The sequence below is a fragment of the Xenopus laevis genome, chromosome 5L (assembly GCF_017654675.1).
Source record: "Xenopus laevis strain J_2021 chromosome 5L, Xenopus_laevis_v10.1, whole genome shotgun sequence".
NCBI classification, from domain to species: domain Eukaryota; kingdom Metazoa; phylum Chordata; class Amphibia; order Anura; family Pipidae; genus Xenopus; species Xenopus laevis.
The window spans coordinates 87,402,648-87,474,736 of record NC_054379.1 but is presented as its reverse complement, the minus strand read 5'-3'; positions in this window follow the sequence as shown (position 1 = coordinate 87,474,736).

The following is a 72,089-nucleotide window of genomic DNA, read 5'->3' as shown; positions in this document are numbered from 1 at the left end:
ATCTATACTGACATCTATATCTATAGTGACTAGTTTAGTTGAACAATAGCTTTGATATTATGTCTATCCAAGAAATCATCCAAGCCACTCTTAAAGGCATTAACAGAATCAGCCATCACAACATCACCCGGCAGTGCATTCCACAACCTCACTGTCCTCACTGTAAAGAACCACTTACGTTGCTTCAAATGAAAGTTATCTTTTTCTAGTCTAAAGGGGTGGCCTCTGGTATGGTGATCCTCTTTAGGGATGTAGCGAACCGCCGAGTATGTGTTCGCGAACGCCGTTCGCGAACACCGGCAAAAAATGCGAACAGTTCGCGAACTGTTCGCGAACTTCGAACATCCGAAAATCGTTCGATTCGAACGATCGTAGGATTTTTAATCGTTCGATCGAACGATTTTCGTTCGAATCGAACGAAAATCGTTCGATTTTAGCGATCGAATGGTCGAATGGTCGAACGATTTTGACGCGAATGGCTATTGGCGAACGTCGCGCGACGTTCGCGAACTTGCGGCGGACGCGAACAGCCGATGTTCGCGCGAACAAGTTCGCCGCAGAACAGTTCGCTACATCCCTAATCCTCTTTATGGGTAAACAGTCCCCTGCTATTTGTCTATAATGTCCTCTAATGTAAAGTGTAATCATGTCCCGTCGCAAGCACTTTTTTTCCAGAGAAAACAACCACAAGCTTGGTAGTCTACACTCATAATTTAAGTCTTCCATCCCTCCAACCAATTTAGTTGCACGTCTCTGCACTCTCTCCAGCTCATTTATATCCCTCTTAAGGACTGGAGTCCAAAACTGCACTGCATACTCCAGATGAGGCCTTACCAGGGACCTATAAAGAGGCATAATTATGTTTTCATCCCTTGAGTTAATGCCCTTTTTATGCAAGACAGAACTTTATTTGCTTTAGTATGACAGAATGACACTGCCCAGAATTAGACAACGTGTTATCTACAAAAAACCCAAGATCCTTCTCATTTAAGGAAACTCCTAACCTCATTTTCCAGTTTGCTGGCCAGTTTCCCAATTTAGACAAATCACTCTGCAAAGTGGCAGCATCCTGAATGGAACCTATAGTTCTGCACAATTTAGTATCATCTGCAAATATAGAAACAGTACTTTCAATGCCCACCTCCAGGTCATTAATAAGCAAGTTGAAAAGCAAGGGACCTAGTACAGAGCCCTGTGGTACCCCACTAACAACATTGGTCCAATTAGAAAATGTTCCATTTACCATCTTTGTAGTCTATCTTTTAGCCAGTTCTCTATCCAGGTACAAATACTATGTTCCAGGCCAACATTCCTTCCATTTAACCAGTAACCTCAAATTAATCCTGAAAAATTAAGTAAAGAGGTTTGGCAATTACAGAGGTAAGCTCGCTAAGTACCCTGGGATGAATACCATCTGGCCCTGGACCTTTGTTTATCTTAACATGTTCTAGTGTCTTCCTCATGTGTGAACCATGCATCATTAGTTGTATTACTAGAATTGGGACTATCAAGTAGGAACCTTCATTAACTGGTTCCTCATTTGTGTAGACAGACAAAATATACAGGTATATGTTCAGAATCTGCACTTTTTTTTTGTTTTCTTCAACCAGCTGACCCCCTCTGATATTAATGGTCCCACCCCTTCCTGCTTAATTTTTTTACTATTAACATATTTAAAAAATAATTTTGTATTCTTTTTGCAATATCCTTTTCCATACCAATTTTAGCTTGCCTTATAGCTTTTTTTTTGCATGATTTATTGGCCTCCTTGTAACTTATAAATGATTTGGCTGTCCCAGCTAACTTGAAAGCCTTAAAGCACGTCTTTTCTTACCCACCTCAACACTAACACTTATATTGAACCAAAAAGGTTTTGCTTTGCAATGACGTTTCTTGCTTACAAGGGGAATATACTGACATGTATATTTATTAAGCAGCATTTTAAAGACTTCCCATTTTTGTTCTGTGTTTAACCCTGTGAAAAGCATTTCCCACTTAATATTTTGCAGAGATGCCCTTATACTGTCAAAGTTTGCAAGTCAGAAATTTAGTGTTTTAGTTACTTCCTTAAAGAATTGCTTCTGCAACAGAATTTCAAAGGGGACCATGTTATGATCACTATTCCCTAAATGCTCACCCACACAAATGTTAGAGATGAGTTCAGTATTATTATTACAAGGTCCAAAAGAGAGTAGGTTCTTGAACGAGCTGGAATAAAAAGTTGTCATTCAGCATATCTACAAACCTACTAGCTTTTTCTGTCTTCGCAACCCCAATACCCCAGTCAATGTCTGGATAATTGAAGTCACCCATAGCAACAACTTGACCCAGCTGTGAAGCCGCTTGTATCTGCAAGAGTAGCTGTGCTTCATACTTGTCATTTATACGAGGTGGTTTATACCAATGATAATTCTTTTTGTAACCTTTTGCCCAGTCAAAATCTCTACCCAGAGGAATTCTACAACCTCATCAGTGCCAGCTATTGTTATTTCTTTAGCGCATAGCTTTAATTCAGGCTTTACATACAAACACACTCCTCCACCCTTTTTAATCCCTCTGTCCCTCCTAAAAAGGGTGTCACCATTTAAATTCACAGTCCAGTCACATGTTTCATCCCACCAGGTCTCAGTGATACCAATAATATCAAAATTTTTAGAGCATGCAATTAATTTTTGGTCTCCCATGTAACCTGACAAACTCCAGGAATTTGCCAACATACAGCGGAGGTTACTACTTTTACTTTTGAAATTTGCATTACTTAGTGGAAAATTATATGTTAAGTTAGTATTATTCTGTTTTCCTTGTAACACAGGGACCTCCTTAGCTGGTAAACTGTATGCCCCCCTCACTCCTCACTCCTCCCTCTTGACCCCTTACTAATCACACTATCCTGTCTACCCTAGCTTTACCATAATTCTTGATCTCACCCACCCCACCTTGCCTAGTTTAAACACTCCTCCAACCTCTTAGCCATTCTTTCCTCTAGCACAGTGGACCCCCTTCCACTGAGGTGCAAACCATCACGACTGTATAGATTGTACCCCAAGGAAAAATCAGCCCAGTGCTCTAGGAACCCAAACCCTTCCTTCCTACAACATGACTTGAGCCACGCATTTAGCTCCCTAAACTCCTGTCTTCCTAAACTTGCATGTGGCAAAGGCAAAATTTCAGAAATAGTTTACATTGGAAGACCTTCCCTTGATCTTAGAGCCTAGATCCCTGAAATCACTCTTTAAGGTCTTCCATCTACCATTTACTTTGTGATTAGTGCCAATATGCACTAAGGCAGTTGGGTCATGTCCATCCCCACCCAATAATTTGTCTACCCGATCAACCACATGCCAAACCCTGGCACCAGGTAGTCAGCAAACTGTTCGGTTGTAGCGATCCAAATGACAGATTACCCTATCCACTTTCCTAATAATTGAATCCCCTACAACCACAATCTTCTTAGGCCTGTCTCTGCTATCCTCCCCAACACTACTAGAAAAACTAGTCTACCGGCTGTTAGAGAGATCAGCCCCATCTAGAATTGCCAATCCAGAGTTCACACTCCCATCTTCTTCACACAATCTGGCAAATTTCCTGAGCTATGTAAACTCTGGATCAGCCTCCATTTTCCTTTTGCCCACCTTAGATTTTTTAACTGTCATCCAGCTAGCTGCCTCAACATCCTGCTGCTGTTTGGTTCCCCCCAAGCTATCTGACCCTGCTAGGTCCTACTCGGTGAGCAAGAGACTCCTTTCAAGAGTGTCAATCAACCGCAGTGTTTCAATTTGTTGCTCTAGTGCTCTAACTCGAGCCTCCAAAGTGGCAGTTTGCTCACAACCACGACAGAGGTCCGTAGCCTGTTTGAAACACCATTTGTAAAGCATTTTGTAAACTTCTACAGAGAACTAGTGGGAAACTCTGGTGAAAGAGGTAACGTTCAGTGAAATCCACAATTTAGTGAATTTGCGGAGCAACGACCATTCGCCAGAGTGATTTCTGGCAAAAAGTTGCTAGTGTTGGCCACTTCACCTTTAGTAAATCTGCTCCTTTATGGGGGACAGGTTGCAATTAGTGTAGATTTCAAAAACAATCAACCCATTGGTATAAAAGCTCAAACTGGCCTGCCAGAGTACCAGAGGATATCCCAAGGGGCTCTACATTAAGTTTTTTTTTACTGTCAGATTGTGAAACAAACTATTACCATAGTCTATGTTGGTTGTAGACTGCTGCTAGAGATACTGTATATGAAAGTGCCTTGTTTAGTTAAAAAATATGCAAAACCTCTGAAAGTTTTGTAACATTTCGCCAAATGCATTGAAGTTGGGTGTTTTTCTTCCCCATGTTTTTTTGCACCTAATGTATTGGGTCGGAGTCAATAGGTGTTTTTTTCTTGCACAAATTCATTGGAGTCAATGACCATTTTTTCTCCTTCTGGAAAACAAAGTGCCCTGTGAAATTCTTGCACAGATTCACGAAAATTTTCACCACTCACAAAAGTGGCAATTTTCCCGCAAAACTGTGTCAGGTGAAAAAATTCACTCATCCGTAACCACTAGAAATGTTAGGATATGTTCCTTGCATCTTTCAGGGGCATTAGCCTATACTGTAAATCAGATGCTAAACCAGTTCTATAATGTGCAAGGTTTTTCATTTTGAGGATATTATGGGGAATTTCTTTTGTTGGCTATAGATAGGACAGAAATGATATTGGTAGGAGAATGTAGTATAGGTGGCTGTAGTGGAAAGCTGTATAGAATTATTAAACAACAACGTTTTTTTTCCAGCCAGCAGCCCTGTACAGGTGAATGCTCACATGCACACACTAACACATATCTACACATGTTAAATTATCATGACTACATAAATATAGTGGTTTCTTCAGTTTCAAACAGGGAATGCATTAATATTTTTAACAGCTGTCAAATACTAAATTATTTTTGTGTGTGTAGAGCATCAGGTCTCTGCAGAGCCTTGAAAGTACAGTAGGGTTTTTTTGCCACAAGCAAATCATTTGTCAAAGGTTGGTTGTAATCTAGTAATGTAAAATTGATTTTCTGATCAGAACCAAGTCAATTATATGCAAGGAAAAGAGAATATTTGTTAGATTATACAGCAGTGTAACATATTTTTGGGTAACTGTTTGCAAATGAAACGGTTACTAAATGCGTCATTCATTCATTTATAAAGTGCACACGTTGCTAAAAATGTAAAACAGGATGTACATTAGAACAATTGTATGATTCAATCAAGTCATACATTGTATACAGAATGGATTTGATTGCCACATTCACACTAATTCAAGTAATTCAAGTAGAAAATGCTGAAGGTTGTTCATTTTTCCCAACTGAGATAAAAGTTCAAAATGTATTTTAGGACTAAGAGTTTTTTTGTGAACAAGATGTTAAACTCATGCCATGAGACAGAACTGAATACTATTCCTACATGCTTTACAATATTATTGAGATGACAGTACCCATTAAACCTTTAAAACACTTATTAGGGTAGGGGAAATGGAATGAGTTAAAGGCATCGGTCCCCTGTAGACTTATAAGTTCATATCATCTGCTATGGTTTACTAGACCTGGAGAAAAGATATTGTATTTAGGTTTCAAAGATTGTTTGACATTTTTAAAAGAATATGACTGTCAATACTCCATTAGTCAGGCACAGCTTGATTACTTACAAAAAAAACTGTGTAGCAGTGAGTAACTACAGGTCTTCAGTCCCTCCATCCCTCCAAGTCTATGTTACTATTCTTGACTATTCTACTAATACTATTCTGGAATTGTCTCCCATCACATAGCAACTCCATGGCAACACCCACGCTTACTGATTGGTTTAACCTTGCAGTTTACATGTTACACTTTAACCTACATGGAGCAGGAGCACAGGGGATCACATTCTCCATAGATGAGCCTCTTCCCCCAATAGGGTAGGGAAAACCTTGTCCAACAACAATCGTTTTTCATTACCCCTATGCCACTGTACGTAGTATAGTTAAATAGTGTAGCATTTTAAATGTGCAACAGTGCAAATCTATGGTAAATTAATGACCACGTGGGAGCTAAAGATATTTGTTTAGCTGTTATGTAAATTTTTAGATTAACAATAAAATAAACTATTAAAAGGGCTAATGGCCTTTTTTCAGAATTTCAGATATAGGTTTGTTTTTGTTGCTATGCTGTGATGGGACTACAAATTGCCTGTTGTCTGATGTACAACATTTCAACAATACATTGTAGATAAATTGCAAGGTTTTTGGTTTTTTAGCAGTGACAGATTAGGGTAAATTCATAGAAGGGATGATAACTTAAGTAAAAACGAACAGAATAATTAGGTGCTTACAGTGAAGTACACAGAAAACGAACACAAGAAACAGGCCAAGTGACTGGGTTAGAAAAAGATCTCTGACCTTGTTCTAAATGCGCTCAAAGAAGCTATTCTTCATCAGGTTTCAGATTCTGCATTCTGAGAAAGACATCCAAAATGAAATGCCCATTAAGTACAATAACCTATGGTCAATTGCTCCCTATTTAGTTGCATAGAAAATAACGTTTGCAATGAGTAGGGCTATTTAATAGCTAGTAACAAAGGCTTTCTCTGTCCGAGATAGACCATATTAATGTATGGAACATCTGCATAACAAAATAAATTGTTATGTGCTTGTCATCTCCAAATGGCTTCATTTGCATACTCTATTTCCTTACATTCTGTATTAAATGCAGAATAAAGGAATGCCCTTTCTCATGCTATTTTCTCTTTTATTTGCTTACTTAAGAACCACTGAAATTGCAATTTTGTACTTGCAAAAAGGAATAGCTTTGCCGTTGACTATTTAAGATGTCTTCTTAAGTTGGATTCTTTCCCCTAATTAAGTGAGCAGGTTTAGAAAAATACACTTTGAAACCACAAACCAATAGAATTTATCAGTTTTTGTTCATTCTAAATGGGATTACAAATGTAATGGGTATAGTATTTCATGTCTCTCGTGAGGTATGTTTAGAATGTGTTAAGTATCATTAAATAATTCAGAGTACAATTTGATTAAGTATCATAAATCCTCAATAAAGGCCTTTTCATTCTTGAGTGGATTTCTCACACTTTACGCATCATATTAATTTAATTAGTCTGGCATGTTTCTTAAAGATGCAATACATGATGTATTTGCAAAATTAACCTGCACACCTGCACGTTGCCAGGAAACATTTAAAGCAAGCAGATAATTTTCCCTTTATTTTAGTTTGGTATATTTATTTTATAGCATTTATTTTATAGCAACAAATCATATTAGGCCAGCTTTAATTAGATTACAACAATTCCCACAAGGTCACATTTCTTCACATGATTTTGCACCACTGAATCTGGCCAACTGGTTAGTTAGCAACTAGTGATGGGCAAATTTATTTGGCAGACGCTCCTTTGCGGCGAATAAATTTGAGAATTTCCCATGAAAATTCACCGGCGTCAAAGTTAATTTGACACCGGCGACGGAATTGGCATATTTTGCCCATTTCGCAAATTTCACAAGAAATTCGCGACATTCGTGGTGAAGGGAAATGGGACAAATTTGCCCATCACTATTAGAAACAATATTTTTGTTTATATCACATATTTCTTATATATTCAGACTTTTAAGAATAACTTATATAATTTACTTATTTATGTTGTCTTGATCATATTTTAAGTTGTCAGTATGTTTATAGAAGTCCAACAATATATATTAATTACAAAAGAGGGTGAGTGACAAAAAAATATTTTAGTAGAAAAGCTCCTTTGATTGAAAGACATAGTCAAAAATATTATAGAAGGTGAGTGACAAAACAAAATAATTTAGCAGAAAAGTTCCTTTAATTAAAAATGTTTCTAATAAAACAGGTGGCAGGTTTCATTAAACATAAGGGATATCAAGGGGCAGATTTATTAAAGGTCGAGGTGAATTTTTGAATGAAAAAAATGTGAATTTCAAGCTATTTTTTCCGTACTTTGACTAGGGAATAATCCAAATTCGATTTGAATTTGAACAAAATTCAAATATTGAAATTTATCATGCACGGCCTCTTTAACAATTCGATTATTCACCATCTAAAACCTGCCAAATTGCTGTTTTAGCCTATGGGGGATCTTGTTGGAGTCAATTGGCAGACTTTCAAAAATCGAAGCAAAGTTTTTTTTTGGGAAAAACTTCAAATCGAATTCGATCGAATGTACTATTCCTTAGATTTTTACAATTCAAATTTGGCTGAATACGGACCTATTCGATCAAAAACTGACCTATTGGAACAAAAAAAAAACTTCGACTTAATTTTGGTTGGTCTTTTTGAATTCGAATTTCGAAATTTTTCAATTCGAAATTCGACCCTTGATAAATATGCCCCCAAGTGTTTAAGCATATATATCAAATCATTTTAAGAATAGTCCACAAAAATGCTTAGATTATTTGAGACAACAAAAATTCACTTGTCCATCTAATTCAACCATACAATAAACCAAATTGCATTATCAAAAAAAAAGGAATGCGCCGAATCAAGATTTGGACTTTTTCAGCAGGATTCAGACTAATCCAAGTGCCTGGCTGAACTGACTCTGAATCCAAAAAATCATGTGACTTTTCATAACATAAACATGAAAATAATTTTTTTAATCACATGCACAGTGCGCAGTTCATAGTTCTCTTTGCCCTTTGTTTCCCTAATTTACATATGCAAATTAGGTTTCAGATTCGGTTTGTTATTTGATTGAATTGTTGACAAAGGATTCAGGATTTGGCCAAATCCTAAAATAGTGGATTGGGTGCATCTCTACCTACAGATCAAATACTTTTTAAAATTAGGAGCAGAAGAGACATGCAGATTGCAATGGGCGAACCTATAGAGGCCTAGTGACCAATGATAGGCAAATCTGTCCCGTTTTGCTTCGCCAAAACCTCCGGAAAAATTAAAAAAACTGTGAAAAATTCACAAAACACATTGAAGTCAATGGGCTTCGAAATAATTTTTTACGTAAGACAATTAAAGTCAATGGCTGTCTGGAAAAATTTTTGAAGTGCAATAATTTTTTTTGTCTCAGCAAATTTTCCACGGCAAAATGTGGAAATTCACTGTGAATCGAATAATAGATAATCAAGTAAAGCAGGCTAGCACACACAGCCAGTTAAACCGGGGTCATACCCCTGGTGCGTTTATTGCATCACAACGTTTTGGGGGCGTTCCCCCTTCGTCAGGTGACCCGGGGTATGACCTCGGTTTAACTCGCTGTGTGTGCTAGCCTGCTTTACTTGATTATTCGTCATTTTGGGGTGCCGTCTCCCTAAGGCTTCTAAGCACCAAGCGGAAACACTACTGAAGGGCCTAAATGTGTGCACATGACCTTCCTTGTACAGTTTGAATAATAGATAAACATATGACTGATAATTATCTATAGTAATATTACTGCAGTGTGCATCATTAACATTGTTATTGAATTTTGCACTGCAAAGTGTTTTCCATGGGTGGCAAATATCTAAAAAGAAACAGAAAAACAAAATCATGCCAATACCTGTTTAAAATAGAAACTAATACGTTTCGAATTCGATCGAAAATGGACCTATTCAGCCAAAAAAAAAACTTTAAATAAATTTCGGTTGGTTTTTTTGAATTCGAATTTCAAAATTTGTCAAATTCGAAATTCGACCCTTGATAAATCTGCTCCCAAGTGGTTTGTTCAGGGTCAAAAGAATTGATCCCAGGAACTGTAGCATGAGATGCTGCATCAAATACTGATTACTTAACCTGTATATCACCTCCTAGAAATGGAATGGGATCTAACAATGTAGGATAATGGATAATAAAATTACTTACTTTTGTTCATATAGTTATGTATTTCAAAAGTGAAATGGTTTTGTTTACTCTACCTCATCTAATTATTACTTACCTCTTCCATGTTAATTTAAATTTGGCAATAAGCTTCTCCACACAACACTGCCGAAAATTGTAGTGTAGTTATGTCATAGATAAAACACCCCTTGTCCAGTGGGGGAAGCTTTATCATAAAATTGAGACAAAAAAACATAATATATGCACAAATATTTTCTGAAATCTCGAATAGTCGGGATTTATTAAAGGTTAAAACCAGAAAAACTCACCAGAAAAAAAAACTTGGCAAGTAAAAGCTGATTATTTTCGAAATCTGTGGAAATTGACTCTAACAACTTTATTTATTTTTTCAGTTTATTAAAACATTTGAGATTTTTATCTTCATTAAAAACGAGTAGAACATTTTTCCCCACAATTGCACTTTTTCCTCTCAGCCTCAAAATTTGATAAATCAGCCTCCCCTGGTATATCCAGAATTTCTATTAAAAATAGAGGGTCATAGTTTGCTGGCAAGGGAATAGAGGCAATCTTGAGTTACCAGAAGTAAAAAACGACAGTTCTTTACTCAGTATTACACCTTGTTTTTAGGCAAAATTAAACACTTTTTATTCTAATGGCAGTATTACCATGACTTACACACACACACACACACACACATATATATATATAAATATATACAGTATATGTGTGTGCATTCATACATATTCTATATCTATTTCAATAGGTCCTGGTTTCTAATATTAAACTTTGAAGTTCCTTTTTTCAAAGCTACATCTATATATAAAAGAGCCTTTTCATCTGAAAGATCTAGAATTTCAAGGATGGCTACAATTCCGCACTGTATACATTGTTGAAGAAAGGGCATTTTTAATCTGTCTCCTGTCAATAGTATCTGTCATTCACGACACAAAAGAAATTACTTTCTTTTTAGCCTTCTGCTTAGCTTGCTATTTGTGATGTTTTCACTTGAAAGATTAATTACTATTAAAAAAGAAAGTGAAGCAACAAAATTGAAATATGCTCACAGATACAGATGAAGCCACTTGGATTTGTGAGTTAAATGCGTCATGACTCAGAGTTAATTGAAGAAACTGTGTTATCTAAAGTTATCTTAACTCATTTAATGCATTTAACCTTTTCATTAGCATACCAAAGCACCATTGTTCACAATGGTGAATGCTTTAATTAGATGGGATGTTGTGACACAGTTTTCCGTGTTAAATGAGATAAATGGGATATCTGTGTTTAGTTATTCTGTGTCAAACAGACAAACCAAAGTGGCTGCATCTGTAGTGCTGGTTTTCCCATTAGAATGAGCTTCTCTGTGCTATGTTGGACAAAAAAGTATTGATTATTCTGGTTCTATTATTTTTCAAAGTATTACTGAAATAACTACAGATTTTCAATTAATTTATCCAGTGTGAGGTGTGTGAGGCATGTCCCACCTGCTCCTAGTTAGCAACGGGAAAAAGGCAAGACAACATGTAACGAAAATGGACACTTTTCAGATGTCTAGTTGTAGGTGTAATTTACTGAGCTGACTCTTATTGGGATACATTCCATATATATCAAGAATAGTGATGGCTGAATAAATTCTCCATGCATGGATTCGCGTTGTATTTCCGATTTTCGCCGCCTGCGAATAAACTCGCAAAACTGCACTGAAAATTCACTGAATTCATCCCTTCTACATTGAACAAGATGAAAGGGGAGCTGTAAGAGTCTGTAAGGGGGTTGGGAACTGGTTGCTATGAGTTGGATATAGACTGTCATTGTTTTACTTAAAGGGATATTGTCATGGGAAAATGTTGTTTTTTTTTTAAAAAAAAAAACCACATAAGTTAATAGTGCTGCGCCAACAGAATTCTGCACTCAAATACATTTTTCAAAAGAGCAAGCAGATTTTGTTATATTTAATTTTGAAATCTGACATGGGGCTAAACATGTTGTAAGTTTTCCAGGTGCCCCCAGTCATGTGTGTTCCTATAAACGTCAGTCACTCTTTACTGCTGCACTGAAAGTTGGAGTAATATCACCCCTCCTTTCTCCAGCAGCCCATCAGCAGAACAATGGGAATGTAACAAGGTAACAGTTTTCTTGACACAAGATAGCAGCTCCGTGGTAGATATGAACAGCATTCAAAAGTAAAAATCTAAGTCCCATTACTTATCTGAAAGCAGTTCCATCATGAAGTGCTGGCTCTTTCTGGAAGCAAAGGCTGAGGCAGAATCCCTTTGAAATAGTTTACATTATTGGTCAGTACAGAAATCATCTGACAGAAGTTATAATGATGGGAGCAATTCCATGAAGCTGGCCACTGCTCCCAAAAATTTTACCTTGGAAAAGAAGTTGCAGGTAAAATGCAGTCCCTATGGAATTTTCCTAAATAAATACTTGAATCCTTAATAAAAGTGAGTGTAGGACTGTCCATTATAGATCTGTATTGTTTGACATTGCTGAAAATGTATATGTATATGTGTATATATATATATATATATATATATTATATATATATATATATATATATATATATATATATTGCAATGAATAAACAAACAATCCATGTTTCATTTGAAGGGTAGTGATTTTTTTAGTAGCTCTATGCACAAAATGTGCTTTAAATTAAAAAACAGTATTGGCATTTAATAAAAAGACATTTAAGATTTTTTTTTTAAAAACGTACCGATTTGATTAAACTTTAAAAGGTGACTTTGAACTGAAAAATCAGTATTTGTAGAACAAGGCTCCTGTTTACCTACTGAGCCAAGTAGGGTGTGGAATTTTTTAGGAAGTAATATTGATTTTAGGCATCATTTGATCCATGGAATGGATTTCACATGACCTTCCACGGTGATAATAACATATGTAATCCGAGAAAGAGCATTTTGTAGTAGGTACAGAGGAAACTTCAGAAAAAGAAATAAATCTTTTAAGTAGGTCAACTGGCAAATTGTAGTTCAGATTAGCTGATGGTCAATAGAGCAGCAAGATCACGAATTTAAACAGACTATTAAGCCTTCGTCTTTTTATTTGTTGTTGGAAAAAAACATAGTTATCACTGCTTCTTATTGTTAAATCCATTTCATTGCCCTAATGCATTATAGAATTAAACGCTACAATCACTAGCATCTCTTTAATTTGCTACTGCATCCTCAGTTAAGCATGCATATTTTAAAGGGAAAAGCCAATTTACAGTGACAAGCAAATTTACATAAATCTAATACCCAAACAATTACCGTTCTCCTTGCAATCCAGTTTTTTACAGCAAATGGGGAAAAAGTGCAACTGCTACAAGGATGATTTGAAGTGAGGGTAATATCAGTCTATAATCTGTACCACCTTCTGCAGCTAAATGAATCTACAACATTAAAAATATACAAATGCAGTAAATACATTTCCCTTTTATAGGTGAAGCTTTTGGGCACAGTAGTTAGGACTGCTACCTTGTAGCACAGGGGTATTAGGGTTGATTCCATCCTGGACACCGCTTGGAGTTTGTATGTTCTCCATGTGCTTGCATGTTTCTTCTTGGTGCACCTGTTTCCTCCCACACTCATGTCAAAATAACCAAAGTAAATGTCAGGGACCTTCGATTATATGCTCCATTGGGCAATGAATAATGCACAATCTCTGTGAAGCACTGCAAATATGTTGTCATTATATGAATACAAGATGCTAATAAACGGTATGGTCACAGCCACAAAATTTTAGTGCCTAGGGGAGGTGCCTTGCCAGGCGCAAAGAAGCAGGCAGCCGATGGTGCAGGTTTGTGTGAAGAGGCAGAGGGAGCAGAATCTGTAATTGAAGAGAATTCTGTCTCTCCTAGCCACACCAGGGCCAGCAGCATCCCAGCCCAGCCTTTTCCATTTTAGGTAGTAAAGGTACCAGTTCCTTTTTGTCAACATGTTTAATATGTTATAGCACGTTATAGTTATTAAATTATCTGCCTTCCAACAGGAAGTAAGTGCCCCAACAGGCACAAAACGCGTCTGGACTTCACCTGTATGTCCTAATAAACGGTTGAAACTTTTAACCACATTTTTGTTATTACTTTTTGGAGATAAACTCACAACTTGTGTCTGTTGCCACTTGTTCGTGCATCCGTGGACTGGGGTGAACCGTGAGTATATTTTTCTCCCCTTATTTTCATTGCCCCTGTCATTAGATACCAATTTATAGTGGTATAATTTGCATCAATTTTGTTATTTTGCCTTCCTTCTCTGCCTAATTCCAGATTTCATATAGGGGCCACATAGGTGCTGCAAATCCAAACTGCAGAGCTGTGGAACAAAAAGTTAAATAACTGAAAAACCACAAAAAATTAAAAATTTAAACCAAATGCAAATTGTCTCACATGGGTCAAATCGGTTGCTTTTGAATCTGAGCTGAATGCTGAAGTTCAATTGCAAACTCACTGAACAGAAATATACCATGTGGCCCCCCTTCAAGTCGCTGACTAACTCAGAGTTAGAGACCTGAAAAGCAGGAAGTTGTGTTCTGGCTATTATGTTACACATTCAGTTACTCCAGCCTTTATACATTACATTTTTGGCTAACTAACTGTATTAGAAACATTTTTTAATTTGCACAGCCTATCTATTTACCCAGTTTTTATTTTCACGCTGAACTATTCCTTTAACGTGTGGAGACCCACATTACAGAAATGTCCCTTTTCTGGAAAACTCTAGGTCACAAGGATTCTGGATAATAGGTCTTATACCTGTATTCATTTACAAACAGTTCATTTTGTGTTCACGTATTACTTTGTTTTGTAATAAAACTGGAGCTTTTCCAACCAAAAAAAGTGGTGAATATAACTAGCAGGTTGGGGTGTTCGTAGGCGGTTTTGGCTTGATATTTCACAGGGCAACCAAACAGCTATTACTTGAGATGTAAAGATGACAAATGATCAAAATTACATTTTTCTTACTGAGCAGTTACTATTGTAACTATAACTATTACTATTGTTATAGCTATATATTTATATGTTATAACTATAACTGTAACTATTGTTACAACTTCATGAAAACATACCTAACGTAAGATTTAACTATTTCTTTTTCATGAGTAAAAGAGCTGTTCAAATTTTTTCAAACACATTCTGAAGAACTAACACATTCAACTGCTCTGATATATGTGTTGAAGACTTGCCTGATTCCTACAAACATTTTGGTGTAAACAGTTAGGGGCCCATTTATTAAACCTCATTTTTTTTCTGGTTAAGGTTTTTAGGGGGAAAACTCAAATTTTTCGTGGGGAAAAAAACTAAACTTTTTAGAGATTTATCATACCCCCAAAGCTGCTAAAAATCAGATGTCCCTGATGTTGTTTCTTGACATCTTGATCTGTGCTGGATAATACAAAAAATTCAGGGTTTTCAGGCGATAATCCGAAGTTTTCTGCTGATAAAATCAAGTTTTCAGAGCATCAGTCCTACAATACAACTTGATACTCGGTTTTGTCATTTGGATGATTGATAAATGAGATTCATTCATGGAAGTGAGTTTGGTCGGATTTGTCTTCATAAAAAATTAGATTAACTTGAGTTTTAGTAAATCAGTACCCTAAATATAGTGTCCCAATACTATAAATAAAATGTATATTGAAAGACTGAATGTCAGTGACACCCATAAAAAATTCAGTTTTTTTATTGTATGATGAAAAGAGAAGCTAACAGCAGCATATGAAACCACAGTAACTCACAGTAAGAAGTGTTATATTGTTTTGAATGGTCTGTATGTTGATAGAATGACAAAAGGTATTTTTATCATGCCGTTATAACTTCGTCTTTTAATCATTTTTTTTTTTTACTATATAGTGACTTTTAAGTTAAAAAAAACCTTGTCTCCATACATGAAAGAGAATCTTTAATGCCAGCTAGTTTAAACATATTACTTCCCACACATAAAATGCGTGACATTTAAAGATGATACCTTTGAAGGGATATTTCTTGATATACAGTTGAACAAAAGCAAAATAAGAGTCATGTTAGGAATGACTGGGTGTTAAAAGGCATCCATGCTTTTTAGAGAACCTTTAGTTAGTGGTCATTCATTCAGCAGTTACTCTACATGAAGAATCAGACACTTCCCCATTTGCTAATGCCAGGATAACACAAGAAGAAGTGATGCACAATATGCTTACATATTTACATTTTTCTTTGATAAAAGAGGATATAAACCTTCAAACTAACCCTTTAATTACACTCCTTCCACTACAAGGAAGATGGCAAAAACTTCTTTGCAGATGCTGGCTTTGACAGATTGCAGTGAACTTTTGACTTGGGCAGAACAATACATTTTAATTGAATTATGTGTTGTTAGTGGTTTTGTTCACTGGTGCTCTGGAGATACAGATCTCTGTTCTCATTAATCAACTGAACACTGGTCCCATCTCATCCCGCTTAATTTTTTTTACTATTTACATATTTAAAAAATAATTTTGGGTTAATTATAATCCTTGCTGCAATACCCTTTTACATATTTATTTGAGCTTGTTCTTTTCATTATTTATTGGCCTCCTTATACCCGAGAAATGTTTCAGCTGTCCCAGCTAACATGAAAGCCTTAAAAGCATGTCTTTTCTTACAAACCTCAACACAACAATTCTGTCAAGCCACAAAGGTTTTGCTTTGCGACAACGTTCCTTGCTCACAAGGGAAATATACTGACGTAAACAGTATTTATTAAGCAGCATTTTAAAGACATCCCATTTTTTTATGTTTAACCCTGTGAAAAGCCTTTCCCAGTTAATAGGTTGCAGAGATGCCCTGATACTAGCAAAGTTTGCATGTCTAAAGTTAACATACTTTAAAATATTATCAAGGTTAAGGCACGCTGGAAGTTCAGTAACATCAGGGTTGTATTCTCAAACCAATATTGCTCTATAAGATGATACCCCAGCTCTCCAAGGCCTACAACTGTACCAAAATGCAAAGTAATCTTCCAATGACTCACACTTGTATAAATCTGGCTCCATGTTCTTTGTGCTGTAACCAGAGATGAAAGCTTTAAGCACAACTTTTCCTAGCTGAACAAGTCTGTCCTTTATCCCATGTATGATTTCAGTGTAATATAATGAAGTACAAATAACATAATTATGACTATATGTAAGATAAAAGCAAGATGCCTGACATAATGCAGGTTATCAGCATTCTCATTGGTGAATTCTCTTGCATCTATAATCATGTTTTTGGTCTGTAGAATTCTCATTGGTGAATAGATTTTTATGTGAAATTGTGTTTCTCAACTTCTACAGAAAACTAGGGAGCACAGTATACAGTATGTCAGTTCATTATGCATGAACAGGTGCTTTTAGAAACAGTCAGGCACCTATTCAATTCTTTCCTCCCAGTCATAATAATTTTACATTTATTCCTATTTCTTCTGCTTGGGTGTTATCTTACATCAGGAGTGCTCATACTTTACTAATGCATGGTGTACTTTTAGTAATGTTGTCCCATTATGAGCTACATCCATAAAAACATTGTTAGCATTCTGTTTCATGGGAAGTATTATTTAAATAGTGATTTATGAGAAAAGTTATATAGGTATGGGACCTGTTATCCAGAATGTTCGGGAGCTGGGGTTTTCCGGATAACGGATCTTTCCATAATTTGTAAAGATCATGCCTTAAGTCTACTAGAAATTCATTTAAACATTAAAGAAACCCAATAGGCTGATTTTGCTTCCAATAAGGATTAAATATATCTTAGTTGGGATCAAGTACAGGGTACTGTTTTATTATTACAGAGAAAAAGGAAATCATTTCTAAAAATTTGGATTATTTGGATAAAATGGAGTCTATGGGAGACAGCCATTCCGTAATTCGGAGCTTTCTGGATATTGGGTTTCTGGATAAAGGATCCTATACCTGTATTGCTATTTTTTAAAAAAAACTATTTCTTATGTAACCTTAACATAATAAATATCTGAATGTAAAGCAAGAAACAGGAGGGTGATATAGACAAGCTGTTTGTGGACAGTGTCTTGAGATCTACTGATCACCAGCTAAAGGTCTACTGGTAGATCCCGATCTCCCTTTTGGGCATCTCTGTCTTACATCTACTACTAAGCGTTGTGGGTGGGGCCACGTTGGACGCTAGAAAAGTTTGTTCAGGAAATTAATACAGTCCTACCTTATATAAAATTTACCCTAAATGTACATTCTGAAGAGATTGCATTTTTGGACACAAGAGTATATAAAGAAAAAGGGCAGTTGCTCACGGATTTGTACACAAAACCCACGGACCGTAATCTCCTACTTCACTACAGGTCTTTCCATCCACCTCAATTAAAAAAGGCTTTGCCCAAATCACAATTGAGCAGAGTGAAGCGAATAGTGACCTCTAGTGAAGTAGGGGAAAAAAGACTGGTGGAAATGTGTGACAAATTTCAAGAGAGAGAATATCCTGATAAACTCTTAAAGACCCAATTGGAGGAGATTCAAAAATTGAACCGGATAGACATGCTTAAGAAAAGGCCAACGAGTAAAGAAAACAAAGTAACGTTTGTAACTCAGTACAACACACTTAGCAAGCATATTGCAAATATTTTACGGCGAAATTGGCCAATGGTGAAAGAAAACTTGCCACAAGTCTCTGCCTTTGCTAGACCGCCGGTGATAGCATATAAAAAAGGAAGATCGTTAGGCTCCATGTTGGTACATTCGGACATAAGAACAGACATGAAAATTGGTGAAAGAACCAATGAAAAAGTGGGTACTTTTCCCTGCTATAGTTGTAACTGTTGCTCGAATGTCCAACAAGGAGAGAATGTGTTCCACCCAAGGAAGGGTTATCCTAGGTAATAATCCTATTTGGATTAAAGGATTAAAGGCCGATATTCTTGTTACTCGACACACGCTATATATGTGATTAAATGCCCGTGTGGACTAGCGTATGTGGGACAAACAAAAAGAACGGTCCGTGAACGCATGAGGGAACACAAGTCGGCGATAAAGACAGGCAAAAAAGAACAAGCAGTGGCAGGACACTTTCTTGGTCATGCACATAATGTGAATCAGTTAAAATATCAAATAATAGAAACTATCGAAAATAAAAAAAGAGGGGGCAACAAACAGAAGGATCTCTTGTATAGGGAGGCATACTGGATCAGAAAATTGGAAACGATGGAACCATATGGTTTAAATAAGGAATATGATCTGGGCCCCATTTTTAGATAATTTTAAATTTGTATATAGATAATGTTTTTAGAAATATTTGTCTCTCCTTTTTTTGTAAAGATAAGAAATAACAAAAAAAGTTTTTTGGTGAACAACCACGGCTGATTGGGAAAATATTACTAATATGATAAATATTTCTCTCTTTTGTGACTATATTGATTATATCTATTTTTATTTCCTCTACAGATTTTAATATTGTAGAATGTTTTGTCCAAATTGCACTTTTCACCGGATTTGCACATGATGATATGATGGACATTTGTTACTTGGTAATATGCACTTTATTTTTCTTGGATTGTCTCTGCCGTGAATGTATTAATACTTTTAGACCACTGGGTGGTGTGACAGAGTATAAAAGGCCAATTTTGAATATGGGCCAGTAAGCTTGAGAAAAGGCCATGTGGCCTGAAACGTTGCCGTGATGCCCCTGTGAAGCTAAATAAAGGCGTTTTATTATATATAAATATTTGATGGTGCTGTCCTGAAGTTGTTTTTACATCTACTACTAAGCATACATATAGGATCACTTTTAGAAATGCCGATGATTTTTCTTTTCATTATGATCGATACAAATTTGAACCATTCTCCAGTCTTTAAGTAAAATGCTTTTTGAAAGGGTAACAGAAGGTCTGGAGAGATCTGGAGCAGGCCAAGTACTCCCACCCTTAAAATAAGTAATAACCGAGGTGCTATATTATACCAATTACATAATAGTCAATTTGATATGGAAATGCACGCTGGGATTTTAAAAAGTATTACAAAACTTTAGGTCTTGATAAAAGTCATAGAAGGGGACAGAACGTTGGCCTTTTTTCATTTACTGTAAAAGCTAATTCAGAGATCATGGGGCAGTTTTTCAAGAATGTACATTAGGTGGCAGATAAATGCCTGAAGCTACCCATGCCACTTCTTTCTACTGTATTTATGTATATTAAAACTGCACAAGGAAGATACAAGGAAGTCAGTTAATGTGCAAGATAGTAAAGAAGACCAGAAAAAGACTCTCCCCACTCCCTACCTTATATCTTTACACCGTCTGAGCTAAGACACTGGGGGGGGGGGGGGTTGTGCCCACTGCCATGCTTCAGTCCAGGAAAATTATGGTATGTATGAATTTTCCCCTTTTCCTGTCCTTCAGCATGACAGAGAGCACTAATGGGAATTACCCTAACAGTAACCAAACCTTTGAGTGGGAGTATGCTTATTTATTATGCTGGGGAAATTACTTTATGTCCAAATAGAAGATCCTGTAAACAGCTGAAGGAGGCTATCACACTTCTTAAATTAATCTGTTCTATGCAACTATATTGACAAGCACCTCACCAGATCCAAATTGTGCAATTTCTTTTCCACGTCTGTAGAGGGATTGGGAAAGAAAGCAGCCAACACCACTGGTGAGATAAGAAGAGAGTGAAACCTCTCTGGAACCTCTTATCTTGCAATATTTTCAGATATGGTTCCTAAGCAATGCTTGGAATTAAACTACACTTCTTGCCAAATTAATGGCTATTAGAAAGGCTATCTTCATTGATAAACAATCCAGACTAATACTGTAGATTCCAAAGGCTCAAATGTTCCCCCTGTGAGACCCCAAAGGACCAAATTCAGATCCCATCATGGCAAGATATGTCTTGCTTGTGGTTTCAAGTGCTTGACTCCTTGGATGAATTGGGCCACTAAAGGGTAATCTGCCCATTTAATTTCAAAACCGAGATTGACACTTGCACCTTCAAAGTGGCTAAACTGAGATCTTTCTCAAAGCCAGACTGCAAGAAATTCACCACTGCAGATTTGGAAGGTGATGAAAAAGAACTTCCTGATACAGAGCACCACTCTCTATGAACTTTTCCCAAATGCTGTGATACCTGTAGGTGCTCTCTTTTGGCTTCCTAGCTGCCAGAAGTGTGTTAATATATAAATCCACAAGAGCTTGCTTGGTTAATTCCTGCTGTCAGGAATTCCTGCTGTCAAAACCAATTTTTGTGGGTTTTGATTAGAACACTTTTCCCTGGGATAGCAGTTTCTGATGACAATGTAGTCTGAGTAGATTGTCTAATGTCATCACAAACAATCGGGGCAAACCAAGACCTTATCACGACAAGGCTGCTATGAGTGTCATCTGATTCCTCTGAAGTTTGTCCAAAACATTCAAAATAAGAGGGATTGGTGGAAAAATGTAGGCCAGCCTGAATCTCCATTTCAGGCTGAAAGCATCCCAACAAAGAGCTTGCTTCTCCAGGTACCAAGAGCAAAGGTCCTTGCTATCCTTTTCCTGGATGTGGCCATAAAATCTATGACTGTAAAATCTCCTGAGATAACTCCCACTCCCCTGGGAGGAGTGTTTCCCAACTCTACAAATCCACTGAAAGATCCAAGAGGTTGTTCTCTGCCCAGTTGAATATTTGCAATGTTAAATTCAAAAGCTTTCTGTTGTGAGCCCCCCTTGTCTTGATATATTTTACAGTACTTAAATTGCTGGACTGGATGAGGACTGCTGATTTCCGAAGATGGCTCTTGACTTACAAGTGCTTGAAACACTGCTTTTATCAGAGACCCTGGGTTGCCAGGCCAGGCTGTTGGCATCTGTAGTCACTATTTGCCAAGATGGACAACCTATTGGCTAGCCCTGGGATAGATTGATTGGGTTCAACCACCAATCTAGACTCCTCAGCTTTTGTTGAGATGGTATAATTACTTGACTTTGCTTGCCCCTTTTCCATTGTTGAAGAAACTGACAGATCTGTGTCTTAATGAAAGGGAATTTCTTTAGATCTTGAACCCTGTGAATAATGTATTCTACTTTGTAGAGAAAAAGTTACAGTCATAATTGCTGTGTATCTCTTAGGACACCCAGAAACACCATGCGCTGTGAAGGAGTCAGCTGTGACTTTTGAAAATGTAACAACTATCGGTGCTCTGCTAGTACTGCCAGGTTAACTTGCAAATGTTGATGCAAAACCTGTTTGCTTGACGCTTTTAACATAAGGTCATCCAAATAACTGAAAACCTTTATGCCTTGAAGACATAGGAAAACTATAACTGGAGTCAAAACCTTTGAAAGAATTCTTGGTGAAGAAGCTAGCCCAAAGGGAAGTGTCTGATATTGATAATGTTCTCCCAGCACTGATAACCTGAAAACTCTTTTATGATTAATGAACACTGGGACATGAATTTATGCGTCCTTCAAATCTATCTTTACAAACCAGTTGTTTAACTGTAGACTTTAATTATGTTTAATGTTTCCATTTTGAAAGACTTTACCCTCAGAAAAAAATGCAGTTGTCTAAAATAGCTCAAAATTGGAGAATACATCCCTTGTCTTCTTTGACTTCCGGGCACTACCGAAATTAATTTTTTTCTTCAAAAGGTCTGACATGATTTCTGCAATTGCCTACTGGGCTTCTAATGTCTTTGGTACTTGATTCCAAAAATATTCTAGGTGATGACCTTTGGAGACTACTTCCAACACCCACCTGTCCGATGTCATTGCCCAGACTGCCTGAAATTGGAGCAGCCCTGCCCCCACAAGTGGCAGCTGGGCTTTGACACCATCAGAAATATTTGGGCTTGCCCTGCTTGGACTTCTTCTTGGCTTGACTGAGCATATGATTCTTCCAAAGGGGGATGTCTACTAAATTGCCTTCCCAGCCTGTAAGACTTAGCCTCTTTCTAAGACATCCTGTCAGTATGAACAGGTTGGTGCCTATCTCACCTCTCCTGAGGTAGGAACAATCTTTTGCCAGTAGATGCTTTTGAGATTATGCTGTCCAACTTCCGCCCAAACAGTAACTTTCCCTTAAATGGAAGCGCACAAAAATTAAATTTGGAAGGGGGTATCAGCATGTCAATGTTTCAGTCACAGTATTCACCTGGCTGCCAAGATGTATCCCATATTCCTGGCTGCCAACTTTAGGGTGTTCATGGATGCCTTAGTGATAAAGTCAATTGCCACCTTAATATCATCAACAAGACGAACAATACTATATTTATCCATACCACCGTGTACTTCTGCCCCCATCTCTTGAAACCAAATTTTAGACGCTTTAGCCACACATGTGACTGCCACTGCCAGTTTGCCAGTTAACCCTGAGACAGAATAAGCTTTCTTCAACACTGTATACTGTCTTTTCTCCACTGGATCATTGAGTGAAACTCCCTCATCCACAGGTAATGTGGTCTTATGTGCAATGTGTCTGTTGGCTGCATCAACTTTCGGAGAGGTAGTCCAATGGTTTACATTCCCCTCCAAATATGGATACATTTCCTTAAAGGGGGCCCGTCACCCCAAAAAATTATTCCAAAACCTATTTTATCATGTTAATCAAACAAAATTAACGTTGATTACACTGTATACATTATTGGAGTCTTGTTTCCATAATTCTGGGAACTCATTATTATAACAAGCAGGCAGGAGCCATTTTGTGGATACTGTCATTAAGACAAGCCTTGCATCATCTCAGAATCTTGTTTGTGTACCAGAATGGGGGCCTGATGTCCTTTCCAATGCACTGGTTACACAATAATTGGTTAAAAGAACTGGGGGAATGTGGGGAGAGCAGTGATCTCTAGAAAGTGCTGAATGGAAAGTGATAGTAACTGCTTGCCCCACCTCTATGCCTAAGGCATAGAGGAGGGGCAGACAATATTTGATTGACAGCTGAGATTTACAACAGCTATGAACGCTTTAATAAAAAAAAGAATTTGGATTTCATGTTTAATTTGAAAAGGACTTTTATTATACAGTTTTTTATGTCAGGGTGACAGGTCCACTTGTAAGTAGCAAAACTTTTTTATCCTGTATAGCCCATTCATCTTTAATGATATCTTGAAGGACATCATGGACTGGAAACACCTGTGCTTTTTTACCTGAAGACTTCAGGTAACATCTTGTCCTGTTTTTTCTCTTGCGCTGTATCTTTCATGGGTAGAAGAAATTTGAAACAGCACCACTGTATTTTTCTTATTTCTGAAAAGCCTTTAATTGTGCATAGGGGCATCACAGCAACGTTTCAGGCCTTGAGGCCTTTTATCAAGCTATCTGTATCTTTCAACCAGATCCGTGTCAAGAGTAGGGTTGCCACCTTTTCTGGAAAAAATACCGGCCTTCCTGTTTATTTATCTTTTTTCCCTATTAATAACATTAGGATCAACCATCATTTTTACCAGCCAGGCTGGTTAAATTTGGGTCAGGTGGCAACCCTAGTCATGAGAAGAATCTTCATTTAAAACAATTAATTCCTCATCTTCATAAGAAGTAGCCGATTGGCTAATCCTGGCTGACGTTTGCTGATGCACATTATCCTCTGCCAAAGTCTTCGGATCAGCCACTCCCAATGAGGGAGTGTAATACACTTTCTCTCAACTTACCCACCAGGTCCTTTAAAGACTTGAACTCATATCTCTGCAAAAGAGGAGCCAATATATGTAGTCATAGGAAACGTTTAATACCCAGAGCCTGCTTCACTTACATATAGGCTCCCCAAAAGTAGCAGGTAGCTCAGACTGTATCCCAACACAACTCTCTCTGCAGCAGAAGCAACCGTTACTTGTCAGTTCCGCACTTTTAACCTTGGCTTGCATCAGTGGTGATGTCACCTAGCAAAAGATGTGCAGAAACCATCCACCGTTTGCCAGTAATCCAGTCTTACAGCATGACCTGGCTTACTGCGTCCGGAGTGTCTTACTGCACAGTCCACAGCATCTTACTCCTCTTGCCTGTCTACAAGGATTCCACTGGCTATACAATATGAACTGGCAGCTTCAGTGGGGCAGAGAGGCAACCCCTACTAGATTACAGGGGAATCCATCCTTATGTTAGACTGAGGGGGTTGTGGATGCACACCTGAGACCAATTTCGAAAAGTTTAGAGCCCTGTCTAAATGATTCCAGTAAAAATGCAAGTGCATGTAATTTTGAAACAGGGTGTTTTTGTTACAAAGTTATGATTCTAATATTGATAACCCACCATACCACATCAAGGTAAAACCCCACATGGTGGTCCCTAACTTATTTATCTCTAATCATAGTAAAAAAGGAATTTTACCTCTCTGTTTAGTAACAATTCTTTATGTAAACATCTCCTGTGTCTTGGTTTCAAACTGTGTGCTAAATCCTCCCCCTCCAACTGCTGAGCGGCTTTTAAGAGGGAGAGACTGCCTTAACTAACGCCCATTTTAGAAAAAAAGAAGTAAAGTGGTTTAATTAAAGCCAAAGTGGAGTGATATGTGCAATTGCACAATAGTGTGTATACATGTACAAGTGAAATGTGAAAGTGTGTCTGGTAGTGAAAAGGGGAAATTGTGTGTGTATTTGGAAATGTGTATGAATGTATGCATAGAATGAAAGTGTGTAAAGGAAAACTAAATGAAGAATGCACTAAGTGTAATGTGTGTGTAATGGAAAAGTGTCTAATGGGACGTTGGTTTTTTCACGGCTAGATCCTCCCATGCCGCTAGCTTTTATGGCTTTTAAGAGAGAGAGATTGCACAAACCAAGGCACTTTCAAAAGGTTGAAAAGGACCACCAAAAGTATAAAGGGCACAGGAGTTGTTTACATAAAGAATTGTTATTAAACAGAGAGGTAAAATTCCTTTTTTACCATAATTAGGGGTTAATAAGTTAGGGACCACCTTGTGGGGTTTTACCTTGACGTGGTATGGTGGCTTATCAATATTATGATCATAACTTTGTAACAAAACAACCCTGTTTCAAAATTACATGCACTTGCATATTTACTTGAATCATTTAGACAGGGCTCTAAACGTTTTGAAATTGGCCTCAGGTGTGTATCCACAACCCCCCATTTTCATCCTTATGTGAGGACAGGAAGAAAAGAGATGAGGTAGAGGGTTGTAAGAGTCTTTTTACTGGTCTTCCTGTCATTTTCACAGTGTGAGGGGTTAACCTGTTAGTGCCCACTGCCGTGCTGAAGGACAGGAAAATGATATTTTAAAGTCTACTACAATATACCTGTACTGATGTACACATCACATTACAATAAATAAATGAATAAATAAATAAATAAAACAACTATAAATTGGTCAGGACTTCTAACTTCTACATTTATAAGAAACTTTTCTCTCACTCCATGTGAAGAATCTGACAGATCATAACACTTTCCTCTTGTCATTCTATTCTGTTTGAAAAACTTTTGCTTGCTGATCCTCCATTTCCCCCTTTATGTTTTGACATTGTTATTTTTGATTTTAGTATGACGCTTGCAGCTCTTCTAGCTTTCAGTTGTGGGTGAGATCTTAATCAATCCGACATTTGCTTTTCATCTGAAGAGCTCCCAAATACAGAATTTTCCCAGAAGGTTGATTTTCATCTCTGACTCTCTAAGGAACCAATTTTGTACTGCGCTGTCTTTGAAAGCATTGGCTTTTTTAAAAACAAATAGATTTTGGTTCAGTCAGTGAGCTAAATCTAGTCTTTTCAAAATGGGTCTCCTCAGTACTGTTTTATTTATTCGGAATATATATGAGGTGTTAACTTATTGAATTGTTAAATAGTAAAAGAAGAACTCGGTTTTTCTTAAATAATATTAAAACTATCCAACTTTCCAGTAATGTTTTTTTTTTCAAAATGCAGCACAATCTTCACATGTTTATTGGCTTTTCTGAATAAAATATGAGGGTTTTCCACTTTATCCAAGATATAAATAAAATAAAAAAATCACAAATGAAGCACAGAATATTTGCAAAGAAATAAACACAGAAGCTGCTCCTGACAGAGCTAGTTTTTCATGTGGTGTTTCAGTGTGCAAATTCCAGGCAAGGGAAATGTCAGCTCCCCATTTGCAAATTAAGATGTAAAAGAAATATCTGTGACAGTACATGCAACAGTTCATATTTGAAGTTTGGCACAGTGAACTGACAGCGTCGAAAGAACTGCAGCAGCCTAATCCCTGCTTTCTGCCTCCAAGCTACTGGGAGGAAGGAGGTGGAATTTAATAAATATATGATGAAGAAAAGCTGTGAAAGGCTGGCATGTTGGCTCATTTGCAAGAACTCGTGTTCAGATATAATTAACTGGGTTACATATACAATGAGTCATTAACATCAACATTAAAACCAGTTCTGGTTGAAACTATAATTTTAAGCTACTTATCAGATTTTCATTTTTAAAATCATTCAGCTGTCAAGCTTACACAGTTATTGTTTATTTTAGATCACATGGGAACTGAAATCTCTTTTTTTTATAGAGATTAATTTCAGAATCAATTAGACTTGGTAGCAGCCTTGTCTCTCTTAGCTAGGGGGATTATCTGGGCACTCGCTTAGCTGACACTACCTATGAATGAACATTCAGTAGTCTACAGAGAGAAGGGAATTTTTCTCTTTTTTGAGGAATTCAGTGGTGATTGAAATTTTGAAAACAACAGATGGTGACAAATTGTTAAAATACCAGTGTTTAGTTGTAAGAAAGCGGGACGTAAAATGTTACTGTAAAATAAATGATGCTTGGTTCCCCTGTTGCAATAATAGATAATAATTGTATACTGTGTCAGTAATAATGCATTTTAAAAATTGCAAACATTAGGGATGCATTGAAATCTGGCAAAAATTTGGCAAAGCACCTGGTCAGGTGAGGATTGCATCAGCGCATTGTTCTCATCCAATGGGTATTTGTAGACCCCAATAGATGACTGGACCACTGGCCCTAGGACCAACAATCAGATCTGCCTGATTTGGCCCAAAATGTGGATGGTCAAACTGGGCCAAGATCAGTGGTGGTGTATGGCCTTTAGATACTCTTAAACACTAGTCTGACACCTTGTTAAGCCTCATTATATATAAAAAGACTTTTACCTAAAAGATCAAGTTTTAATCAGCAGTTTAGTAAATATTTCTGATAAAGGGCAATTTCTTGTGGGACAATGAGTCTGACCCAGACAGTACATTGAAAATCCATTCAATAAAGCAAGACACAACATCTACTGTTTGCCAGAAGGAAATAGGAATACTGTACATATGTATATATAATGCACTCCATTAAACAAGGTTACATGCCTGGGTGCAGGAGTCTGTAGATCATAGAACATCATATTACATCAGATTACATTTTTCGGGTTAAAAAAAACTTTTTTGTTTTAAAAAAAGAAATACATTTTTTAAAGATTTATTATACCTGAAGTCTGGAAATAGCTCAAATCCAAAAATACACCATCTAAAACCTGTCGACGTCACATAGGAGTCAATGGTAGAGGTCCCTTGAACCATTTGAAAATGTTAATAGCCTTCATGATGTTCGAGTTTATTCAGAGGGTTTTGCTGAAAACACGATCAATTCAAACAGTTCAATGTTTTTTTCAGTAGAAAACTTGATCAATTCAAGTTTTCCGGTTGTGAGTAGAGTCCTGTGAGGAACCAATTTCCAAGACCCCGACCCGGACCCAAACCGCAACCAGCATATTTATCCGCTACCCGGACCCGCAACTTCCTTATCCACCAACCGCCATCAAACAGGAAGTGATGGCGCTGCAAATCTGAGTGACATCATCAAAAGTGGGCGGGGACAGAAACAAGTTTTGTAAAACTTTAAAAGGAGACAAATATAGACAATATTACATAAGATAAGAAATTTAGATGAGACCCACAACCCAACCCGCGACCCACAGACTAGCGGCTATACCCGCACCTGAAGATCCTCCTCGCATTCTGCAGGGTGCCCAATTTTTTTGCGGCTAACCCGTGGGTACCTGACCCTCTGTTGTTAGCTCCAAACTCACTGATTTGAGTTTTTTCCATTAATTTTTTCGTAAAGTTCGAAGTTAACAAAAAGCTCACATAACTCTAAATTCGACCTCTGATAAATAACCCCCTTAATGTACAATATGCATCACATCATACCGTTGTGGGATAACATGACATGTAAAACTATGAGACAAAAGACTTTCTAAGATGAAGGTGGATATTAATCAGGGAAACCAAGCACATATTAAATACCAGAGTCACAAAAGAGAAAACAACCAGTGTTAAGGGTGGTGTACGGTTCCTAAGTTTTTATCAAAAAAAAACAGCTTGCTCTAAATCTTTATGAGATACTATACTGTCTTTGAAAATTTGGCAAACACAATGGTAAGTGAAACCAGGGCAGTTATCTCAGAAATGACTGCCACCACTCATTTAGAAATTACTAGTATAGAAATATGATACTATTACAACTATTTTAGAATGTAATAAAAGTCACAATTAGTGAGGGGCAAAGAAGTTCGGCAGGCGCAAAATTTCTGCATTTCGCCGCCAGTGAATAAATTTGAGAAACTGGCTCGTCAAAAAAATTTGGGCACGTGTCAGAATAGTCGCATGCATAAAAATTGTTGTGCGTCAAAATTATTTGGACGCCCATTGACTTTAGTGAATTTGGACAAAATAGGCGCTCATATAAAAATTGACGCTGATGTCAAAATTGACGTGCATCAAAATAATTTTGACACCCATTGACTTCAATGCGTTTGGATATTTTTTGCCATTTCGAGAATCTTACTGTATATTCGCAAATATTTTGGCTACAGCTACAGATCAAATTTGGACAAAGCAATTCATTTCAAATAATGCCTGAAGTTTATGATGGTTCATAAGTTACATGAAATGATTGAGTCAATTTGGCTTCACTGTATTACACTGTAATGATGAGCGAAATATTTTGGCCAGGTTTCGCCACAAAAAATAAACTTCAATGGATTGTGCTTTGAAAAAAGGTAATGCAACAACAAAAAAGTTATGTGTTCACTGTGAAAAAACAACCAATGACTTCAATGTGTTTTGCAAAATTTTGGTGAAGTGAAACGGACATGATTAAAAACAGACTTGTTCAGTGCTAGGAAAACTGTGTTCAAAGCTTCCAACTTTAATTGCAATTGCAAGAACAAAGCACACAGAGCCATATTTACACAGATCAGGTAGGATTATTATTAGGGAATTATTTTGCATTTTAGTGCATTTTCTTTAGAAATTTTGCTATGAGAATACATCCCTGATGTTGCTGGACTACAGTTCCCAGCATGCCTTACCTGTGATCAATATGCTGGGATGTGTAGTCCAGCTACATTTGATTAAAATTTGATTGAGCAGTGCAGCAGGGTTTAGTGTACCTAGTAGTGTTCATTTTGGTGAGGGTAGTACTACCACAAATTCATTGGAAGGGCAGTTGGAACAGAGGAATAATTGGCAATCATTTTCTATTGGTAGAGTCGCAAGTGCTTTAGTGTTAAAGGAGAACTAAAGCCTAAATAAAGAAGTATGTTGTTCATTATGTGTTGGGCTTTTATACCAGCCCAAGGTAACCATAGCCCTTTAGCAGTAGGGATCTGTGCCCTCCAAAGATGCCCCAGTAATCTCCATATTCTTTTCTGCTGTTTCAGTGCACATGCTCTGTGCTGCTTTCACTTACTGAGCTTAGGGACCCACTCACAATATATTGTATACAGAAAAGAAATGTCACAATTAGTACTTAATACATATAAACTACATGTCAGCACAGAAACCAGTGCAACCAGCAAGAGAATTTAATAATCATCCCTGACGCATCAGCTTACTGTATATTACAGTCCAACCTCATTTTCTGCTTGATAATTAGTGACGACCCCTAAGCTTAGCTTCTTAACAGCTGCTCAGAGCCCACTGAGCATGTGAGTGTTGCAGACACTTTCCAAAATGGTGACCCCCTCTGACAGGTTTGAAATCCTGGATCATTGCTGCTATTGAGAAGCTGAAACTTAATGCTAGTGCAATAAGTTCAGTATATAAAATATGGCATTTTTAACCATATTAATTTTTTAGGGTTTAGTTATCCTTTAAGGGGAATAAATATGTGTTCCTTAAAAACAATCAATGGACTACTTGTGTCTTTACCATTGTGGGTATAGGCTGCACTATGCAAAAATCCACCATAAAGTGCAAAGTGCAGCACATTCAGGCACAAGGGAGCCCTGTACTTACCGCATACATATGTTTACAGCACCCTGCATCCAAGATGCTCATTAGCTTTCAGATCTAAATGATTCTTAAATTATACAGTGTTCCAGGGGAACACTTGCACCTGTTGCAAGGCTGTCTCTTTTGCATTAAATACATTTCTACTTTTCAGTATTACATGAATGACTGGAAGTTTCCCTTTTAAGTGCCTGCTCCGACACTATTGGTGCAACAAACTTACTTACACAAAAAAAATGTACCAATGAAAGTCTACTGACCCAAAACATATTATAAATCGAAGAAAATTTGCTAATGAGCATGCTGATTGCCAGCACTATATGCTGCTGCTGCTATAATGTACCCTGTAATTAAGATCAAGATTTGGGAGTCCTTTTAGGATTTCTGCTTTAGTATGGCAAATACACAAAAATAATAAGGCTGTTATATTAATAATAGCAATCTTAACTAAATATCCATATATATATACTGTATGGATATTAAGTAGCTTTACCGACAATCTGTACTCAAACTATTGAACTCAAAGATGAATTTGTTAGCAGCTTATCAATAAGCATTTCGTTTAAGTGGATTTTCCTAAAATTTCCTGCTATACTTATTAGCGCTTTTTGAAACGGCTATATTCAAGTGGAGTTATCTTCAGCTGTTAAAATATATTTTCTGATATTTCATTTTCTTTTTTTAGCTAATTTCCAGACTTTAAACTCAATTTGACGTTTTAAGCCTTTAGCTTATTAACAATGTAACAAGAGAAGACTGATCTTGCAAGAAATCCATTTATGCGAAGAGCATAAAATATGGAGTCAAATGTTAAACTCGGTCACAAGATATTTAAGGAGTTCAATAGTTTATAAAATCCCAAAGCAATTGTAAAAAAAATGGAATATTATACACAAAGTCTCATCATAATCCTATTATCTGCTTTAAGCAGCATCTTTATTGGACAGAACTCCTATCATACTTGAACAGATATTTCAGCATACCTAGCTACTGAGGCATAGAGTGCCTTTGTTATAAAATAATAGTGCTTTGATTTAGATGTCTTCAGTTCAATGAGGCCACTGTGCTAAATTATATAAATTCATTAAGCAACTGTGTGACACACTGCTTATTTGCACCTTCTGATCTGTCATGCCATTACCATTCTGCTTAGACAAGATGCTCATCATTTTTCCACTGTATTTCAAGTCTTCTTGAACTGTAGTTTGGTGTCTTTTGTCCAGTGTCTCAGGGGCAGATTTATCAAGGGTCGAAGTGAATTTGAGGGAATAGTAAAAAATTTGAAATTCGAAGTAATTTTTTGGACCATCGAATAGGATACTATGACTTCGAATTTTCTTCGTCTTTGATTCAAAGTAAAAATCGTTCGACTATTTTATCATTCGATAATCGAAGTACTGTCTCTTTAAAAAAACTTCGACTTCAATACTTCGCCAACTTAAATCTGCCGAATTGCTGTTTAGCTTATGGGGGACCTCCTGTGTGTTTTGCTAAGTTTTTTTAAGTTGAATGATTTTTTGGGAAAATCATATGATCATACAATACAATCGTTCAATTCGAAGTACGATCAGAGTACGATCGTACTACGATCGGAATACGAAAAAGTTTTTTCTACTTCGAAATTCGACCCTTGATAAATCTGCCCCTTAGTGTTCCAGTTCTTGTACCTCTGCTTCCTTTCTGCTCAGCTTCTGTTATGCTCTCCTTATGCCTTTTTGGTGGCTGTTCCAGTTACCTCTGCTTGACTTATTGATATATAAATCTTTTTTTCCTTTCCTTTATTGTTCTACACTAGTGATGGGAAAATGTATTCGCCAGGCGCAAATTTGCGGCAAATTTGCTCGATTTGCCACCGGCGAATAAATTTGCGAAACGGACGCAAAAATTCGCTGGTGAAAATTCTGACGCCGGCGTCAAAAAAGGATGCCGGCGTCAAAAGAAAAGGACGCCAGCATCAAAAACGAGACACCAGAGCAGTTTTGTGAATTTTTCGCTGTTTCACGAATTTCGTGGGAAATTCGCGAATTGTTCAGGGAAGTGAAACGCCGCAAATTAGCCCATCACTATTCTACACCTGCCCTATCTTTCAACCTTAATTTTGCTTTTGCCTCATATTTTGTTACTATATTTGAGCTGTTTTCTCCTTGGACATTTCTTTCTGTGTACAACTAATACTCTTGGGGAATCTTGCATAGTAAAACTCAATAATACAAGAATAGATGAGGATCAGATCCAATACCACAGGCTAAAGTATATAATAAGGCTGGATTTGTGCTCGTTTCCCTATTTGGGCTGCCACTCATGTCAAAAGGGCTTTAAATAAATCATAAGTTTAAGTAAATCAGATATTTTTAGTGTAACATGTTGGGGCACATTTACAAAGCTCGAGTGAAGGATTCGAATTAAAAAAACTTCAAATTTCGAAGTGTTTTTTTGGCTACTTCGACCATCGAATGGGCTACTTCAACCTTCGACTACTACTTCGACTTCGAATCGAACGATTCGAACTAAAAATCGTTTGACTATTCGACCATTCGATAATCGAAGTACTGTCTCTTTAAGAAAAACTTCGACCCCCTACTTCGGCAGCTAAAAGCTACCGAAGTCAATGTTAGCCTATGGGGAAGGTCCCCATAGGCTTGCCTGCGTTTTTTTGATCGAAGGATATTCCTTCGATCGTTGTATTAAAATCCTTCGAATCGTTCGATTCGAAGGATTTAATCGTTCGATCGAACGAATAATCCTTCGATCGTTCGATCGTAGGATTAGCGCTAAATCGTTCGACTTCGATATTCGAAGTCGAACGATTTTAGTTCCTAGTCGAATATCGAGGGTTAATTAACCCTCGATATTCGACCCTTAGTAAATCTGCCCAGTTATGTCAAAATAATATTCCTTTACATATATAGGAATATTTACATATATATGAGTATATATACTTTATTCCTTTACATATATAGGAGTATATATACTTTTCAATCATCTGACATGTGTACAAGCACAGATCAATGTGTCAATTTTTATCGACAGCTTTAAGCAGCGGAATACCATTCTGTTCTATGGAACATTAGAACTCAGCATCTGAGCAATGCAAGTTAAAAGGGGGATTAACAATTCAGAAAACCTGTTTCACACATTAGAACAAACTGTTATAGCACAGAAAAGAGCTTGCAGCATGAGAAGTTTTTTTTTTTTACTATTTGGAAGAAAATGAACTTTTGTAAAATGGTGTTATTACTGGGGGGATTAAAATCCATGACCATTTATCTAAAGGAACAATGTAATGTTTCCCTAGCTGAAAAAAAAAAAGTTTGTGTTATTGAAGTTACCTTGGAGTTCTGTGACTTTCATAAAATCTGATTTCAAGAACACTTATCATTCACTACAAGATACAGTTTCTCAAATGTGATGTGGTTTGAACAAACCATTAGTTACATTTCCCTGTATGTTTCTTGTATTGTAAGGGAAAAGAAAATGAGCAAAACAACCTACACCATGTCAAGGCCATGAACAGAAATCTGCTGTTAGAGAACCTATTGCTATATGAGCGTGCTTTCCTCAATACGTCTAAAAACTGTACTCGTATTGTTGATTGCTCCTATTCTCATTACACATGACATATTGCTTACTTGTTTGCTGGAGTTATTTCCCCATAGAGTTCTCTCATTTATTATACTGTATATACAAATGAACAGCTTATCACAGCCCATTTGTAAAGCAGTGATTCACAGTGAATGTGACAATAATTATTCATAATAGAGTTGTAATTTATTTTTTTTAATAACTCCAGGTATATTCCCTGCAGTACCCCAACGAGTTGCTGCTAAAAGTTCGAAAGTTCATTCCTGACCTCAGGCAAACCATACAGTCCATGTAATCCCTGCCCTATTTCAGAAATCCCAAGCAATGTCATTTCTAAAAAGTCACCTTTTATCAATCATACTATAGCAAGCTAATATGGAAGTTTCAGGAGACCCAGGGCTTGTGCTATTTGGTCTGATCTAATTCTGACTTGGTCCTAATGGCCTGCAGCGGAGAAATATATTGAAGCTATTTTTGGCAGTGGACCACAATTTATAGGTAGACACAGATAACAGGTTAGTATTTTGTTCTAAAATTCAATATTTTTTAAAAATCTGCCAGAATACGACGAATAGCTGTCTCTAAATATCAAATGTAAGATTTTCCTATTGAGAGAAAATAAATATTAGCCCTATCTGTTTATTAGTTATCTATAAATAAAGTGCAAAGGTTCATACAAATCTATATAAATTGATTATTCAAAATAATATTGAAATTACAATATTTATACAATATTTTGTAGTATAAGGAAGTATATTTTCAGATACCCTTCATGGTTATTTCTGCTGGTTGAAACCCAGTCAATAAAATAATTGTCATTGTAATAGGAGTTAATCAAAATACCTATGGGGCATCCACTCAAATGCTTCAAAACTGTAAATCTTAATCGGTGTGAAACTCTAACTGAAGTATACATTTTTTCATAACATGCATCAGTTAGTGATGGTAGATCTATGGGATTTCTAGAGAATTGAATAGGCTAATTAGATCTGATAGTTTTAAAACAGAACTTGCTTACTATGGAACTGAATAAATGCCCAACTGAATAAACAATTATTATTATTATTATTATAATCCTTTTTTATATAGTACCATGTTCCATAGTCCCTGACACAGTGGAGATTACACATTCTACACATTCACACTTACTATGGTAAGTATTTTGAAGGCAGCAAAGTTAACCACTGTGCCACCATGCTACCCTAAAAGAATAGATGTCAGCTACATGCAAAAACACTTAACAGGAATGTAAAAATGTGTATAATCCAACAATCAGCACACAAATAGATGTCACCGTAAACACATCAGTTAACAGTGCTGCTCCAGCAGAATTCGACACTGAAATCCTTTTTTTAAAGAGCAAATATATTTTTTTATATTTAATTTTGAAATCTGACATGGGGCTAGACATATTGTTAGTTTCCCAGGTGCCCCCAGTCATGTGACTTGTGCTCTGATAAACTTCAGTCACTCTTTACTGCTGCACTGCAAATTGGAGTGATATAACCCCCTCCCTTCCACCCTCATCAGAACAATGGGAGTGCAAGATAATAGCTCCCTAACACAAAATAACAGCTCCCTGTTAGATATGAGAATAGCACTCAATAGAATAATCCAAGACTCACTGCAACTTCTTCAGTGACATTCAGGGGGTGATTTACTAAACTCGTTTTTTTCTGGTCAAGGTTTTTTGGGCAAAAACTTACATTTTTAGAGAAAAAGAAACCTGAAATTTTTCTACATTTATTATATCCCTGAAGCTGCAAAAAGTCAGAATCCAAAAATCCACCATCCCAAACCTGTGAAGGTCATGTATAAATCAATGAGATATGTGCCTTTTACAATTTAAAGATATTGTGATCTGCGCTGGGTTTTGTCCGATAATCCCACAATAATCTGAAAAAATTGAGCGACTTGGGAGTCAGTTCTAAAAATGTGTAATTTTGCTAAAATTTTTCAATTATCTTCCTGTCCTAATTTAATAGGATAAAATCATGGATGGGAGTTTGGTTGAGCTTGGTTTAGGGAAAATATGAGATAAATTTGAGTTTTAGTAAATAACCCCCTAGGAAGGAGAAACAATAGCCTGTCTGAAAGCGGTTCCATAGTGCAGCACTGGATCTTTCTGAAAGCACATGACCAGGCAAAATGAACTGAAATTGCTGCCTACACACCAATATTACAACTAAAAAAAATACACTCGTTGGTTCAGGAATAACATTAAGGGGCAGATTTATCAAAGGTCGAGGTGAATTTTATAATTAGAAAAATTCCAATTTTGAGCTATTTTTGTGTACCTCGACTAGGGAATAGTTCAAATCAGATTTGAATTTGAAAAAAATTTGAAAATTAGAATATCAAAATTTATCATGTACTGTCTCTTTAAAAATTCAACGTCGACCAGTCGTCATCTAAAACCTGCTGAATTGCTGTTTTAGCCTATGGGGGACCTCCTAGAACCACTCTTGGGTCAATTGGTGGATTTTGAAAAATCAAATATATTTTTGGGAAAAACTTTGACTCAAATTCGATCAAATACGCTATTACCAAAAAAAAAACTTTGACTTAATTTCGATTGGTCTTTTTGAATTTGAATTTTGAAGTTTTTCAAATTTGAAATTCAACCCTTGATAAATATGCCCTTTAACATGATAGAGTTTATTATTTTACTATTTTACTTCAATTCGTATGATTCGAAAATAGACCTGTTCGATCGAAAACTGAAATATTCGGCCAAAAAAAACATTCAACTTAATTTCGGTTGGTCTTTTTGAATTCGAATTTCTAAATTTTTCAAATTCGAAATTCAACCGTTGATAAATATGCCCCTTAATATGATAGAGTGAATTATTTGCAGTTTAATCAGTGTAATTTAGAAATAAAAACTCCACCATACAAATCATGACAGAATCCCTTTAAACTTCACTCAAAACAACTGATCAAAAATTGAATTTCCTACTTTTTCCTCTCCATCAATGAAAGGTCCATTTACCAGTACAGGTACCAGTACCATATACTGCAGATCTCATTATAAAATTAAAGCCAATACAATGCACCACTGTAAAAAGTTAGCCCAAATGTAATAGCAAATAAGATGGTTCCTCAATAAAGATCTTGTTTACCAGCACTAAATAAGTGAACTTGCTGTTATCATAGATATAGAAATTAAGGTGCATTTTGTGGGAAATGAGACATTGTAGAAGAGCAAACCTGCTACTTTTTTTTTGTTGCTCTGTGCTAAAATTACTGTGTTTAAATATTCTAGCCACAAATGCAGACTTTGAAGCTAGACATAAACACGTGATTTGTATTGAAGGATTATCTTTCATTCATTGGTTACTGGTTTTGTAAAGATGGAGATATTTTTGAAATGTAGCTTACAGAATGCAATCCTGCTATTACTGGACTATTGTTCAAAGCATACATTAGCTCTTTATAATATATTGGGATTTTTAGCCTGGCAAATTTTGGGTAAAGTTGCCTTGAACATCTGTATTTACATCCTCTTTAACAGAGAAAGTTGTCCCCTTTAATAAAAGAAATATCTGCATTAGTGATGAATTTGTCCTGTGTTGCGCTGCCAAACAATTTGTGAATTTCCCCTTGAAATTCACGAAACGGCAAAAAAAAATAAGTCAATGGGCGTCAAAATCATTTTAGCACTCATCAATTTCAGCACCCACAATTTTTAAACGTGTTCCTATTTTGTCCAAATGCACTAAAGTCAATGGGCGTCCGAATAATTTTGACGAGCAACAATTTTTATGCGCGCAACTATTCTGACATGCACCAAATATTTTTCCACTCGCGTAATTTTTCGCCAGCAAATTTTCTCGTCGGCCGCTCAAATTTATTTGCCGACGGCGAAACGCAGAAATTCGTCACAAATTCACGCCTCACAAATTAATTCACCCAGCGCTAATCTGCATATCTAAAACTGTTTTGTGCCACTGCTAGGAATGTCAATGTTAGACTACATTATTATGGGCTGTCAAAATTTGACCTACAATGCAACATACTGTCTAAGCTGATTAACAGCATGCACACTGACAGCAGAAATAAGAAATTACTGTTAAGTACTATAACTAAATGCTTTTTGGCATGTGTGAAAGGACCTCCTGGTGGATTCAATTTTGTATTTCAGTTCCATTGTAAGGTTACTGAGGCTTTATCTTATGTTAATTTTACACTGAATGCCAAGCTTCTTCAGCCTGCTCTCTTTGATACAATCACATGACAATTATAGTATATCTATATTTCAGGAGATAGGTATAAATAACATACACATTGCATATCCTTTGTATTATTATCCTAGAGCAGTTTCCCATGAGCAAAGGGATTGTGTTTAGTGAAAAAGATACAGGAAACATGAGAACTGAGCTGAGACTCCTATATCTGGAGTTAACCATGAACTTTTTTTATCTTCCATCAGAAGCCTCAGATTATTATTGGTTAAAGATAAAAACTGCAGGTTGCAATTTTGTGATCACACAGTGAGATTGTTGCAATAAAGCTTTCTACTTCAAGCATAATTTAAATAGCTATTAAATATTTGTAATTGTGCTTAAGTACAGGAAATACAGTACCCATGCAGACACATATTTATTCTATATCTTTGTAAATTCAGGAAACCTTGTTGACTGCTATAGGGAGTTGATATATGGCCTTGAATAGGTTCCTATGCATTCAATGACATCAGACCAGAGCCCCAGTCAATTAAGCCACACCACTGTTTAAGACAATATTAATATGAATGGAGGGCTACCTGAAACAAAAAAAGCAAGGAAATGCAACACACTGCAAAATAATGATAATAATAACAACAACAATAATAATCATAATAATACTACATTGTATATTATTATTATTATTTTTAATAACAATAATAATAATAATAGCTGTACATAAAATGTAAACATGATGGTAATATTATATTAAAGATGATCTATCATGAATTGAAAAAGCTAAAATTAAGTAGCTTAAGCAGAAAAAAACTTTTTATTAAGTATTAATTTTTTTATATCAGTCTGCAAATAATTTTTAAAATCCTCCTACTTTCTTACCTTGCTACTAGCATTTCAAGATATAAGAATAAGCCAAGAATGGAAAGACTGAAGCTCATTGTTAATTGGCTGTCCATTTCATTCTGAGGTCATCTTTTTGTGCCACAGTAATAGCATAGTGGTCCTCTTGCAATGTTGATATTTCTGCTCATATAAGCATAATTGGTTATTGTCACAGACATTTTAAAAAATGGAAAGGAATAATATATAACTTTCTAAATTATTTACAAATTTACAATAAAGTCAAAATAATGTATACATCATGTCCCTGCTTTTTTATTTATACATATAGTTAGATTAATATTAATATCTATCTGTATCTCTGAGTTTTTGAGGGAATTTTGCTGAGCAATTTTAGAGTTTCTATTGCCTTTGTCTTAAGGTTACATAGTGCCAATGGCTTCATGGGTGTGGGTGCTATTACATTAGTCTAACCTGAGTGTAAGGTGAGCGAGATACTGTCTGGCTATAAGGGGGTTATAAACTCAAACGTCACATGCGTCTCACCTGTCCTTCAGACTAGGGTGGGACTGGATCATTGGGGGCCCACCGGGGCTGTGAAATGAAGGGTCCTACTGGTAGTCACCAGGGGCTCCCTCCCGATTTCTAAACTCCTGCCCCCCTGCCACACACATGCATGAATGCCCAATGCTCCGTGGCAGAAGATGATTTTTTTAGGAAGCAGTCGATTGGGGGTGCAGGTCTGGGACATCGGGGCCCATGATGGCTGGAACTCTGGGTTTTTTTTCCAGTATCCCGCCATCACATTCTGACCCCGATTCAAACCGCGTTCCCTTAGCTTATAACACGGCTACAGGTATGTAGAAACATTAGGGTAACTCTCATTATAGATATATCCATCCAAAACCTCGCCCCATATCACCTTCAGGCTGTTTTATCCCTGTTGGGTTGCAAGCCTCAAGGTGTATGAAGCCACAGATATACATCACACAGATCTATAAGTATCACCTAGGGGAGCATATATCAAGGCCAGAACTAGGGCTAGGCAGAAGAGGCACCTTCCTAGGGCACAACGATAAGTTAATGCTTGGCAGGTATATATAAAGCGGATTCTACCTACCCCCATTCCGTGTTCGCATCACCTTTGTAGCTCTCCCTTTTCCTCCCCATCACCCTCTCCCTCCCCTTTGCTACTGCTCATGCGTGCAGTCATTTGGGCACGCGCACAAGAGTAGCGGGCCAGCCGGGTTGTCTAGGGTGCCCAGTCTGCTTGGCCGGCTCTGGTGTATATTGTTTTTCAGCAAGTCAAATTTTTTTTTGGGTACCCGGGCTCCCACATACATTTCCTACCATATGGCACATAAACTATAGACTGGGCACATGTGTAGGACATTATAACAACTCTATTTCATTTTATTAAGGTTTCCTGGGCTTGTGTAGTGTAATGTATTTGATGCATATACGTCCATTCAACTTTAACTTCCCGCCGTATGTAAATTAGCCAACGCTATCACTTGTCGCAGTAACGCTAGCGCAACTTCGCCAGAGTTTGGCGTCCTGGATGCAACTTCGGATGTTAGTGAGTTAGCATTGTCCTGGTGAATCTACGTCTCGTGAAGTGCTGCGATGTGTGCGAAGCCGTCGCTGGCGAATTTACGGAGGTTAGTGAATTTTCCTCATAAGGGTTTGAGAGGCCGGTGTGGTTAATTAAAAAAAAGAAGAAGAAAAAACTTTAATAAACTTATAAAGGCATGTAAGAAAAAACATAAGAAAATATTCTACTCAAAATCTTTGTAGTAAAATAAATGGTTAATAAAAATAAAATGTAAGTGACTTGGTGCTATAAATTGTTGCACAATTTCCTAAGAGAGTTGCAGGCACAGCCTAAGCACATAAAGTCTGACATCTTACTTACTGCAAACAGAATCAAATCAAATGGTTGGTTTCTATAAGTGATCCCCCTGCTAATTCCTTACTAATGGTTGATAGGCCTAGTGCAATCCTTCCAACTTGGGGTCAGAAGGATTTCCCTGGGAAATGGGACAACATAGAAATCAAACCTAGTGACTTTTTGGAAATAATTGGCGTGAGTAGTGTTTATTTTAGGGGTCCTGGATAACCTTGTGACACAACTGAAAAATTCAGGATATACATCACTCAGACATGAGGATTATTTGATGTGTTATACTGCATAGAAAATATTTTGTGGCAATATCCATAAATTGTCAATGAAATGAAGAAATAAAAAGCCATTGAATTAAAAGATAAATGAAGATGCAATTAATGAAAACAAATGTCACAATACTTATACAAATATAAAGTCCAACTAGAAACATTGAAATAGAGATGCCAGGTTTTTCATATACAGGAGACGTGTTTGCAGACAAGGAGTGCTGTTGCCTTGATTGCTGACTTAGCGAAGGAGCATCACCAGAACGAGACTATTCCAAAACCAGGTCCCAGCCTGTAAACTAGATGACATGTCCAAATGTATGCAGAACACACCAAAAAAAATTGTATCTACTCCCACTTAAACCCTATACCTCCACTCAGTTTGTGGCTTGTGGTGATGCAAATTTACAGTAAAGATTTACAAAACCAAGGTCCAACCTGTAACAAATAATATCCCTAGATTTATCAAGCAGTACACAACCTTGATAAACAAAAAGCTAAAGTAGAAGAATCTTATTCACATCAATAGCTATATAGCCTTCACCCATTCCACAAGCACCACAGTCTTTCGAGGGTAGCTTCACTAAAAACGCTTTTTTGGGATAAAGGAAAAAAAACTAACATTTTTCAAGAATTATTATGCTGCTAAAAGCCTGAATCTGAAAACAATACAGCTAAAACCTGTCAAGGTCATGCAAAAGTCAATGGCAACTTTTTTAAGATGTTTTTTGGCTTCATGATTTTCTGGTTATGTACGGTGGTTTGCACTAGAAAACTCGAGTATATGAAGTTTTTAGCATATATATAAACTCAATAAATTTGAGGTATTCAAGTTTTTCCCCGATTGCATTCAATTGAGTTTTTTATACATTCAGGTTTTTTTCTAAAAAAAAAAATCTAGTCAGCAGTTTTGAAATCAAAATGGAAGATACATGTTAGAATACCCAAAAAGAAAAATAAGCTATAAAAATGAAAAATAACCAAATTGTCAGTGTTTTTTTCAGGTTATAGTTATTAATTTCATTGACAGTCTGGAAAGAGGCAAAATGGGAACAATAATTGACAAAATACCACAAAATGATAAGCATTACTGCTCTGTGGTCAGTCTCAAAAACATGGTGATGCTTACTCTGAAGCAGGGCTGTCCAACTGGCGGCCCCCTCTAACGTGGCCCTCCACATCAAAGTCTTTCTGCTGTGTCTGCTTACCATATGTAAACTTTAAAAGGTATCAATACAGAGATTAACTGGCCCCTGCATTGTCTAAACCTCAAATTCAGACTAATCCCCTGTATTGTTCACACTGGTGATCCCCCTGCATTGTTCACACTTGTGACACCTCTATTGTTCACTCCCCTAAAGCCTGTACTGTTCACACCTGAGACCCAGACTGAAACTGCCCATATTGTTCTTCTGTTCACACTTTATATAAAATACTAATGGGGCACCAGTACTGTGTCACTGTATGTAGTACATCTTAGACTCGTCCTGATTCCTGTCTCCTGCTCTGTTCTACCTTCCCTATGCTCCCTGTGTGTGTCATACTTTGTATTTGTTCTGGGGGTTTGTTAGCATTTGAAAATTATTGTTAGTGGCCCCTAAGGTGTTTAATCATATGCTGGGGTACTGTATTATACACAGGGGAGGAGGAGGCATATGGATTTATGGTTATGTCTTAACATGACCTAGCTTTTTTCACATATGAGTGACATCCTTGCCAGGGCAGGCACAAGGTAGTTTGGCACCCTAGGCAAGAGCTTCAATCAGTGCCTCCCTTTCCTGCATTGCCATTTCCCTCCTTACCATGATGGTTTTTAAATAAAGAGAGCAAGAAAGTGTACAACACTTTTTCATTTATATTACTGCCCCCTGTACCTGTGCAAGCAAGCCCAGCAACCATCCATCATACAGCCCTCCAGCAGCCATCATATTGCCCCCAATCTTTACCTGTGTCAGCAGCAGACAAAAATAAATCTGATCACATCAAATTGTCCCAAGCGCCCAGCAGCAACAGCAAACATATGGGCCCCAAATCTGTACCTGGCTGTGCTAGCAAGAAGCTTCGAACTTTCACTGTAATAGAAAGAATGTCTTCAGTTCAGTGCAACTGTGCAAGGCTGAGAGCAGCGAGAGAGAGCCACACCAAGCAGGCCGCCAGCTCTCTGCCATCACATCAGTGACATCATTGACGCATGTACGCACATCGCGGTGCACTGCACAGAAGGAGCTATTACTTACAGGCAAGAGGGAGAAGGGGAAGGAGATGGATTCCACCCAACTTGGTGACCATGATTACTGAAACAAATTATTAAATAAACGCTTGAAAAAAGTGCTCCCCTCAATGATGGCACCCTAGACAGCCGCCTACCCCTAGTTCCAGCCCTGATCCCTGCAGTGAGCACCAACCATTTGGTTTTTTGGTGTGCTATTAATGTGGACATGGTCTTGCAGTAACATGAGTGTGGTTTAAAGTGGGTGTGGTCTAAAAACAGGGAGTGGCTAACACTGGTTTCCGTTAGCGGCCCTCCACCATGTAGATTGGAAAAATTCCGGCCCTCGGTATCAGAAATTGGACAGCACTGCTTCTGAAGCAATAGTCCCATGCACATAAAAAACGAATCTTCCTGTTCACTTTTACCACTACCAGTAGAATTTGCATTGACATACAATCCACCTTTCAATAAAAATTAAAAAAAAACACAACAGTGCTAATGCTAAAGCTCTGCTAATGGCATGAATAAATAATCATTGATTCACATATCGGAGTGCTGCTGGAATTATTGCTTTACAATGCTAAAGTGATCAACACACAGATCATAATACAGAACTAGAAAACAGGAGGTGGAGGGGGTTGTCCCTTTGGGGACTGGAGAATGTCTCATAGGGATGGGCAAATTCTTTCGCCTTGTTTCGCCTCAAAAATGATGCCCATAGACTTGTATGGCATTGTGCATAAAAAAAATAAATAAATAAAAAAACGCGCTTCAAAACAATTTCGCCGCACAACAATTTCGCCGGCGGCCAATTTTTGGCAAAACGAAACGGGTCAAATTCGCCCATCCCTACTCATCTCCTTTAGCTCCTGCCTCATTGCATTTACCTGCTGGACTAGTGATTAGCAAGTCAGTGTGGTCATAGTAGGCATGCTCCCCAGAATGTGTAGTAACTTCCTGAGGAGCTGCTGCTGCCACTGGTTCTGTCAGCTGGAGATCTTCTGAAGGTGATGGTGCTGCTATTGGTTCTGCTGCCTGTGGTGGTGCTGCGCCATCTGCAGCCAGATCCACTAGGAGTCATTCAGCTGGCAATGAAAGAATTTCAGTTTAAGTAACGTGCTGAGGTATGTGATGTAACTACAGCAAAACCATCTATAAGGATGGCAAGTATAGGGTGGGCAACACCATTAAGAGTTTTTTTTGCAGCAGATAATATCCATTTGATAGCAGATTTTCTTTTTCGCTGCAATTATGGCCATCAACTGTTCCTGATGTTATAGTAGAAATTAAGAAAAAAAATCTATTTGTTTAAAATAAAAAAAAAATAAAAAATGTATCTTCCACTTCTTCCCACAAATCATTAACCAAATCTGGGTGCAGTCTCTTCATTTCACTTCAGATGTGCTGAATGATATTTAGCCTGAGTCTTGTATTTTAGCGATGCCTCAGACTGTGCCACAGTCACTCTTTTATGCCTTTTTTAAGTTCCTGTATACTGGGGGTCCCTAGAGGGATGTTGTCATATCCCTCACAGTGCAGGAACCAAAGTCAGACTGGTGCATTGGGGCTAAACGGGTTTCAAACTTCACAGCCCCAGTGAATGCTGGCTTACCACGCGCATGCACGAAACACCAGTGAGCTGTGCCAAACGTTATTTTTCTTTTAGGGCTTGTGGGGGCCCATGAGGGCCAGATTCTACTGGAGTCCTACCGGCTCTGGCAGTCATTTTATAAAGAAGTGCAGTTGTTGGGGCTTCAGAGCGCATGATCATTTATTCACTGGTCTTTCAAAACTTTTGCCTTATTGATGTAACCTGTAACATGGCCAAAGGAATTCAGACATCTCCTAAATATTAGGTCCTCTGTAGCACCATTTCCTGCCAAGTTCCAAAGTATTGCTGAAATCAATGTTGGCACAAGGAGAATTGAATCAAGTTCACTTACAGGATTACCAGTTTTAGTGTATTTAAAAAATTTATTTTGCTATATTTAAATGTGGATGGTGTGGCAGTGCTAAAAAATATTGTAGAATGTTTATTAAATATGAAATTAAATGGAACAGTCCTTGCCAACAAACCGCTTATGAATTCATTGACCAATATGATAAAAGCACCAATAGCAACTAATCAAATGGTTGGTTTCTACAAGTGCCCCTCCGTACCCGCTAATTCCTTGCTATTGATTGGTAGACCTGGTGCAGCAACCCTTCCAATTTGGAAAAAGGATATCCCTGGGCAATGGGGCAACCTAGTGACTTTTTTAAATAATTGGAGTGCTTAGTGTTTATTTCAGGTGTCCTGGATAACCTTGTGACAACTGAAAAATTCAGGATATACATCACCAATACAGGAAGATTGTTTGATGTATTATACTTCATAGAAAATATTTTGTGGCAATATCCATAAATTGCCATTGAAATTAAGAAAAGCTATTTCATAAAAAGATAAATGAAAATACATTTAATGGAAAGAAATATTTTACAATCCCAATAGAAATATAAAGTCCAACTGGATACGTCATGGCACAGTGAAAAACAGACACCAGGTTTCTCATCCACTCGAGACGTGTTGCTTTGGGATCATCACCATAAGGAGACTTTTCCAAAACCAGGATTCAAACTGTAAAATAGATATGTATAGTATGTAGCAATCAAACTAATACATGGCAAGTCCCCGCCCCCAAAATAAAGTTTGTATAATGAAAGAAAATGCTAAAAGTTTCTTGCTCTAAAATCTAGTCAGCTGTTTTTAATCAAAATGGAATAGGGATTTTAGAAGATCTGAAAAGAAAAATAAGATATAAAATAGGACAATAAGCAAATTGTCAATTTTTGTTTATTTGGTTGCACGTGTCAATTGGATTGACAATTACAGGCTGGAACAAGGCACAATAATACCACAAAATAATAAGCATTACTGCAGTATCAAAAACAAGGTGATGCTTACTCTGGTTTTTGATGTGCATGAGACCATTGCTTCAATCTATCCCTCTACTTCAACCTTTATAAGTGGCTCCTGCATTCACATTTGAAAGCTAAGGCTCCCCCATGGCTGGACCAAGGCTTAACTGATGTCCTGGCTAAAGAAACACTCATACATCAATAATATCTCATCCCTCCACACGCACACCTCCAATAACACCATACCAGATGCACGTTCAACACTTTGCCAGTAACAGGTGCCAAAATTTAGAACAGATGCTCAGGCTGAAACAGTACTCTCCCATGAACACCAAAAAAATTAATATTTCTCTACCCGTACCCTTACCAAGAGAGCCAGCATTCCAATTAACCTGCAGAGGCAGGTGGGCAGCCACAGGCTTGCTTATTTTATTGGTTGTTCCTTGGTTTAAACGAAGACACCCAAAGCTGATAAGCAGAACTTTATGCACATCAAACCAATTATTCCACCTGCACACCAACCACAATCAGCATCACTACACAACTACCAATGCTACCAAAATTGGAAACCCTTCTGTGACCAGACTTACTGCACCAGTTTGCAACCATGCAACACAAACTACAACCTATCTGAAAAAAAAAAAAAGCAAACTTACAGACAAGCCAAATACTTGTCACTCCCCACCCTTTACCTGCAAAAGTATAAGTATAAGAGTATTCCAATACAAGATCTTGTAAGGTCACTCCAATTAATGGCTTCCTTTAACCTGCCAAGAATGAAGCTACTCTACTGCAAATATTTCCGCCACAGCTGAACCAAATGCGTAAAGCAAAACATTAAAAAAAAAAAAACCAGCCTGACGTATCACACCTCTCAAGGATAAAGATAACTGTACTGTGAATTCTGTCTGTTTAAGATGGGTTTCCTTTGGAGATTATACCTTTGGAGATTATATATTTATATAATATATAATGCCATCTGTAGTCTGCACCAATGAACTGTGAAATTGGATACGGATTCAGGAGCACTTTGAGTTACTATAGGGGGCACATTTATTAAGGCTCAAATTTGACCCTTGAATTTAAATCCTTTGAATTCGAATATTGAATTTGAAGGATTTAGCGCAAATCTCAAAAATAGTAAAAATCGTTAGATCGAACGATAAAATCCTTCGAATGGAACGATTCGAACGATTTTAAGCGATCGATCAAAGGAATTTTCTTTGATCAAAAAAAGGTTAGAAAAGTGTTGGGGAAGGTCTCCATAGGCTAACATTGTACTTCGGTAAGTTTAAACTGCCGAAGTATGAGTCAAAGTTTTTTTTAAAGAGACAGTACTATTGAATGGTAGAATAGTCAAATGATTTTTAGTTCGAATCAAAGTCGAAGGTTGTAGTAGCCTATTCGATGGTCGAAGTACCCAAAAAAAAAATACTTCGAAATTCGAAGTTTTTTTCATTCGAATCCCTCACTCGAGCTTAGCAAATGTGCCCCTAAGTGTCTGAAATGATTACTTTATCCGTTATTATTCCCCAATAACTTTTTTCAAACCAAAATCAATTTCTCCTCCGTGAAACCCCTACTACAAACACCAAAATGCCCACTCACCTGACAATGCTAAAATCACTTCCATGGTGGACTTGCCAAAATCAGGGTCAAGCCTGTAAAATGAAAATAAAATGAGGCACAGGCTGAAACCTAGGCTAAAGTAGCACATTATTGTACAGCAAAAGTAATCTGATTGCCGCACACCCCTACCACAACCAAGTTAACTCCATTCACAAGCAAAGGCTGAAGCATAACCACCTGTAAAACAAATACAAATATATTAGAATTCAAACTTACATACATCCTTACTGACCTGAAAAGGCTGTTCAACACATAAAAGCACGAAGTCAAAAAAAAATGTGAATCCTAACCACTGGCACCATTGCTTCTCAACTGCCAAAAGTGACCATTCCTAGATTTTTCTGTAGTAGGACTCAAAAACCGAGGGCCCAACCTGTAAAACAAAGGAACTACTACTAATTTAGTATTCTAGCACACCCCAAAACAAATTGATCCATAAAAATTCCATACCATCAGCATCCAACTCACCGGACAGACTTTTCCCAAAACCAGGGCCCAGACAGTGAAACAAAACACCCAGGTTGAAGCAGGAAACTCTGAAGCATTAGTGTGGCCAGACTTTTCCAAATTGGCTTAAACCTAAAAATACAAAATGTATGCCAAGCATAAAACATATTAACCAACTCCATTTCACCACCTGTTAGAATACCAGCATCCCCACTAACTTCTCAATGTCAAAGCACATTAATGGAAGCCTGATACGTGGGCCCATCCTGTTAAAGGGCTCAAGGCTAATCTTTCTCATATGCACACAGCAACAATTTACCCTTTGATTTAAACCTGTAACACAAACTCCAGTATCACCACTTACAAAACATAGCTGGACCTGTACCAGGGCATAACCTGTAAAATAAAAGTTCACACAAGTCAGAAGCAACACCACTTTCACCCAGATGCTAAAATCAACCACACAATGACAAGGAAACCAGTCATTTGTGAAGGCCAACAATCATATGCTTAAAGCAGCACACTCCTCTTCAAACCCAGCCTAAATCTTCACCCTCAACCATATCACCAACCACAGCTGAGGCTCATCCATGGCATTTCCCAGACCTAAGCCCAACTTGTAAAATAAAAAGTCCTGGTTATATTTGTAAGGATAAATCAAAGAAGCTCAGGCTGAAGTCCTATACACCAATGTACACTGAATAGATTCCTTCTCTTACACCCCATTAGAAACACCCCAACGACACAGAATATTTTACATTTATGGTTCTATTTATCAATTTACAATAATTATGGGAATAAGCTGGATAAGGAAATATCCACTATTTTCTGGGCTTCGAATTACCATCTAGACCTTTAGATTTAATATTAGTTAAAGGGACAGTACAGCCCCTTTTTTATATTGGTTCAATGAAAATGGCTTGTGCCTGCATTAATAGGGCTTAAATTGTAAAGAACTGGTACTTATTCCTCCGTGATTTGATTTAAGTATCGCAGCACCTTGCTTCCATCCAAAGCCAGTAATAGTGGTTCAAAAGTAATAGGTGTCGATACAAAACAGCGCAGAGGTTCTGCTGCAAAAGTGCCTTTATTAACACGACATGTTTCGAGCACCAATGCTCTTTATCAAGTGTACACTTGATAAAGAGCATTGGTGCTCGAAACATGTCGTGTTAATAAAGGCACTTTTGCAGCAGAACCTCTGTGCTGTTTTGTATCGACACCTATTACTTTTGAACCTGCATTAATAGGGCTTGTTGCCTGTTTTAATTAGTAGTTATGTTATGCAAAAATGAAGCTAAACTTGCATTATACTTCCTTTTCCAAATTATCCCAATTAAAGTCAACAGAGAAGTCTCTGTATAAAGATCTACTTTTTAAATAAAAAGATAGCAGGCTATAGCAGGGAGAAGGGATGGGTATATATATATATATATATATATATATATATATATATATATATATATATATATATATATATATATACTTTCCAATGAGTATCCGCACTCCAAAGCTGCTGTTAATGGCGGGGTGCACGGTAACTGTGTATGTATCAATTATCTTCAGACCAGCACTCCCTTTTAAAAAACTTGGTAATTTTATTGTTGCATAGTATCAAATACCCGACGTTTCGGTCCACATTTAATATATGTATATATATATATACATATATGATACATGTATATATATATATATACATGTAACTAGATAGGTGCACTCAGATAGCTATGGTGATGCCTAGGTGCTGGAACAAAAAATCATATCTATACAGCAAAAAAACTTCCGCACACATAGGTCTTGATAAGTGAAAAAAAAACTGGTAGATTTATTTCAACGTTTCGGCTTACATACTCAAGCCATCATCAGGAAGGGCTTCACTTATCAAGACCTATGTGTGCGGAAGTTTTTTTGCTTTATATATATATATATATATATATATATATATATATATTTTTTTTTTTTTTTTTTCCAAGGTAATTCTAAAATGCATCATTCAGGAGCATTTCTCTTTTACCAGTAATGTTCATAATACAATTAAACCCTGTGTTTAATAATTTAAGGTCAACAAAGGCAACAAAGATAAGTTATGTAGTCATTAATGGTAGACATGGTAGATGGTATGACAACTAAACAATAAACCTTAAATTTAAAGTTATAAACTCATTAGTAGTACATTTCTACAAATTATATTTCTTTTTAATATAAATATAAAAAATACGATTTGTAACAGAGAATCAATTAATGTTCCCAAAGCAACATTTTGCCTGGAATGAGAAAATATAACTTTCATATTATTCTGCTGAATTTGTGGTTGACCTTTTTTAATTGTACTTTATGTTTTATTATTTCTGTGATTAGTTCTAAAAATGTAATCGCATAGCGTATAGTAATTTCAAGAAAAATTACTTAATCCTGCAAAAAAATGGATAATTTGTGCAGTCAAAGTATTCCGGTAGACTGTTATACTTTTATAGAGTGATAAACTACTGCATATCGCATTTTAAAGCTCCAAGGTTTCTAATTATGCCTTTTGGGTTTACTCTAAGAATATTTAAATGTTTAAATATTAGCAGCTGATTTCCAGTGGGACTTTAATGCACAGTCACTACAGTTCCACACTCATTAGGCCTAAGTAATCATTTTATTCTCTTCTCTATAAAATAAGATGTACCAGAATGTTTTCTTTTACACACACTGTATATTAAGTGGATTATTCATCAAAGGTTGAATTTTAGAATTGTACTGTATATACCTAGAATGAACTCAAATAAACTCATTTGAATGGTTTCTAATTTTTGGTTTTCTGCTGGAAAAAACTCAAATCGACAGAAGTCAGGCAAAACCCTCTGAAAAAAACTGGAACATCATGAATGCTATTTACATCTTCAAATGGTTCAAGGGACCTCTGCCATTGACTCATAAATGACCTTAACAGGTTTTTGATGGTGTATTTTGAGATTCAAGCTTTTTCCAGGGTCGGGTATAATAAATCTCAAAAAAACATCACTAAATACATATTTAATAAAAGAGATTATCCCTGTCCCTTACTTAATATGGGTCCTGATGGACTGTAGGCCTGTTGGGCTTTTCCAAACCTGCCTGGCTGTTTTTTTAACCCATACATGGGCAGATACGTGTCGACTAGGTCTGGAAGGGCCAAGCCCACAGCTTTTATTGGCCTGTTTATTGTCAGCTTAAGATGAACTCTATTAAAGGAGAATGAAAGCTACCGAAGCAGTTTATTGCCAATAAATTAGCCACAATAGTGCAAGCTATAACACTATATTTATTCTGCAGAATGCTTTACCATACCTGAGTAAACAGCTGTAGAAGCTTGCTCTGTTTGTTTAGGATAGCAGCTGCCATATTAGCTTGGTGTAATATCACTTCCTGTCTCAGTCTCTTCCTGCTCACTCATAGCTCTGGACTCAGATTACAGCAGGGTGGGGGGGAGGGAAAGAGGGAAACCGGAGGGGGGAGGGGGAGAGAGAAGCAAACTGAGCATGCTCACGCCCTAGCCCTGGAAGTTTATGCTGAAAACAGGAAGTCTGATACAGAAGCCCATGTGTACACAATAGAAGGAAAGAAATGCTGTGTTTCTTTTGACTCTTTGGGACTTTTGATAAAGCTTACTTCATTTTAGCCTTTCCTTCTCCTTTAAATATGTAAACATGCAATACAGAATCTCTAAAATAGTGGGTGTATCATAATACCACCTTGGTGGTAACATAATGTCTGGGGGCATGCCATAAATGCTGGTGGAAACTAATTTCCATGAGTATATAACGACTACCCACCATTTTTATGGTGGAAAGTTATATCACATACTATATATAAAGATATCCTATATCATTCTTATTATTAGTTTGTATTACCTGCCTTAAACTGTGGTACTAGTAGAATTGTTTAAAGGAAACCTATACCTCTTAAACAATGTAGGTCACTATGAAAATATATTGCATAAAACAGCTCATATTTAAAACCCTGCTTGATGTAAATAAACCATTTTCACAACAATATACTTTTTTAGTAGCATGTGCCATTGGATAATCATAAATAGAAAACTGCCATTTTAAAAACAAGGGCTCAAGTATTCATTTTGGGGGTATAGTTTTCCTTTAAAATAAGTGAGAAGGTCTTGTGCTGAACACACTTTTTGCATATTTAAATATTTAATTACAAAAAAAATTATTATTATTATATTTTTGTTATTCCTTTAGCTAAACAGGGAGACTGAAGCAATTCCACATTTGGTCCTCATGAGGTTAGATTACTAGTATTCAACACCTTCTCTTCCCCCTTTGTTGAGACTGTTTTGTTAGCAGTGGGATTATCTAAGCACTGGTGATATAATTACCTCACAAGGACCAAAATGGAGTATCTTCAGTTTCTCTTTTTGCCCTGTTTTAGCTAGAAACATACATTTTTCATGATTAAAAAATATAGGTAAAGAGTATATTTAGCACAAGCCCTATGTATGGAGCTCATATTGAACAAGGGGGTATACTGGCCCATTAAGAGAAAATAAAATCTATGTAAAATATTGATTATATTATTTATTGTTGATTAAAATGGAAACACTTGTTATGTATTAACAAAAAAGATTTTAAAAAATACAAAGCCCTGACAACTGAAGAGTGGACTATAATGTTAAAATAGGCTTCAAAAATAAACTATTTTGTCCTGAGTAAGCTTTGTTTTAGTGCTCACATATTTCACAATAATTGCAGGAATCTTAGTAGAGTTTAATGTTAAAGTTTTTTTATTGATTTACTTTTGGCATTGTAGACAGCACAAATAAAAACACTGTGAGAACATAGGCTTTATAGCTAGAAAAAAACAATTAAGAAATATTGTTTAGGTTGTTGAATTATTGCTGACTGCAGAGTATGTAAATTATGGGCTTTCTGGATAGTAAATCATTTTCCCAGCCATCAGACACTCTAAGATTGATCTGCAAATCTGTATTCAGTAGAGTATCATGTATATGAATATTTTCCTGTCTCTCTTTTCTGTACCTTTGACATGCTGTCTTCCTCTGCATGCACTCGTTCGCCTTTCAAAATGTTTTCTTGACACTTATTGATCTCCTGTACTTCCCTGCTGCAGCTTTCATTTTCTCTATTATCACCTGCTGATGTACATTCAATGCCAAAATTCTTCACATTGGCAATTTCACATTTGAAAACTGACACTGAAGCACATTTAAATGTTTTTAGCAAACCACTAGTCGCACTGAAGCTCCTTTAAAATAGCTAAATAATTATTGACCATAAAATCTTACACTCTGGTGAAATTAATATTTTAACCATATTCATTAAAACTGTATTCATTTTCATTTCAGATGAGACTTCCTAGTGTACGAAGGACCAAATGCTTGCCATATTTCCTGGAAATATACTTGCCTCATACTTTCTGGGTTATTGAAAGCATGCACGATTATTTAAAAAAAAAAAAGTCCATAATGACTTTAAATGTCTCCCTTTTTGTTCTCTTTCATGCATTGTCCATTATTTTAGCCTCTTGGGCCATTTATAAATAAAATTGGCTCCTAGGTGATCATTTAATGCCTATAGTGATTTGCATGATATATCTAATTGTGTGCTATGAGAATTAAAGACAAAATTATTATGTCTCCCTAGGCAACCACAGCTCTATTCAAAAGAGAACAGTACTCTTCTGCTTTTTTTTGTTGAAAAAAGGGTGCCCTCTGGTGAATATTTTGTGGATAGATGAATGAATTAAAAATATGGTATATACCCTATTTATATGCATGTGGCTTCACAAAGAGAATTATGATCATGTTTGTTAGCATTTATTATTTTTCTGTATACATATGGAGAAATTGGCTTTTTAGTATTGGAGCAAGCCTTCAAATGGTTTCCATCCTATGGATTTTTTATTTATTTATGTTATATATTTATGCCAGTTATTTATGTATGTTTGCATTTTGCAAAACCTTGTGCTCCATCTGTATTTGCCTCTCTACCTATTGTATGAGTAAGAGCCATGATATTGCATATATTAGTATGCAGGTATAGGATCCGTTATCTGCAAACCCATTATCCAGAATTACAGAAAGGCTGTCTTCCCATAGACTCCATTTTATCCAAATAATCCAATTTCAAAATTATTTCCTTTTACTCTGTAATAATCAAACAATAGCTAGGAGCAGGGTGATTCTTTTTTCATTTTGGGCTATAGATGGCCATACTTTGCTTGCTTTTGAGTTATGCAATCAATTTCTGTCTGAACGGTTAGAGTAACATCAAAAAAATGTTTTAAGAATCCCATCATATACTACAGACCCACAGAGCTTATCTGTTATTTGCTGTGTATCCTGTGCCTTTTCTCCTTTTTTTTAGCTTTGAATGGCTGCCCCCATGGCTACACAGCAGCTTGTTTGTATAAACTATAGTAGAGTTTCTGAAACAAAACAAAGTAGTTTTACCAGTGCAGGGCAACAGTACATTACATTGTCATTCCTTTAAAACACTTTTTATATTTTGTGTTACTGTCTCTTTAATTTAATCATAATTTGCCAACTTTCAGGACGATTAAATTATTTTATCTATACAGAAGTAAGAATACCTACTTTTTGGGGGTTATTTACTAAAGCTCAAATTAATCTCATATTTTTATTAAATCAAGTTCAACCAAAATTTCATCCATGACTGTATCTTATTTATTAATAAAATAACTTGAAAAATGTCGGGTCAGGAAAAAACTCTATTAAAATTGAAAAAAACAGGACAATAATAGTGCAGCGTTCTTTTCTAAAATCACACCTCCTTGTGTTTAAATTCACACATTTATCAGTGTTAATTAAGCCCACTTCAGCCTTTTTTTAAAGGTGCAAGTGAAATATTTACCAAGTGCAATTGAACACCATCAAGTAAAAAGTGCATGTGCTAGAATGTGAAAAGAAAAATTTGAAAAGGTAAGGACAAGTACCCACACGATTGTGGTCCCACTTCTGGTGGTATATTATACTCATAGACGGCCCATGTACATTTAAGAGTGGATACAGAGAAGGGTCGTCATCGCTCAAAGAGGAAGGCTATGAGGCGAAACGCGTCAGCGGTGACGTAGGCGGAAGTGACACGCAGGGATACCGCGGACACCATACCACACACTGCAGGGATTTCAACTTGTACGAGAGGAATGTCGTTTTGTTTTTAAAAGTGATTTTAAAACCGAAAACATTGTGAGTGCAATATGTTTTTTATCAAAGTATTTTAAAACGTTTTTCCGCACATGCCACTCTTTTGTTGTCCAAGGGAACCATTTGAAGAGCAGTTAATGTCGTGACATATGATTGTACATGGGCCGTCTGTGAGTATACTATACCACCAGAAGTGGGACCACAATCGTGTGGGTACTTGTCCTTACCTTTTCAGATTTCTCTTTTCACATTCTAGCACATGCACTTTTTACTTGATGGTGTTCAATTGCACTTGGTAAATATTACACTTGCACCTTTAAAAAAAAGGTGGGCTTAATTAACACTGATAAATGTGTGAATTTAAACACAAGGAGGTGTGATTTTAGAAAAGAACGCTGCACTATTATTGTCCTGTTTTTTCTCCCTTTTCTTTTTTTGAGGATCGACCAGTGACACACCTTGGATTTTGACCTTATACATGACCTCGATGGGTTTGAGATGGTGCATTTTTGGATTGGGACTTTTTGCAGCTTCAGGGTATAATAAATCTTGAAAACTTTTAATTTCTTTTTTTCAAGTTTTTGCCCAAAAAACCTTCACCAGAAAATATAGAGATTAGTTAATATTAGGTAATATTAGTTAATTAGTTAATATTTCATGGCACCTACAAATATATGACACAGAGCTATCCTATCTTTGAAGGACCTCTTTAAGGCCTAATTAAGGCTAATGGTGCATAGTGTGGAGAAAATGCAATGAGCTGCATTCCACCTCGTTAGCACAAGGCCTTGTTGTTAGCCTCTCCAAGCCTTAAGGCCCCCCCATACTCGAGCAGAATAAGGCTCTGACAAATGAAGTCAGTAGCTTATTGGGCAGTGTGTGGGGCCCTCTGACGGGCTTCCCAGATCGATATCTGGCTGAAAGTCAGCCAGTTTTCGATTGGGTGGGATCCGACAGCTCATATTTTCCTTGGTGTGATCCGATCGTTGGGCCCTAGGGCCTCACCACATGAGCGGATCTCTGTATGTATGGCCAGCTTTAATGAAAATCCGCCTATAACCTTTTACTTGATCCAAACTAAGATATAATAAATACTCATTTGAAGCAAAACCAACATATTGGGTTTGTATAATGTTTACATTATTTTCTAGTACATTTAAGGTCCAATACATGTAGTATATTTGTTATTTCAAGATTATGTCTGCAGCTTTATGTATGTCAGTATGGTAAGATTGATATTTTGAAGCTCATTGATTGTGTAATTGTCAGTTTGCTTCTTAACAAAGTTCCTGACTATATAATGAGAATATACCTTAAATATACTTCACATTAAGCCTCGTACCATAATTAGTTGAAATAAATCAATAGCAGTGTCCATGTAAATTAATAACCTGGTACCAATGTCGTGTGATGATTTTGGGATGATAAAATAAAGGGCAAAAACTTACATACAAGGATAAATGGTAAAGTATGACAGTGATCTGATTCATGTGTCAAAAATAAAAATAAACCATAGCTGATAAAGACAGCTCTAAGAATGGCACAGCAGGGGCACAGACTGTCAAATGACAAGTGGCTAAAATAGACAGAGATAAAAATAAATCTTGCAAAAGAATAAAAACTCTTGCTTGACTTCCATCATAAAGTTGTCCATGTATGTGAAGATTTTCTTTTTAGCAAAAGTAAACATTGTTACATCTTGATAACAGTGCCCCTTTAAGAATCCAGTTAAATAGTTTATTTGCCCATGTATAGGTATGCATATGATTTTGTGTGCTTCTCTGTTTACGTTGCACTTAGCACTCTCAGTTACTGCAGTGGAGTTCTGTACATTATGGGGCAAATTTACTAAAGGGTGAAGTGGCTAACGCTAGTGAAAATTCGCCAGCATGATGTCATTTTGCCACTTCGCCGATTTACTAACGGGTGCTGACGTAAATTCGCTAGCGAAGTGGACATACCCTAGCGCTACTACGCCAGGCGAAGTTGCGCTATGGCGAAGGGACGTTACTACACTAATTCACTAACTTGCGTATTTTCAGAACATTACCTTTTGCTCCAGACTTTACTTCGCCACCTCATACCAGGCGAAGTGCATTAGAGTAGATAGGGATGGTTCAAAAAAGGTTGACATTTTTTCTAAGTCCAAAAAAAACGCTGGCATCTTTTACTTTTTACAGAGTACCCTCCATTCTCCCTACATTTGATAACATATGGCACCTAAACTATACTATGGGCACATGTGTAGGGCATTAGAATACATTTATTAAGGTTCCCTGGCCTTGTGTAGTGTAATGTGTGTTCTGCTGCATATTTGGCCATTGTCACTGCACGCCGTATGCAAATTTCCGATCACTAGCGTAACTTCGAACCGATGATCGTAATATCGCTAGTGCAACTTTGCAAATGATCGGTAACTTGTGCGCAACTTCGGATCTTAGTGAATTTTCGCAGCCCTGGTGAATCTACGCCTGGCGAAGTGCGGCGAAGGCAACGCTGGCGCAAATTTGGAGGTAAGTAAATTTGCCCCTATATATTTAGCTAGAAACAGTGTAGAACAACGTTTCAGGTGCTGCACCTCCCTTTGTCAGGAGAAAGGTGCAGACACTACCCAAAATGTTGTTGCTATTATACATTATGGTTTCTGGTAAAATAAATAATGTACACTGTTGCATGCAAATGCATTTTTGTTACAACTGCTCCACTTGATTGTAGTAGGACTCATCTGAAGTTGCTCTGCTCAGAAAATCTGAGCAAAGTTATCTGCAGTTTCTGATGACTATCATGAGCACAGCAACGCCAGAATTGTTCCCTGTTTTATTTCTGACATGTTCTTTCAACTGTATCATGGTCATGGGGACTGACCAGCAGGTGGCTCTGATGTAACAGAAGTCATTACATTAGCAGTTTAAAAACAATTTAAAGGAAAACTTTACTGCCAAAATGACTACTTAAACAACAGCTAGTTTATATCAAGTTAAATGGCATATTTAAGAATCTTACTAAGCTGCTATACATATTTAAATAAATGTTGCCCTTTTACATCCCTTGCAAAAACACAAGCTGGGTAGACTGATTGTTAGTCGAAAAAGGAGCCCAGATGATATAAAAAGTAGAGAATCGTTATTAGGACATATTCAAGCCTGACGCGTTTCGTGCCAAAGGTGGGTAAGTTAGTACCCACCTTTGGCACAAAATGTGTCAGGCTTGAATATGTACTTATAAAGATCTTCTACTTTTTATATCATCTGGGCTCCTTTTTCTACTAACAGTAAGTCTACCCAGCTTGTGTTTTTGCTTTATTATACCTAATTACATGGCCCTTGGACTGGGGGTCTATTTGGGATCAGACTACTGTGAATGATTTTGTTTTGAAAAAAACATGTTTTCCCATGACAGTTTCCCTTTAATAAATAGCCCCCTAAATGTAAAAGATTGCTGATCATATGAATATTTTGGTAGATTTTGTATATTTTTATATATGTATATTTGTAGCACTTTTGAAAACATTGAAGGACTCATTTATGTAGGAGTGAAGAGTATTTATTTCCCAAAATGCACCTTGGTTCTGCTCTTTGCACCTTCCACTGACAGGCTGTCTTTGCACAACTGGAATGCAATGCAAAGAAGTATACCTGCCACTGAATGCAGTCATAAAAGGGGTAGCAGGTGGGCAGAATAGGGCACAAAATGCTGTAGCTGGACTGTGATATATGTGTATATATATATATATATATATATATATATATATATATATATATATATATATATATATATATACATACACATATATAACAGTCAAGCTACAGTATATATATATATATAATGATTGTATACATAATTTTTGTTAGAATCTGTTATGAGTGCTACAAAATAATATATCTTTTTAAGTGCTCTAAAATGTTTAAAGGGGGAATTCTGTGTATGAGTTTAAAGATCTCAAAACATAAAAATACAATCTACCTAATGAGTCCCTTGTTTAAATTCTTAGCACAACAGAAATCCAGTCAACATTTTTTGCTGAATGCAGCTTGCATTATGTGATATGGTACGGTTCTTTATCTGGCTGAGAAGTGGTTAAATAGCAATTTCCCTTTCTAGCAATTACACAGATAATGTTATCAGCACATTACATTAGTATACTTGCACAATCAGTAGGAAACAGAAAACAGCAATAGATATAGGTTTTGCAATGAACTCCCACAACATTTAAGCAATTTTAATTTAGTTATTTAATTGGCAATTGAATGAAATCATTATAGGTCTTAAACAAACCTTCCTATAAAGCACATTTCATCATAGTGAAGAAAGGACATTTGTCCCCCATAAAGGTAAAAATAGAGATTTGCTTTATATATGTTTGAGTATATTTTCAAAAACAGCAATATGTAGATTATAGGCTGAGAATGAAATCTAAAAAGTACTGTAGCAAAGTATCACGTGCCTGTACATCACTATGTGAGATATTTAAAGGGGCTCTATACCAATTCAGTCTGATATCTCCTTTTACAGGTTATGACAAACTTTAGGGCCTATTTCTGTTGTAGTTGTGTGTAGAAAATCCATTGTAACTGGTTTCAGCTGACCAGGACCCAGTGTCGGACTGGCCCACCAGGATACCATGAAAACTCCCGGTGGGCCCAGATGTCAGTGGGCCCTCCTGCTTCTAAACATTTGGCCTATTTCATGGCCATTCCCTATCTGTATGAGAACAAAGAGGCTAAATAGATGAAATAATATATTATAGTGTCTAAAGAAAAGAGAGTAGGTGAGGTTGAGTAAGGAGCAGGGCCGGATTTACATAGCGGACGCCCCTAGGCCCACTGCAATTTGTCGCCCCTGTCCCCTCCCCTTTATTCGTGCAAATTTTCATGGAGATTGTATCTCCTGTGCATCCCCAGTGTTTTTGAACCAATGTGGGTGTGGCTGGGCAGCATGCCGCCCCTAAAATCCTGCCACCCTAGGCCCAGGCCTAGGTGGCCTTCCCACAAATCCGGGCCTGGTAAGGAGAGACTAATATTACTGAAAGTGGGCCATGGTCTAAGGTTTTTGGGTCTGACACTGCCAGGACCTCATGGAAGGTTTGTCTTGTCCCATGTTGGCTTGAAAAAAGTTCTGGTGTCTTGCATTTGTTTTGCCAGAAGAAAACGCACAAAAAACACAGATGTCATAATTTTGAATCCCTTGCCTTCCACATCAACCAAATGCATCAAAGCACTCCTTTTATTGATAAAAGGAGCTGCCCAGACCCATGTTTGGAAGAAATAAGCAGCGTGAAAGACCCTTTATCTCTATAAAGAACAGTTGTAGCATATTTGAACTGAGCTTCCCTAACAAGGGAGGGCACAGTATATTCTACTGCACAGCAAACAATTTTGCAAATGTTTCAGCAAAGTGAATTGCTCATCACTAATTTTATCCAATGTTTAGCAATTTCAGAGTTAAAAGGTATTTCCAACCTGAATAATGAAGAAAAATAAACAGATTTGCATTTTTGTTTTATGTTTTAATACATCCAGAAATATAAAGCTAGTGCTCTGCATCATCAAAACCCATTTCTTATTCAATCTTACCTTTTCGCCCCAGTAGAGAGCTTTATGTAGTGATCATAGCAAATCGATGCTTCTTGCAGAGAGCATTTATTCTGCACTACGCCAGAAAGAGAGATAGCAAACCTCATTTAACAGAGCAGAAATTGTATGATCCAAATCTTTGATCATATTGTAATGATTTTAATTTTTTCCTACTAGAAAAAAAAATGATCTGTATCTAAATAAATTACTTCAGTCTATATCTCTCCATTCTTGATAATGTTAATTTCAGTATGAGTGAATAGATGTTGCTGGGTCACAGACAGAATACTTATATAAATAAATATATATATATATATTTATATTTATATATATATGTGTGTGTGTGTGTGTGTGTGTATATATGTATATACAGTATACTATATATTCTATATGTATACAATATAAATAAATATATTTCTATGCATTATGTTTTTATTATAAATGCAACTTATTTGTTAACACAGTCCAGTATTAAACAACACGGCACAAAATATCATTAGCAAAAAAAACAAGGCACAATTAACAAATAATGTTTGCACTAATGAATGATGTAAAGATTTTTTTTCAGTAAACAGGAATCCATTGTACTGGGTTTTTTTCAGGTAAACTTGCTTGTGGATACAGCAACTGAGGCCTAAAAATAATCCAAAAATGTATTTAAAGGGGAGCTAAAATGTAATATAAGCTTCAGAATACTGAAATAAGAAGGTATTGTAAATATCATCAATAAAAAATTCTGTACCGTTTCTGAAATAATCAAGTTTATCTTCACTATCCCTCTCTTAGCATATGTTTCTCTTCATGCAGAAGATATTCATTTACAGTAAGAGTAAATATATCTTATAGGGGGGCTCCTTATGCCTAGAAGATGTATTAGAGCTCACTCTATTAAAATCACCAGAAATCCTGGCTCTCTACATGCAGAATTTGTGCAAAAGGCCGTTATTTTGTTAGTTTTTGTTTGTACTTGAATCAGTTATTTTAGTGAGCTTTAATAATGCTGCTAGGAAAGAAAGCCCCCCCCCATGAGGTATATTGGATTTAATTGTCAATGAATATCTGACACCCAACTGCTTCAAGAAGACAGAATTAAGAGAAACAGATGCTGAGTGAGGGATAGTGAACATAAATGTGATTATTTCAGGAAAAATTCAAAATATTTTATTGATTGTATTTAGAAAGATTATTATTTCAGTATGATGAAGCTTAAGTTAAATTTTAATTTTTGTGATAGTTCCCCTTTATAACACAGCAAAGTAAAACATATTAAAGGGGACAATTACATTCATTCAGTGTTCAGATATCATACTAGAAAATATAAGTACAAATATTAGTAGAAAAGTGCAAGAAGCATAAAACAGGTGTAGCGCTATAGTAAACTAACTTTACTGCAGTCAGTTTAAGCTACTATCAGGGTGTGGTTATACCACAAATGAGGCCCAATTTCTCAGGGGTAAGCCCTCGCAGCGGAGTGGAGGCAGGATGTAGTGCAACTGTAACCAGGTGCAATAGTACAAATGGGCGCCAGTAGTTCTTTAACTCTTAAACATGAACTGTCTTTATTTAACATAGCACATAGCACATATCAGATATCCACAATGGAGTATAGAACAATCAGCAGGCGTGGATTTGTGGAAAGGCCACCTAGGCCCAGGCCTAGGGCGGCAGGATTTTGGGGGGTGGTATGCTGTCCAACCACACCCACATTAGTTCAGAAACACTGGGGATGCGCTGGATATACAATCATTTTTTAAATTTCCCATGCGCCAATCCCCATTGCTCCAGTCCAGATAATGAAAATGTGCACGAATAAAGGGGAGGGGACAAGGGCGACAAACGGCAGTGGGCCTAGGGGCGCCCACTATGTAAATCCGGCCCTGACAATCAGACAGCATAAAGGTAGCATATACTCACAGAACCAGTATAGGCTGAATCCCTGCAGGCCAGGGAATATACAGCAGAGAGTGTGGCAGCGTGTGAGGGGTATTGCCCAGTTTTCAGGATATCTTCCAGTGGCAGTCTAGGGGAAATCCTATCATCCCTAGTCTCAACACTGTAGTCCTTACTCCGGGTCAGTAATACCCTGGGATCTGAATCCCTCTAATATCCTCGGCGGAGCCTTGAGCTGATCAACTAAATAATCTCTCTATCACTCCTAGAGTGATCTATAAAAGAGTATGCTATCTAATTACTAGGGCCAATGCACCTAGGGTCAACATATACCCATTCCCTTCCAGCCTGCTTGGTTGGGCTAAAAGCAATGGACCCAGACCTCATGGTTCCCAGGACCTTTATACTACTGCACAGTGCCATCTAGTGTACACTGCAAGAATTACAGGGGTTACATAAGCACAAGGTCCCCATAAGGACCCACTTAGGCGTCCGTATTTACTAGGGATGTGCCTGTCAGTAATGTGTAAGGGTGTCTCAATTTTCACATCCCTACACAGGTATAAAATGAATACAAAATTGCAAGATTAGATTAGGACATCATCCATCTGTCCAACCTAATCCAAAGGGAAGAAGACTACAGAGAAACTTTACACAGTTTGCATGGTTTTTGTAGTTCTTTTCTGTTGTAGTTTGGCCTACACCTTCTTCCCCAGCATTATCCTTCAATTCTGCGAATTGCCTTTCCTGCTGTCCTTACTTTTTGTTTACAGATACTGTACTCTACACAAAATCACCCATCTTTGCCTTCTGAGCTACATCATTTTCCTTCCATCTTTGCTATTCCTCAACTGGCGACAGGTATCTTTTTTTATTAACCTTTTGACTGGCCTTCAAGTGACCTCTGTTTCCATAATCTCAGCTTCTGGTTTGCTGATCTAAGATTTTCTGCTTTTTTATGCCTCGATGTTACATTTAAACTTGATTATTATTATTTAACTGTTATGTTTTATCCCATATTCCCTTTATTTTTACTTGTGTTTATCTCCTATATTTAAAAAGAGGTAAGTTGCCATTCAGATTATGCACAGGGGAGGTACATGAGCTGTGGATAACACTCAGAGGAGTCAAGAGTTTGAGGGCATAACACAGAGAATATTATTCCAACAAAGTAAAGCAGTAACAGAGCTAGTAAATAACGCACCAGGGAGTCAACAGTGTGAGGGCATAGCACAGAATATTATTCAAACAAAATTAAGCAGGCACACAACACAAATATGTTAAATGTTGTCTTCTAATTAGGTATATTTAAATATATTGAAGGTATAAATTCAGATTTAGAGATATGATACTGTAGAGATAAAATATAAAAATATGATATAAAATATGATACTGTAGAGATAAAATATAAAAATGCTTGATAATTATACTCATCATAAATGAAATTTAGCTTACCTCATTTGGATGTTGTAAGCCACTGAGTGCAGTATATATATAATGACACATTTAAAAGGTTTTAATAAGTAGACCTGAGAATAAAATATAAGCAGACATATTTTAATAATCAGTGCTCTGAATTACATATGCGTACTCCTATTGCTGCAGTTTATAAATATAGCAAAACAAGAACCTAGGGCACACTGCTATTATGATGTAATAGAGCTCCTGCTAGCAACACATCATTTATTTACTTAGTAGATATGCCCTGGGCTAAAGACTATAAATAAAGAAGTCATTCTGAATGGAGATAGCAACAAGTGATAAATGAGGAGGTTAACATTCCCAACAATATATAGGTGCAAAAGTGTGCATGTGTGTGTGTAAGTTTGTCAAGAATCAGATACATGGAGAGAGAGAGAGAGAGAGAGAGAGAGAGAGAGAGAGAGAGAGAGAGAGAGAGAGAGAGAGATAGTGTGAGTCATCTCAGCTTAAATTAAATGAAATATATTCAGTTTTCTATTGTCAAGAGAAATGGAATAATATGCATGATAACTTTGTAATATTTTAATGATCTTATTTGTGAAAACTACAAAGAAAATGTATGCACAGCTCTTCGTCAACTATCTATTTTGAAAACACTTGAATCTCTTGTGTGTCTAAATTTCATAACCGTGCTCCAGCATTGGCATTCTATTCACATAGATTAACCACTATAACTACTACTTTGGCATAGATTTTATACGTGGTTCTTCAAATTCCCAGTCTCAAAATGATTCATTTACTTCACCAAAGGTGTACACAGATGTGCCTTCAGGTAGGATGGAAAAATAGCAATGCTATAGTAATACAGACATTTCTAGTATGCATCTTGGCAATAATATGAATAATGAGGACAGGAGATTATAATGAAAAGATGTACATGCAATTGTAGGGAAGTCCTTGATCCTGTGGATTAGCATTCTGAATAGTTTATTAAAATGGTGTCATCTTAGTATTATACAACTCAAATTATAATGTAAATTTTAAGCACATTTAAACACTATCATGTGACCTCAGTTGTAAAGAATTCTAAAGTATTAAACCTTGGTTTTTTATTATTATTATTATTATTACTACTAAGTATTAAACATACCGTTGTAAAAATTAAGGGTAGTGATGGGCTAATCTATCCCATTTTGCTTCGCTGAAAAATTTTCGAAACTGTGAAAAATTTGCAAAATGCATTGATGCCCAACAATTTTGAAGCAAGCAACAATTTACTGTATATACGCACGACTATTTTATCCAAATGCATTAAAGTCAATGGGCATCCGAATAATTTTGATGTTACAAAACTTTTTATGCGTGCAACAATGCTGACGCGTGCCAATTTTTTTGTCACTGTGAATTTTTCTTCTGTGAATTTTCACCACAGTTTAGTGAATTTATTTGAGGCCAGCGAAACAAGGAAATTCGCCGCAAATCCATGCCTGGCAAATTTATTCGCCCATCACTAATTAAGAGGGTTCTTGATTAAGTTTCAAGTTGTGTTTTCCATGAAAATTCGAGTTTTTGAGGTGATTTTTTTTTAGGCAAAACTCACATTTTCAGGTAAAAAAATTTTTTCAAGATTTATTATACCCCAACCCTGGAAATAGCTTGAATCCAAGAATACACCATATAAAACCTGTCGAGGTCAATGGCAGATCCTTGAAACTTTTCAAGATGTTAATAGCCTTCAATTTTTCAGAGGGTTTTGCCCGAAAATGCAATCAAGGTTTTTTTTTGCCAAAAACTCGGTCAATTCAGGTTTTCTGGTTTCGCAATTCGAACTCGCTGAATCGAGTTTTCTCCATCCAAGTTTTTTCTTAAATAAGAAACCATTCAAGTTGTGAGTTTATTCGAGTTCATTCGAGGTATGAAAAACTCTTTGATAAATAACCCCCTAAATGTCAACAAATATATGGGTTAATTATTGTGTGGCTACATTTTTATTGGCATTATTTCAAATCTCAAAATGACCCAACTAATAGATTAGGCTAAAATACATAACAAATGCATAAAAATAAAAAGCATATTCAGCTTCAAATTTGCATATTGATATTCCAATCAAAAGTGATACAACTATCAGATTTTTGCTTTGATGTTCATTTCAAACTGCTCAAGTTAAATGATAGCTGTCCTCTTTTCACATTCAAAAAATGTATTCCATTATCACCTTCATCATGGCTATAAGTGCTTTTAGAATCTCAAAGAAACAACACAGAGAATACGAGTCCTAAATGGTGGCTTTCAGTGTCTAAACATGTATTATAGAAAAGATTAGTTTGGAGAAGCAATTCTAGAGCAATTCTATTTTTCATAGTTATATAAGAAAGATTCAGCTTTTATAGCAATATTGTTGTTCATTTTTTTAGCCCCTTTTCCTCTTGAACTTTATATGAGCCGGAGAATATATTATACTGTATATATATATATATATATATATATATATATATATATATATATATATATATATATATATATATATATAGATATATATATATAGATATAGATAGATATAGATATATTTTTTTTTTCAGTTGGGGGGGCAAGGACCTCCTTCCTCCCTTTTCTCTCGGCATGTGCCACTTAATATTTTTTTATGGTTTTTTTTTTACTGTTAATATACCCTTTTAGTATTACTGCTTTAACCCTTTGCCCATCAAAGACATGGCTCCTATGTGCTGGCAGGCAAAGTCTGGAAATGCCATGAATGTAGTAGTTATGTTCTTGTGCAGTTAAAAGTTTCTCTCTGCAATGTCAGGAGCAAATACATGTTGGTCTTGTGATCGCAGCAGGGCCAACTTCCAAACAGCAGGCACAGTTGTATAGCGGGCTCCTCCCCCCAGCCACCAGTGCCATCCACTCATGTCCTGCGAGGACTCTAAATACCCTCCATCGCTCCTAAGGACCATCTCTGCCAGTAGCCCTTCTGGTACAAGAAAATGGAAGGTACTCTTTTTTTACACACCTATTTACTAAAGCATGCTTTTTGGAGTGGGGTGGCTTTTTTTGCACATATTTGCACACTTACATATACATACAGTCACAGAACATTGAGAAGTGTACACATGCATACACAAACACTTTTTTTTAAAAAAAAAAACGTTTGTTTATTAATTTTACCATTTTGTATTATATTTATTGTGCAGAGTGACTATTGGATCAGGTTTTTTGACCATTAATCATACATCGACCACATGCATCGACTAATGAACAAATGCTCATGTCATTGCATTCATTTTTATATCAAACGAAATTGCAGTAAATACAACACTGCATTCCCGAATAATGCTGGAATTGTGGGAAAAAGGCTGTTTTGTGGGTTATTGTGTCCAAAATTATACTCTGCACACCAGTGTACTGTATAGAAAATCAGTTTGAAGTATGAACCAAATGTATAGAAATTACAACCTACAATATTAGTACACAAACTTTTAACCATAGGTATAACTTTTGGAATCAGCTGACACCTAATTCTGCACAAAAGTATATATGCATATTATAAAAAATGTCAAACTTTTACTTTGATTGTGGTTAGTTTCTGTTGAGTTATTCCCACTCCCATCTTCAGATGTTCAGAACAGTAAAGTCAAATAAAAGCAAAAGTTAATGTTCCATTTGGCAAAATGCTAACATTTAAAAATATGTAATAAAATGCAGAAAACCAAATGAATCGTGGATTCTGTTTATATAAGTAGTCCCGTGTTTTTTTTCTTGCTGATATTTGAAAGATATGTTCAGTTAAAACAGCAATAAAAGGTTTATTTTCAGACAAATCCTTAGAGTTAAGTTGCTCTACTATATCATCTATCTCTTTCTTTCCTCCAAACTATGCTATAATTCTATAACCTTTTCCAAGGATGTTACATTAATTAGACCATAAATTAAATCCAACAGAAGATGCCATAGTCGGCCAAATATGCTACAAAAAACTAAAAAGTTCATTAGTTATAAAGTAACAGAGTTGTATCTTAAATCTAAAAAGTGCCAATGTCAGGCAGAAAATAAAGTGATAAGAAATGAGAATTTGGTGATTAGATCAGTTCTATTAAATACTCTGAAAACCAATAATGATGCAGTGTACATAATTTGTGGCTAAAATTTACTCTACAACTCACAGGAGACTTTTGTCTAAATCTTTTGACAAGCTAATTAAAAGAAGAAGGATATGCAGCTTTTAACATTTACCAAGACAAATTGAATTGAACTTTTTTTTGCTCTAGTTATCATTATTGCTACTGAGTAACACTGCTGAAAGTAAAGTTTTCTCTTGTTTTCATAAGTTATAGGTTTTACTGAATAGTGCATATTGATATGCCCAATGCTACAGTATATAACAGAAAATACTAAACAAATCAATGCCCACCTTGGACCCTAACTCAACAATGGTGGCAGAAGTCCCCCAGCCACACCTGTGATGTCACTTCCGCAAACTGGGAGATGCCCTGAGGTTCAGTGCCTAGGGGGGCCCCAGACCTTAAAATAAAAAATTGGGAAGTAAAAGGATTAACGACTATTGCTCATTTACTAAATTAAACAACAATGAAATCATTTGAAGAGTTACAACAATTATTTCAGCTACCGAAACATGATTTCTACAAATATCTTCACATTCAACATTTTATATCTCCATAGCTAAAAGACATTTCACAGCAACAAAAGACTCCCATCCCCTTTTCCTGAAGTCCTTCTTTCCTTTTTTTCAGTTCTTCCTTTTATACTTTTTATTTTCTCTTTTCTTCTTTTTTTCTTCTTCTTTTTTTGTTCATTATTTTGATTTTGAAAATGATTGCAAAATGCATATTACATGTAATCTGAAAACATAATAAAAACTTCAAGTATAAAAAGGGTGGAGCCAAACCTAAGTACAGCATTGCATACAGAGATTCATGTGTAATATGGCTTCATATTATTACACTGCAATCCAACTTGGTGAGCGAAGACATACTTGTTAAGACATTGCACTGTGTTTAAAAGGCACCTGTCACCTAAAAATTGTATCATCACTGGAGGCGCATTTAACAGACCCTGCACTCTGGATTGGGGGGGACAACAGAATTATTATAGTGCTTTGGATTGATGTTTGGTATGCATGGAGCAAGTATTAGCTTTTACTAACAAATAATATAATATCATTACACTACAATGTTGACGCAAATATTTGTAATTGTATTATTGGTCTAGTACATATACTCAGGTGTCAAGCTGTGTCTGCTAAAGGTGACTCCCCTCCCACATCCTCCATGTTGTTATAATTTTGGGGACCAATTTTCCAATCAGAGTTGTATTTGTATGTTTTTGACCTTGCCTCAAGTACTAGGAATTCTATACTTATTGGCAATGTATAGGTTTTCTATGTTTCTCACATTTTTATTTTCTAAACTGTTTCTAAATATATTTTTTTAATGTTCAAATTCTATTCACAAAAGTAATTGCTTCAATATACACTGCTCTATATTCAGTCATTGCTTAAATATGTCCCTAGGTTCAATCATCTAGTTAAGAACCCCAGAACCTGGAGTGATAATGCAACACAATGATCATGTGCAGCTCAATCTAGGAAAAAAGGGCTTGTTTACCAAATATGGAGCAATGTGCAAAGGGCAAGAAACATGGTGCATTACCCCACATCTTAAAATGGAGCACTCTTACTTCTTGCTTGCATTACAGCATAGCAGCACCCAGAGTAGGGTGGTAGGTGGGCCAAAGTCCCATTGAACACTCTCTAGTGTCTATGGCATTCTCGTGTGCAAGCCAGTGAGCTATGAAGGCAACAAGGTATGAGAGAGCACTATAATTGCTGCCTGCTTATCACATTTCAGGCCTTGTACCCAACAGTGATGTGTTTGGTACCTTGCACCAGATTTTTATCCAACAAGACACTGGAGAGCACTTCTTCTTATTGCAGTGTTAAGTTTTCCCTTGTACTTAACATGCTTTTGCAAGGAATTGTAATCAAGGTGCAGCAAGGTGCAGAATGCAAGGTGCAGAGTGCTGCTTGCACCACCAACCCCATGGATGCTGGTGTTCTTGGCCTTGGCCTAGCAATCTTTACCACAACTGGAGTGCAGTTGTGTGGGAAATAATTTTCTGATGATAGGTGCCAGTAATGTAACTAAGGCCATGCAGCCGGGCCCCCCCTTCGGACGCAGTTTTCTGTTGGGCTTCGCATCAGCACAAGCATCCGGAGGGCCTCAAGGGTGTGCAAGCCCGGGTTTGATCGCATCCCCTGCACCCCCAGTAGTTAAGCCCCTGATAGGTGCCCTTTACAGTGAATCAACTGAAAATTAACCTTGTAAATAAATATATTTTTCTCTTTAATGTTGCATTTTCATATATCAAAAACTTATTTTAGTGAGTTGTCCAGGCAGTACACATTTGTATATTCATTTTTTTTTATCTGCAAAGTCCTGGATCAACTGAAAAATAATTCAGACAAAAGTTCTAAACAAATTGAACAGTTTGTTCTTAACAAATACAGCAGGGTAACACCAAAAGCCAATTTGGAACACTATCAGCTCTCACATGAAAAGGAAACGTATTCTTTCATAAGGACTTCAGCTATTTTGAGAACTCTTTACAAAGAACACAAGGCAAATTCCCTGAGAATACTGCGAATGTGCAATTGACAGATACCTACTTTGCCTGAAGGAGTGAATCCTTAAGTCAGAAGGGATTGAAAATAATCGATAGATATAATGTAGTTAAAAGCACATTACTTGTTGAGCAAGGTACTATGGGTGAGAGCCCTACAGATAACATAATATTTAATATTATAATAGTCCTTGAGTTCTCTACAGAAACGCACAGCATAGAAATAATATATTGCTTTTAACTGAAATTTAAACCTTACATTGTATTTTTTGTATTTAACAGATATTCTGTATATAAATAATTATATGTGTTTTTTTTGAAAGTGCTAGTGGCATTTTTTACCTCTCGGGGAAAGATCTGCTATGCCCCTGGCAAAAGTGAAAAATCATTAAAGTAACAGTTCAGTGTAAAAATAAAAACTGGATAAATAGATAAGCTGTGCAAACTAAAAATGTTTCTAATATAGTTAGTTAGCCAA